Source organism: Canis lupus, chromosome 9 (genome assembly GCF_048164855.1).
Source record: "Canis lupus baileyi chromosome 9, mCanLup2.hap1, whole genome shotgun sequence".
NCBI lineage: Eukaryota > Metazoa > Chordata > Mammalia > Carnivora > Canidae > Canis > Canis lupus.
The window spans coordinates 64,975,806-65,045,797 of record NC_132846.1 but is presented as its reverse complement, the minus strand read 5'-3'; the positions used below and the strand labels follow the sequence as shown (position 1 = coordinate 65,045,797).

The following is a 69,992-nucleotide window of genomic DNA, read 5'->3' as shown; positions in this document are numbered from 1 at the left end:
TGCTACACAGGCCAGAAATGGTCCCGAAGGCTCAGAACTAAAACCCTATTTCCTGGGTGTTATTCTGTATGTTGGCAAATTGAACACCAATAAAAATAAATTTATAAAAAAATAAAATAAAATGAAATAAAATAAATAAAAAATAAAATAAAATAAATAAAATAAAATAAAATTAAAATAAAATAAAATAAAATAAATGAAATGAAATAAAATAAAATAAAATAAAATAAAATAAAATAAAATAAAATAAAATAAAATAAAATAAAATAAAACCCTGTTTCCCTCCAAACCCCAAGCCAGGGACCCACCTTTAAGGAAGATGTAATTCACCAGGACCACTGCCGTGTGTAGGTCAAGGTCCTTGACCAAATCCACAATTTTCCCCTGCGTCCTATTCTTCACATAGTCGTTGATGAGCTTCTCGGCGGCAGCAGAGTTCTGGAAGTTGGTGGAGAAGGCCTCCGAGGCGTACAGCGCCCTGGCGTCTTCCACGAACGTCTCTAGCAGCTTCAGCTGCTCCCCCACAAACATGGCATTGCCCACGCTCAGCTGCAGCTCGCTGCTGGGCTGGTGGAGGGCCCGCAGCAGGTGCTGGAAGCCCCGGTGGATCTCCCTGTCGGGGATCTCCGTGAGGTTGAACTTGAGGCCTTCGAGGATCTCGGTCTGGGTGGTGCCTTGGGCCCCCAGGGATAAGAAGGCCAAGGCGATGGAGATGCTCATCGGGGAGAAGATGACATTCTTGTCGGGGCTCTTCGAAGCCAGCTCCTTGTAGAGGCTGAGGGTGAAGTCGGTGTTGCTGGAGGCTAATCGGAGGCTGTTCTCAGACGTCTCATTGGGTAGATCCTCCTGGGTGACGTTCTCCGGGTCACGCATGCCCTCCGGGAGGCAGTGGACAGTGGGACAGAGCCCGGCCACCAGGAGCCCCAGAGCCAAGAGGGGTGACATGCCCTCTGTCCTCTGCTCTGGAAGGCAAAGCTCCTTTAAGTGTTGGGGAGCCCGATGGTGCCCCGAGCGCCTCCCACTGCCACCCCCTCCCTCCCAGTGTGGCCTGTGCTCCAGTCTCTGCCTCTGTTAGCCTTGCGACTTTCCAGGGGAAGGCACTCTCCCAGGCACCCAACATACAAGACCACATCACACTGGAGGTAATTGTTGTCATTTTCCCCACTGGCGACAAACTGGGCACCGAGAGATGAAGGGGCTCGCCCGCAGTCACACAGCCAGCGGCGGGAGGAGCAGGGGCAGGACACCGCTTGGCCTGGCTCCTGGCTACCCGGTGGGGGGAACGCAGTGTGGGCCTCGGGGCTGCCCAGACCTGGGCTAGGATTTCATTTTGGCTGCTTGCCCTTGCTGCGTGGTGACAGGCAAGGGGCTGAACCTCTCTGAGCCTCAATCCCCATCTCAGTACAACATGCTGAGCAGCTCACGGGTGAGAAACCATGAAGGTGTCGGGCTCCTAACAGGGTTCCAGAGGCCTATCTCCTCCCACAGGGCACCCCTTCCCTGAAACTCCCAGCCACGCCAGAGCTGTGATTCCACAGGGAGAGGGGACGGAGCTGTGGCAGGAGCCGTCAGAGCCAGGGACTGCAGCCAACATGATTATTTACTTACCTTCAGCCTCTGCCCACTCAGGCCCAGAGTTCAGAGGAGAAAAGCAGAGCTTCAGAGGTGGGGAGGGGAGAGGAGGTGTGGGAGGGGAAGTAGAGGAAGGGGAGGGGGCAAGGGACAGAGTTGAACTGATTTCCATCAAGAAGCCACTAGAGACACCTTCAGATCAGCTGAGGGGCAACAGTAGCTCAATTGCCTCAACTCTCTGTTTACTCTTGGGCTAATGCAACCATTTCCTTGGACGAGTTAAACATCCTGCCCACCACCTGCACCCCCCCACCAGCTTTGAATTATTTCTGGAGAAAAAGAACTCTGTTTGGGCAAGTTGGCAGGCTGGCTCTGTTTCTGAGCAGTTGCTGGACAGACACTGCCGGCCTGTCTCCCTGGCCAAGGCCCCCGGTGGGGCGAGGGGAGAGGGGAGAGGGGAGAGGAGCCACCCGCCAGGCCCCCTTGGAGACCCCATGTGCTCTGCCTGGAGGGACCCCCTGCAACATTCCGTCTGCACCACGGAGTGAGAGCTGTGCCGGGTGCCGGACAAGGGGAGGCACCTCAAGTGTGTTGGGGTCCGGAGGGTCCTGCGTATGGGGGCACCCAGCTGGCTAAAGTCAGAATCCACAAGTGTTGGAGGCAGGAACAGTCAAAGAAGCCCTAGTGGTATGTCCACCCCTTTGCAGGTGTGAAAACTCAGACCCAGAGGGGAAGACTTGTCTTCAGAGGGCATGGCCTCCGGGGCCAGCCCCAGAACTGTCCCCGGCGCCCTGGCACACCTCCGCCTGGCTCCCTCCCGCCTCCCAGGCTCCAGGCCAAGGCCTAGAACCACCCTAGAAAGATGGGTTCCTTTGCTCCCAGGACGCACCCACTGCATCTTGGATTACCTGCCTCTACAGCTGGACGTACTCAGTGGATTCCAAAGCCACCGCCTGCCCGGAGTGCTGGATTTTCACGGGTGCTGACACCTATTTATCCGTGCAAAGAACTCCTCCCCTTGCTTGGGAAATGTTGGCAGGGACGCCCAAGTGTTCTGTTTTTAGACTGGAATGGGCGATCATTTCTGGTAACATGAATTCATTAGATCTAGTGGAATAATCCAGTTACCAGGACAGCCCTTCATTTGTTTCTTAAAAAAAGGAAAACCCAAAAAACAAGTTTCCCTTTTCATTTGTATCTTTTGTTTATGAAATATTCATTAAGGAACATGTGAAAACCCAGAAAATATACAGAAGGACATTGGAAAGTACTTGCCCGAATCTCACCCCCCAGCTGACGTTTTGTTGTGATTTCTTTTAAAAATCACTTTCTTTGATGCGAATCTTCATACACAAACTCAGATATATATATTTATATAAATTTATTTTTTACTGGTGTTCAATTTGCCAACATCTAGAATAACACCCAGTGCTCATCCCATCAAGTGCTCCCCTCAGTGCCCATCACCCACTCACCCCCACCCCCCGCCCACCTCCCCTCAGATATATTTTAAAAATTCAATGCTCTATTTGCCTGTAGATTGATTTGCATGTTGAAGCACCCCTCCCTCATTCCCAGGTTGGGGGTGTCAGTCGGGGGCCTCTGGTCTCTGGCACTATCCATCCTGGGTGGCCTCCTCTTCACCCCAGGGCCCTTCTACTCTTGATTCCCTCTAAGAGCTGTGGTGACCTCGAGGTCTCCTCCGATCTCTCTTGCATGCCAGGTCTTTCTTGGGCTCCTGAGAACACCTTCCCCTTGACCCCTCATGTCACGACCCTCCATCCATGACAACCTCTGACAGACTAGAGGGTGCCATGGAGCACAGTTTGGAAACCACTGGATTACCGGTAAGGGTGTGGCTCCCGAGTCCTCGATGGACCCTTGCCAGCTGGTGGCCTCAAGCAACTGGGAATCCCTCAGGCTTAACCTCCTGGTCTCTACAATGTGGACACAGACATCTTCCTGCCAGGGTGGTACGAAGGGTAAGTGACATAACATGGAGCGTAAGCTCGCTGAGGACAGGACCATGTGGTGCTGTGGCCTAGGGTACTTACCCAGTACGTGTTGTCCAGGAAGCACTGGGGTAACTAAGGAGGATTCTGGTCCCATCCTCTCTACAATGGTGACTTAATGCCCTTTTAAGTTCCAAGTATTTTCAGAATCAAATACATATTTTAAAATTACACAGAATCCCAGGGACTCCTGGGTGGCTCAGTTGGTTAAGCATCTGCCTTCGGCTCAGGTCACGATCCCAGGGTCCTGGGATGGAGCCCCGCATCCGGCTCCCTGCTCAGCGGGGAGTCTGCTTCTCCTCCCTCTGTCGCTCCCCCACTTGTGCTCTCTCTCTCTCTCTGTCAAATAAATAAATACAATCTTAAAAAAAATTACACAGACTCCCAAAGAAATAGTGGCTAAAACAAGGCTATGTTTACTCCTCCCTCATGGAAATTTAGGTGTGGGTGTGGGCTGATATGGAGGCTCCCCTTTGTTGGGATCCCAGGCTCCTTCTGCCTTGTTGCTCTGCCATTCCTGGGGTCTGATTGCTGGGTCCTCCTCCTCCTCCTCCTCCTCCTCCTCCTCATCCTCTGACCCCTTCTCTTCCTCCTCCTTTTACTCCATCCAATGAATTGCAGGGGAGCCCTTCCCCACTGGAATCTTCTCTCTTTCTCCTTCTCTTTCTTGCCCTCATGGCCTCTTAGTCCTGGAAGCCCTCTGCTTCTCCCTGAGACCTGAGATCATCATTCATTCACTCAGTGTCATTGGGCTGCCCTCTGGGTGGGGTCGGGTGGGTGCTGCATTGTCTGGAGACAGAATGTCTACTAGATGGCCAGTGCCCACCAATCTTGGGACTTAGCACCTCTTTATATGGTACATCATTATGTTGAAAAAGATCTCTGTCCCCTTTCCATCTTATGTTGTTGTCACCAAGGCTTGGTCTGTGCCAGACTCCAGAGTGGTGGGTTTGGGGGGAGAGGAAAAATTCTAACATCTAACCTTACGACTTGCCCAGGAGCCCTTAGCTGTTAAGTGGTGGAGCTGCTGCTCCAATGCCACGTTCAGGCTCTTTCTACCTTCCCATGCCCCCCCCCCCAAAAGAGAGAGAGAGAGAGAGAGAGAGAGAGAGAAAAGGAAAAGGATTTCCATCCTTGAACATATGAAAGAAAACGCGTATCTTGGGAGTATAATTTTTTTTTTAAGATTAATTTATTTATTTGAGAGAGAGAGTGAGTAGGGGTAGAGGGGGAGGAAGAGAGAGAAAGAGTCTGAAGCAGACTCTGCACTGAGCTTGGAGCCCAATATGGGGCTCAATCCCACGACCTAGAGATCATGGCCTGAGCCAAAGCCTAGAGTCAGACGCTTAACTGACTGAGCTCCCCCCACCCCATCACGCCCCTGAGGAGTATAATTCTTCTACAGCTGTTGGGATCACTAATTTTATAAGGTGTTGCTTGTCTATAGCTCTGTGTCGGGAAGGCTGCCTCCTTTTTGTGGAATGGGAGCTAAATGGGAGCCCTGTCCCTGTCTGTTGACAGCTCTACCTGTGACTGCAGACGGCGTGTTTCTTGGACTGGAAATGCATGCAGGTGAACAGCCCAAGGGAGGGCTGGAAGGTTCAACTTGACTTTGCGGGGGTCAGGGCCACGGTCTCCAGGAACCTACTGCTAAGGCTCAGTGCAGAGAGAGAGACAGGCCGAGGCTGGAAGCAGCACTGGCTTTTGGGGTCTGTCTGGGTGTGGCTGTTGCACTTGCCTCAGAGGGGAAGAGGCAAGAGTCAGACCTAGAGTGATGATCCCTGGACCTGGGGCCGGCAGGTGCTCCGTCTGTGGGTCAGTCACTCTTACTGTCCGCAGCCACATATGGAATCCGTCGGGACTGGGTTGACTTGGGTCTTGCAAGCTTGACCATTGTGATCTATCATTTTCCATAGTTATTGCCTTCCTGTTTTTTTTAAAAATATTTTATTTATTTATTCATGAGAGAACAGAGAGAGAGGCAGAGACATAGGCAGAAAGAGAAGCGGACTCCCTGCAAGGAGCCTGATGTGGGACTCGATCCCAGAACTGGGCATCACCCCCTGAGCCGAAGGCAGACGCTCAACCGCTGAGCCACCCGGGCGTCCCTGCCTTCCCGTAGTTACCCGTGATTCCTGAATGCCAACTTGGCACAGGCAGGCTATAGAAAGTCTTAGGAAAAGAGTTGCGTCCCCACTGGGGCTCCTATCGCAAATGGGAGAGTGTATGTACTTTAGGGGCTCGCCGGGGGGTAGGGGGTGGATGGCAGGACACCAAGTAGGGGGGTGTCCCACCTCCAGAGAACAGGTGAGGCAGGTGAGGCTGGGAGGGACAAACACCAGTTCCTCCCAGAGAGCTTCCTCCTGGAGGCTGGGGAAGTGCGGTCCTGGGAAGGGCCCCACTGGGCCGGGCCCCTTCCTTGTCGCGGCTCTGCCACCAGCGGCCATCCGGGTGATGTTGGTCTCGTTACCTCACCTCTCTGAGCCTCTTTCTGTCAATCATTGCTCCTTAAAGAATTCTTAGGAGGCAGAAAAGAGGCAACAGTCCAACCCCTGGTTTCGTGTGGCCGGGGAGGTGCTGGCTGCCGATGGGAGGTGCGCTGGCCAGTAACCCTCAGCACCGCCCTGGCTGTGCCCTCCGGTGTCCCTGCGGGAGGACTTGGTGGGACAGGGACACTTCCCGCCTCTGCTTGCTCATCTGTTAACGCGGCCTGGTCCCTTTGAGGAGGAAGCAGATGCCATCATCCACTTTTGTTTCCCGTTACAGGTGCATCTGAGAATTCCTGACTTGGAGTCAGAGCAGCCCGGTCCCCGACTTACCCCCGACACCCTTACGTACCCTAAGCCGCAGACTCTTCCCCTGCATCAGATGGGGCTGGGGTACCTCCTTACTCATTCCCTTACTCATTCAGCCTGTCCATCCGCTTTTATGAAGACAGCAGCCCCCATAAACTCAGGAAGGACCCTGATCCTGAACCCCCCAGCTCAGCCTCTCCCGGATTCCTGACCCCTAGAAACGGTGAGGTTGTAAACATTTATTGTTCTAAGCTGTGGACTTTTGTTGGAGTCATTTATTATACAGCAGTAGCTTAACCCCGAGCCACATCCTCTACCCGCTGAGCTCTTAGGATCAGGGAAGAAAACAAACAGGGAAACCTAAATATTATATAAGAAAGCAGGTCAACTTCATACAAAGTACGTGGCCCGGATACGGGAGAGCTCGATTCTTATTTCACGGGGTCAAACATGACTCTAGAGGACCACTGACAACGGGCAAAGTGATAGAAATTTATTAAGCAAAGATGCAGAGAAAGCCCTCAAAAGTGAGATGGGTCCTGACAGCCTGGCTACTGAGGGCTTTTATGGGCAGCCCGGGTGGCTCAGTGGTTTAGCACCTGCCTTCGGCCCAGGGTGTGATCCTGGAGTCGTGGGATCGAGTCCTGAGTCAGGCTCCCTGCATGGAGCCTGCTTCTCCCTCTGCCTGTGTCTCTGCCTCTCTCTGTGTCTCTCATAAATAAATAAATAAATAAATAAATAAATAAATAAATAAATAAATAAATAAATATCTTAAAAAAAATAAATATAGGAAACTGACCCAGAACTTGGTAGATTTCTTGCCACTATCAGGGTGGATATTTAGGACAAACATGGTGCACTTGTAACCATCATAATAACAAAGCAAGGGGTCCCCTGTCCCCCTCTCTCAGGTTAACATCTCCTCCTTAGCGCTTCTCCACCTCTGGGGTTTCTGTGAGCCTCGTCAGGGAGCCCGTGGCCTTGCGATTCCTGTACTGTCTTGGCTTGAGTGGGGACTATTGGTCCAGAAAACACCAGGGGGCTTATGGCCCGGCTGTGACGGGTTTCTGAGGTCAGGGTCAAGGGACGTGAAGTGGCCACCGGCTGCGGAGCTCTTTGTAAACGTGGGTGTGGGTGAGGGGAGGCCCTTGCAGCCCCCGCTCCCTCCTGTGTCCCCTCGGTGGGCTCCCCCACCTCAGAGCCTCTCCCAGGCCTCGGGTCTCCCCCGGCCTCCTTGCCACTCCCCCCGCAGGGTGGTGTCCACCTGCCACGCTTCCATCTCATCCATCAGCTCCCATGTCTCACCCGGGGTCATGTGGCTCTTTCCAAGTTTCAGAGGTTTCTGGTGAGCAGAATGTGGACCCCAGCGCCTCCTTTTGGCGTCTCTCCTTAGTGACCTCTCTCCTCTCTCAAAGGATCCGACCCTAAATTGAACCCCCAGCCATTCCCTGCTCCCTGCAGTCTTCCCGCCTCCCAGTGAATGATGCCTCTGCTCCCCAGCACAGCCAGGACCTGGGGCCATCCCCCTGCCCCTCTTCCACATGGGGTGGGGGTGTCCCTTCTCCACATCGTGGACACCCGCTCCCTACTGTCCATCTCTGTGGTCCACGCTCCCTGCCACAGTGACACCAGAACTGCAGCTGGGACGCCAGACCGCAGGGGTCCGAAGGGCACTCCCCAGAGCCGAGCTGTCCCTGCAGATCCCACGGCCCCCCACTTGTACCAGGAGAAGGGAGGCTTTCAAATTCCTTTACAAACAAGGAAACCTCCCAGGACGTTCTGTCTCAGGCTTCAGTTTGATGCAATCATCGGTGAGTCAACAGCTTTGTTACACTTTGGGCTGCACATCATGTGACAGGAGGCCTCCCGGGGTCCTTCCTGGCAGAACCGCCCCTCCTCTGACTAGCCCAGATGTGTCCCCACTCTGCTTCCCCCGCTGTCCGGTGACTGTCACTTCCCCAATCTCTGCAGTGAGACTGTTGGCTTCTGGCCAGTGGGGACGCCCTTCTCGCTCATCCTTGCTCCCTACACATAGAGCTGCCTGAGTCAGCAAGCAAACGTGCCTCACTAGGCCTGGGGCGTACTTCTCCTAAAAAGTGATTTATCACCTGGAGTTCTTAGTTGGGTGTCCTATAGGTTATCAGCAACCCCACCTGCAGGGTGTGCGGTGGGGGTCCCACCCAAGGAATAGAGAAGTCTCAGGCAGTGACCTGAGGACTTGCAGAAGCAAGAGTCCTCTGCAGCCAGCTGGCCATCTCCTAGTTCATGCACCCAATGAGAGTCCACTTTGGGCCAAGCCCCGTGCCAGGTACTGGGGAGTAGAGACCACTTCGGGCCCTCGGGGACTTCATGGTCCTTGAGAGACACAGACACGTAGAAAGATGTTAACTCTGGTGCGGAAAGTATTAGAGGAAGGCATGGGGAACTGGGACCCCAGGGCCGGGTTGGGGGAGTCAGGACGGCTACCCGGGCAGGGACCTCTGAGCAGAGACCCGAGGAAGCACTCTCTGAGCTGTCAGAGTGGCCATGAGCTCCAAGATGCACCTGGGTTTTATGTATTTGTTACCTGGCTGCTGCCCTGAAAGAATTAGCTGGAAAAATACCTAAAAGCAAAGAGCGTCCAGGGGCATCAGGCCCTGGAGGACGAGGGTCTTCAGGCTCTGAGTCTAGGTGGGTGGCAGCTGCGCCGGAGTGGTGGTGGTGGGGAGATGGGGGACACAGGAGTGCCTGGGGCCTGGGCCTAGTAGGATAGCCCTGTGTTGTCACGCACCCCGAGAAGCGGAGACACAAACGCTGCGTGTGCATCTGAATCTGAGCAGGGCCTGTTAAAGACCTCGTCTCAAACATTACAGTTCCTAGGGTAGGAAGGACCCTGAATAAGAATTTTTAACAAGCTCCTCAAGTTACGTTTGAGAAACCCTGCTGTAGGGTCAAAGCTTCTTCCCTTTGCCCGATTTGCTCCCAGCCTGGTGAAAGGGCATCATCATGATCATTCCCACCGCAGGGATGAAGGGACACGTGTGTTGGCTCACGAGCACCTCACTTAGCGCATCCAGGAGCATCCAGGAGCAGAAGCTCAGGTCCCACATCTCAGCCCATCTCTGGTATTCCTTCACCCCATCCCACCCCCACCCACCAGACTCACCTTCCTGCTCCTGCCTCCACCCAGGCCAAGGACCTTGTTATTTGTGAAAGAACAGAGACTTGATCAAATCCACGGGGGGCTCATGGCAGCCTCTCTGGGATGCTGAGGGAGATGGAGGGGCTCAGAGGGAAGACTCTGGGGGACCCCTCGCTCCCAGGCATGTGCAGCAAATGCTCAGATCTTAGTACAATGGAAACTGTAGTTGGATTAGCTGCCGGGCAGCCACTGCTCTCCAGCAGGCTGGGTGTGTGTGCACATACGTGTGAGCAGCAGCGTGCACCTATGTAGGAAATGTTTCGTTATCTGTGCTCTGTATGTCTTCATGGAAAACTACCATCAGGAGTGGTGTATGGACTCACGCTGGATGTCCCAGATGGTCAAAGGACACAGTCACCTTGGGGCCACCTTCCTCCCACCTCATTCCTTGTGGAAAGGTGGCAGATGGTCCGTTCACGGGTGCGGCTGGAGGAGGACACCGATAACACTTGCTCACCAGCCCCAGTACCTTGCAGGAGGGGCCTCTCTGACACTTTGTGAATTAAGATATACATGCAGGGGATGCAGGGCTGTGCCACGCATGCAGCAGGTGGCATCCGAGTGCGACCTAGTATTACTGCTGTCACTCCCTGCGCCAGCACCTGCACAGGGACACCGTGATGAGCAGGACTCTGGGCTCCAGCCACGTGTGTCCTCTTTCAATTCCTAGAGCAAGACAGTCTCCCCCGTCTGGGTCTTTGCCCATAATCTTTGCCCGGTTCAGTCCGGCTTGTCCTTCAGATCTCAGCTTCAACGTCACCACCTCAGAGCCCCCACTGGACCCCCGGCTCCCGGGGTAGAGGGTCTCCCCAGCTGTCGCTCTGGGCACCCCACTTTCTCCCTTCACTGGCCTCTAGCTTCTGCCGTTACAAACCAATCCCATTCCTCTCCTCTCCTCTGCTTTTTCTCTTCTCTTTCCTTAACATTTTTTTTTTAAAGAAAACAACTTTTTGTTTTGAAATAACTCAAGATACTCGGAAAAGTAGTAAAAACAGTGCAGAGAGTTCCTGTGACACAAACATCTTTTGTCACCACGGCGTATTTATCAAAAACCAAGACGTGAACGTCAGTATGGTGCAGACTCATTTGTGTCTTAACAGTTTTTCCCCTACTGTCCTTCTTCGCTTCCCGGATCCCAATCAGGAAACCACATTACACTTAATTCCCATGTCTCCTCTGTTTCGCCCGGGCCGTGACAGCTCCCAGGTGTCTGGGGACACCGCAGACGGGAACCTCCTGGACAGCAGAAATGTATTTCTCACCGTTCCGGAGGCTGGAAGTTCGAGATCAGAGCCAGCGTGGTGGGATGAGAGCCCTTTCTGGTCATGGACTTCTGGTTGTGCCCTGCCATGGGAAGGAGCCAGGGAGCTGTCTGCAGTGTCTTTTATACGGGCACGAATCCCATTGATGGAGTCTCCACCCTCATGACCTAATCACCTCCCAAGGGCCCCATCTCCTACACCATCACCCCGGGGGGTTAGGGTTTGGACCACTTAGTCAAGGCAGTGGGCGCCACTTAGCATCCTTCTCTCCTTGGGCTCTGTTTGGAGAAACAAGGTGCCAAGTCAAGCTCACGTGCCATAGCACTTGTCACCAATGGGCATATGTCATGCTCTACTTTTCTATTTTATTCCTCGTTATTTTTTTTTAAATTTTATTGTCTCTCCATGCAAGAATGTCGCTCCACTGGGGCAGGAGATTTTTGTGGTTTTCTTCATTTATTTCCAATACCCAGGACGGTTCCAGATAAGCAGTGGGCATTCAATAAATATCTGCAGATGAATGAATTACCTTCACCACAGTTTGTACCCCCATGTTTATCTGCTTGATTAGCTGGTTGTGGCCAGAGTCCATGTCTGCTGGGCTTGCACTTGTACCTTGTATGACTTCCATGTCTGAGGCTCTGTAGGTGCCCCCAAACAATGGCCTTTGGGTAAAAGAGCTAAATAAACAAGAGTGGGCTGGGCATGGCTGCTCATTGGGGTGTGAAGTGTTTCTCTTGGAGTCCAAGGTCGTTTTTCTGGCCTGGGTCTCCGCAGAAGAGGTGGGGGCAGGACTTCTCAGCCCTAGCATTGTCCTCTGCCATTCTGGTGGCAGTGGGTTCACAAGGGGAGGTCCTGAGTATCCATATGATCAGAGAGAGAAATGAAAGTGGGTTCCCAAGAACAAGACGAGGCTTGACAATAGCAGCAGAAATTCAAATGGAGGTGACTCTATTGAACTAAATTGTGTCCCCTGCCCCCAAATTCATTTGTTGAAGCCCTAACCCCCAGAACCTCAGGATGAGGCTGTATTAGAAGACATGGCCTTTAAAGAGGTGATTAAGTTAAAATGAGGCCCGTAGGGTGGGCTCTGGTCCAATCAGACATGGGGAGGCTGGGAGACAGAAGAGGAGGTTAGAATGCCAGGAGATGACCATTTGAGGGCACAAAGAGAGGAGGCCACCTGTGAGCCCAGCCAAGGAGAAGGGCCTCAGGAGGAACCAGCCTAACACCTGGGTCTCAGACTCCAGCTTCCAGAACTGTGCGATAACACAGTTTCTGTTGTTAAGCTGCCTTTTTACTGGACAGGATGGACGAGGTCAATTGGAGAAAGGGCCACTGGAGAAGCAGGTGCACATGGGTGCAAGTGCCCCCTATAGGGCTGAGTGGAGGTGTCTGTTCATGTGCCCGTGTGAGAATGAGGGATGCGAGGGGTCCAGGGAGGGCTCAGGGTGTGATGCGGATGACCAAGCCATTCTAAAATCAGGAAGAAATAGAACAGAGTAACACCAGCTTCTTGTTCAAGGTCCCCGTCCCAGATGGTTGTGCGGGCACCTTATCCTCACTACTCTCCTTCACACACCCTATCCTGGCCTGGAATGAAGTCTCCGTGGTTTCCAAACATTGCAGCTTACTCAACATCATCCTCCGGCCCTTCTCTCTGCTGGAGTCTCTCCCCTGTTCCCAAACCTGCTGTCTGGTGAAAGCTTATTTACTCAAGACCAGTTCAATATCACCTCTTCCAAGAAGGTTTTCCTGACCTCTTTCTCTCTCTCTCCACCCCCCACCCCCCCATGCTATACCATTGCGTTCATCCCAGGATCGTGTGACAGTTGAGTGATGAGGCCTGCCATGACACCCAGCCGGGAGCTTCAGTGTGTGACATGCAGCCACCCTGGAGCCCATCCCGACCTCATACATGGTAGCTCTTGTGTGACCATGTGCCCAGTGAACTTCAGACGACTCTGGACCTTGGTCTTACACACATCACACAGGCAGGGCCTCCCTCTGACCTTGGACTGGTTGGGCAAACAGTGAGAGAAATATCTGCCAAGGCAGGAGAGACATTTTGCAAGGGAAAGGCACACGGGAGTGGGTCTGAGCCCACGAGGAGGCCCAATCCTGAAATGCTGTCCCTGAACTGGAAGCTCAGATGCAGACAAGCTGTCCGGGTTCCATCTCAGCCATCTGCCCAACCATATGTCAACACAGGTGCCATCTGGGTCCTAGGGCCTAAGCCTCTCACTGCCCTCAGCCTCTGCACACACCCTCACATCCCCTCTGTAAAATGGGTACAGGGACATACTCTGCGGGGTTGTCGAGGGATTCAGGAGATGACAGGTGTAAAGTGTCCCCAAAGGCTGGCACAAAGTAGGTGCTCAGTACTTTGAGGTGTGCCCAAGGCTTGAGGTTCTGACCTTTTGCAATACAGTGCAGACTCTAGGATCAGGGCAGTGGGTACAGCCTCCCTGGGAGCACACTAGGGCCATGCAGGGTGGGCTGGGCAAGCACTCAGATTTAAAGGGGTGGCTAATTAGAGGACAATTCGAGTGAAGGACTCATTCATTCATTCATTGATTCTTTAAAGTGTCCGATCCCATTCATTTGCTAGACGAGGAAGTGTCTGTAGGGGCTTTCATAAAAGAGGAGGGAGAGTAAGCTTGCCTGCATCCCAGAGGAGTGATGCATCTGGAACCAGGCTTCTGGTTCTCCATCATGTCTTCCCTGCAGCAGAGCACAAGACTGAAAATGTGGGTCTGGGGGCTGCACTCCCTGGGGCAATTCCTGCCTCCACCCTTGTGTGACTGGAGAAGTAGCCTGCTCTCTCCAAGCCTTGCCTCCCCTATCTGTAAAATGGGGATAATAGCGCTACCTGCCTCACAGCAGATAAAGGCAACCATCCAGGTGAACACGTGGCACAAGGCCTGGTACACGGTAACCTATTAATGTGACCGTTCCCAGCATTACCTCCGTAAGGACAATGACACTCAGTGTTTGCAAAATGCTTTATTACTCTTGTTGATGCTAAAATTCGTGGTTAGTCATCAATGTCTTCAACTGATACTCTAGTGTTTGCAACAGGTCTCTATTCTCCTGCCCCCAGCCACGCCAGGAGGTTGTAATGAAGCCTCAGGATAGTTCGATGATGTGATGGGCCCTTTCCACCCTGGTGCCCACTTGCTTTTCTTCTAGGACAAGGAGCACTGGAATGTGTTAAAATCTATGGTGATGGGCAGGGAACACCCCCGCTTCTTTATATGATGTCAACCTTTCACCTGATCTTTCCTTGGATGCATGGGGGAAATTGAGGTCCAGAGAGGAATAGGATCACCCCAATGCCCCACAGCTGGTTAGCTGGGACAGAAGCCCCATTCCTTGTTTTTTTCTAAACCATGATGAATGGATGGCTGGTATTGCTGGCAAGAGAAGGCCTCAGCTTAGAACTACATTTTTTGGTAGAAATGCCTGCCAGAACAATCCTCCTACAGAGCTCAGTGGCACTGGGCTGGGCATCAGAGGCCTGGATTCTGGGCCTCTCTCTACTGCTAACATGCTGTGTGTCCTTGGGCAAGTCAACCAACCTCTCTGGGCCTCGATGCTAGACTCCACTGATGAAGAGTGAGGGCCAGACCAAGTGCTCTCAAAGGTTCCTCAAGGTGGCCACATCTTGCAGTTGTGTGAAAAGAAGCCATCGTTAGTATATCAATACTATGATTATTATTACTTGTAAATGCTTCATTAGTCAACAAAACCTGTGTCAATCACGAGCTCCCAGTAGGGACTTCCACTATGGAGGCCTGTGGCCTTTCAGGAGAAACACCCACCTCAGGGATGGGTCACTTTGCCAAGGAAGAGGATGTTCGTGGCATTCTCCACAATGAGCATCATAAAGGGCCTGTTGAACATGATCTTATGAGGCCTCATTGGGGCCGACTTGAACATGAAGATTGCTTCTGTGGCTGCAGCCGCTTGAGTCCCCGACTCGTCCACCTCCACCATAGCCTTGTGCACCATCTGCAAAGGAAAGATCAGATGTCACCAAACCATCAGGGGCTGGGAGATGCCATCACTGGAGACGGTGAAGCTTCTGCCATCACTGTCCAACTCTCTGTGCAACCATGCCACCAAGCAGGTAGCAAATGACAGGTAGTCGTGCCACTACTGTGCACTGGGATCTGTGCCTTCCCTTGAATTTTCATGGAATCTTGAAGCAAGGATGTGACCCTCCAATTTTATAGAGAGAAAGGAGGCTCAGAGAGGTCAAGTAAGTGTCACACAGCTAGTGAGTGAAGGAGCTAGCACCTAAGTCTTAGTTTTGATTGCTTCTTGAGAGCTCCTTCTAAGACGCGGTGCTGGATATGGCTTCCCATTGCACATAGGATGAGGTGCAAAGTGATATCTTTGTTTCTTGAAGGAAAAGAGGAGAGAGAGAGAAAGAGGGAGAGTAAATTTAGAAGGTGGAATGGAATGAAAGGAGCGGAGCAGAATAAATTAGAATAGAATAGAATAGAATAGAGCAAAATAGAACAGAAATCTTCTGAGCTCACCTCAGACACCTGGATATTAGTGTCGTTGGTCATGCCAGTCAGGTCAGCGTGGGAGGTAAAGACATCTTTGATGCCCAGCGTAGGGAGAACTTTGTCCAGCTGGTAGGAGCCCTCAATGGAGAACTTGGGAAGATAGAGCTCAAGCTGCCTGGAAAGAGAATAGGAACTTTCATCGGCTGGCTGAACTCATATGCCAGCTACCTGCCCTCAGTTTCATAATGGTCCTCCAACCCCTTGCCTAGAGCCCACCCAACTCTGGACTTGGACCATGGGATCTGTCCCCATGGGTCCCCACACACTCTGACAGCCCCATTAGGAAAGTGGGCGCTCAGGCCCCGGGGGCTGGGCCCTCACTCGATGCCTCCAGGTTGGGAGGCAGCTATGGGCTGGGTGAGACCTTCCCACCACTGCTGTGTCTCCCTGGCAGTGCGCAGGGCCAGCCTGGCCTCACGTCGCCTGTGGAATACCTCTTTGTGAACATCTTGAGCCACTTCTTCAGTGTTTTCTCACTCATTCCATTCTCCAGCTGTCCCATCTGGCCCTCACCAGGGAGAACGAACAGAGCGGTGGCGTTCCCTCGGTAGGGGACACCCACCACCCTGCAGGAGAGGTTCCGGTCCACGTAGTAGTAATAATGGTCTTCCTGTTTCATCATGGGCACCTGAACCACCATCTCCGAGGTCACATGGAAGTCCTGCTTGCGGGTGCTTTTGTGGTTGAAGCCTGTCTCCCACTTAGCTAAATATCAAAATGGAAAAGGAGTTAGAAAGTCCGAGCTGCAGATGAACGGTGTCGAGACAGTAAACCCACCAAACAGAGCTCATCCCCCCTTGCGCAGTCTCCTCCTCAGTGGCGGGGATCCCGCAACCCTTGGACTAGAAAGGCGAGCCTTTTTATAACTTCAGGGACGTGCCTGAACTTTCTATGGGGTTTTCCTTCCACGTGTGCAAAGCAAAGGGGATGGTTTTCATGTCTTTGGAGGCCCTTAACTGCCAAAGTTGTTTGTTTGATCTCTGGGGTTACTCAAGGTCAAATATCTTCTAGAAGAAGGTCCGCAGTAATGACGGCTGACAAAGCCACACTACACCTTGGGGAGTTATTCTGTTTTTCACTCTTTTCCCATTTTTGGATTTTGATCTCAGTTTGGGGGAGAGAGTTTGTAAGGTTCCTGGACATACAGGACTTTTCCTACTGAGAAGCCCTCACTTATGATTCCTGCTGTGTCTGATCCCTCCAGCTCTTCTGCATCAACGAGATACAGATAGTTCTCTGCATCTTCTTAGTAGATGTAAGATACGGAGCCCACCCCAGGACGCCACATAGCTTCTGTCACAGTAGTCCCCTGCAGCCTGGTGTCAGAGAGAGAGAGTCCTGCATGGGGGGTGGGGGGGAGACATGAAAACTCGGACTCCAAGCTGGATGCTCGCCATCTGTGCTCCTAGGAAGGGGGAGGCAGTTAACAAGCTGTTTCCCTCTTTCCTCTCTCCCTGTCCCCCTCTTTATCTACTCCTGCCTCCACATCCTCAGCCAGGCCCCATATGGGGGCACCAAAGGGGCTCTGCATCGAGAAGGAGAAGCAGACATGAGAGCGGAGATGAGTAGGGGTATCCACCAGAAACGTAAGGGAGATGGAGCTGGGGGATCAGCTGTTGTGGGCGGGGGGAGACTCTCCAGAGGCCAGGTGCTTGTCGAGGGATTTCTCTGCTGAAAGAAGAGCCTAGCCCCTCGGAGGGCATGGGGGCAAGGATGTTGGGGCAGGGGGAAGCCCTCCAAGGCCCCTCTAAGACTCACAATCCTTTCCTGAGTGGCTGTACGGTGGCCATGGCAATCTCGTGGTAGAAGTTGGGTCCCAAGGGCCATGAACAAGAGCCAGCTCTTCCCAGGGTAGCAGGTGGAGGGGGGACAGCAGCTGGGGTCACTGACCCCCCCTTATACCATAGGAAGATGCCTGACCTACCCTCTGCTGATTGTTGGCCTCACTCTGTCAACAAGGCACCAGAAGGGACTAACTCTACTCTCTCTCCTTTATGGGTGTGGGACTTGGGGGCCGTTTTGACAAAAGCAGAGGAAAGGAGAGCATTCGGCCCAGAGCACCGGGGTCTTACCTTTAAAGAAAATGTAATTCACCATCACCATGGCCTCAGTGCTATCCAGGTCCTTAGCCAAGTCCACGATCTTGCCTTTGGTTTGCTTCGCCACGTAATCGTTGATCTGCTTCTGGGCCCCTGCAGGGTCCCCAAAGTTGGTGGGGAAAGTGTCTGCCAGGTACAGCATCTTCACGGCCTGGAGGAAGGTGTCCTGGAGACGCACGGTGGGGCTGATGAACAGGGCGTTGCCGAGGCTCAGCTGGATGTCCTCCCTGGGCTGGGCGAAGTCCCACAGCAGCTGGTGGATCCTGCGGTGCAGCGCCTCCTCCAAGCCCTCCTGGGGATGGAGGCCCAGGCCTTCTAGGATCTGCACCTTTGTGGACGATCCAGCCCCCAGGGACAGCATGGCCAGGGTCGTGGAGATGCTCAGAGGGGAGAAGAAGATATTCTGATCAGGGGCAGCCGTAGCCAAGGCCCTGTAGAGGTCGAAGGCGAAGTCCCTGCTGGCGGGGGCCACCGTGCTGGCCACAGGCGGCTCCTTGACCCTCTTCTTCGTCTCCCGGGGGCGGTGGCGGTGTAGGCTGGTGCCCGGCGAGCTGAAGAGCATCAGGCACAGAAGGAGGCAGAGCTGCATGGTGGCTGCTCCTCGCTCTGAAAGGACAGTGGGGAGGTGTCCTCAGGGAGGGTGCACAGCGGGGGCACCTCCTCAGAGAGGGGACTGGGTATGTAGGGCCGGTGTCCCAGGCTTGTGACCACCCAGCATGCAGCATCTAAGGGAGATAATGAGCCTGTGCAGTTGGGAGAGCGGGGTAAGGAGAGCCGTGGAGGCTCGAGGACAGAGACTTGGGGGACGTGAGCACCTAAAGGTCGGGAGAGGAAGGAGAAAGCAGAGTTCGCAGAGCAGAAGTGGGGGCTGGCCACCAGAGCAAGAATCCTCTCGTCCGTATCAGGGTTCGTGCTACAGGGGGTGGGACGTGAGAGTGCATGGCTCTCTTCTCTCTGCCTCATCAGCATCTCTGAGGTTCCCAGGCAATGAGAAGCCTGCTTCCAAGGTGGCCTGTGACTGTCACTTCAATCCCTGGAGGCAGCGTTTGCAAGGCCCAGTGGTCCTTCTGTGAACTCAGACCAATTACCACTCCCCCACCACGGGCTCCTCGGCACTGCTGGATTTATCCTCGTTCACTCAGCAAATACATATTGAGCATCTCCCCCATGGCCGGCAGGGTGCCAGGCTCCAGAGATGTGCTGGGGAACACGTGGATGCCAATTAGTTCTTTTCTCCTTCTTCCCACCCACCCCCTGGGGCGGGAAGCGGGGCTGTGCAAGGACCCGGGGGCCATCCTTGCTCCTCATCAGAGGCACCTCCCCACTCCCAACCCCATGAGAAAATTCTACGCTCTGATTGTGAGCATCTCGACTTCCCTCCTACTCTGTGGTGGCTGAACTGTGTCCCCCACATTCTTACAATGAAGTCCTAACACCTCGCACCTCAGAATGTGACCGTATTGGGAGGAAGGGTCTTTAAAGAAGTGATGAAGTCAAAACAAGGTTGTATGGGCAGGCCTTGTGAGAAGAGGTGAGGACCCAGACACACACAGGCGTCCACATGAGGACACAGGGACGGGGCCAGCATCTGCGGGTCCAGGCGACAGGCCTCGGGAGGAATCAGCCCTTCCAGACCCATTTCCTCTTGTGTGCTGCTTTGTTACTGCAACCCTGAGCCAAGACATGTCTTCTTCCTTCTGTCCCCCAGAGAAGGAGGCCTCCTAGGTGGGCCCTGAGAGGTCCTCAGCCCCTGCCTCCTCCCTCCTCTCCTGGTCCATCTGCCTAGACCCTTCCTCTCCAACCAGAAAACCTTCCTGGGCCCAGGCCTTCCAAAGTCCCCCATGTCCATGGTCCCCCGTGACCAGCCCAGACTCGGCAGCCCGGCCTCCTGAGTTCAAAGCTCAGCCCCAGTACTTCCCATGAGTGTGGCTTGGGGTAAGTCGGTCATGCCCTGAGCCACTGACCACCCCCCCACCCCAATCTGTGCAGCGGAGGTGACTCCACTACCTGTCCCAGGTGCTGACTGGGGGCTTTAAGGAGTCGACACAGGTCAAGGCTCACACCTGTTGCAGTGGAAGTGTCAGCCGTGGCTGTGGCAGCTTCCAGTCAAAGCCCCACCGAGGTCGCCGGTTCCTCAGCTGTGCTGTGGGGTACATTCTTTCACTGCACACTTGCTCTCGTGTGGGCCTAGTGGCCTGTGTGCTGAGAAAAGCCCTAGAGGGTGAGATCTCCCTCCAGCTGGGTCTTCTTCCTCCAAGGACACAGTGTCATCAAGTCCCCAGCCTCAGGGTCCTGCCAGAGTCACATGACCCACACAAACCCCAAACCCAAAGGCCTCAAACAGCTGCAATGGGCATTGCATACAAGTGCCCCACTGTGGGGGGGCAGGGGGAGAGGGGCCAGTGACCTTGGGAGTCAGGCTGACCCGGCTGCAGTCCTGAGTTTGAGCAAAATCAAGTGACCTGAGCAGGGAACGCTCACCAACCCTGGCGTTTAGATCGCACCTGAGCTCACAAAGGAGGCTCATTTAGAACATTCTGTTTGCAGAAGCTCCGGCCACCCAGAATCAAATACTGCAGCCTCAGCAGTCACGGGCCTGCTGTTGGGTGCTGCGCTGTCTCCTCCTATCTGCCCTCCCTCGGCCTCACACCCACCTTCAGAGGCGGGTTCTGCTATTAGCGCCGTTCAGAGGGGTCTCCTGACGCTCAGACAGGCCGAGTCCCTGGCCGATGGCGGCAAAGCTCAGTTCTTTTTTTTTTTTTTTAAGATTTTATTTATCTATTCATAAGAGATACAGAGAGAGGGGCAGAGACACAGGCAGAGGGAGAAGCAGGCTCCATGCAGGGAGCCCAATGCGGGACTCGATCCCGGGACCCCGGGACCACACTCTAGGCCAAAGGCAGATGTTCAACCGCTGAGCCACCCAGGCGTCCCAGCAAAGCTCAGTTCCGATGCTCACAGCCCGTGCTCTACACCGCCAGGCCATTTGGCTTCCCCAGCTCCCGGGCCCTCCTTCTGTGCCACCGCCTCCAGTCTCTGGATCCCCAGCCTCAGCAGCCAGCACTATAGCTGCTCATCTGCAGATAATTAAGCCACAGGGTCTGGGCTTCCCAGGTTGACACCCCCTTTCTGTTTGCACCCTGGGTGTCAGTCTTTAGAGGATGTGGGTGGGTGGTTTAATCTCTGTGTCCTTTAAACTAGCCAATTTTACAGCACAGTATGGTCCCTCCTGCAAAGTGTTAGAGCCGTCAATGTAGCAGGATGCTGCTGAGCAAACACTTCAGCTCAACCTCCGCTCCCTTATTATCACAGATTAACACCGAGCTGATAATTGCCTCAAAAGAAATGCTTTCAGAGAATAGTTGCAGACACCGAGGGAGGTTCCTGCTTGGATGGAGCCCAGAGGCAGTTGCCGCAGGCAGGAGAGAGAGTTCTGGCCTCCTGTGCCTTCAGCTGGCCCGGTGGCCTTGAGCCAGTTCCTTCCTCTCTGCAGGCCTCAGCTTGTTCATAAACAATTCTCCCCACCACTGCCCCTTTGCCCCCCACCAAGCACCAGAGGTCTGGTGGGCCAGAGCCACTTTCTCAGCACCCACCGAGTCTCCCCAGATACCGGGGTCTCCTTGGAGGCGGCCCCAGCCTCATGCCCTCTCCCCTGGGCTGCAGGTTTGGGACCTAGAACTCTCCACTTGGGCTCACTCTCTCTCTCTTACTAAAACCAGTGTTTGAGGACGCCTGGGTGGCTCAGTGGTTGAGCCCCTGCCTTCAGCTCAGGGTGTGATCCTGGGGTCCTGAGATCAACTCTTGCATCAGGCTCAGGCTCCCCGCAGGGAGCCTGCTTCCCCCTCTGCCCGTGTCTCTGCCTCTCTCTGTGTCTCTCGTGAATAAACAAATAAAATCTTAAAAAAAAAGAAACCCAAAACAGTGTTCATTAACAACCTCTTCAATACTCTACAAATATTACTGCATCTACCCATCAAAGGAAGAAACATCATTGAGACCATTTTGCGGATGGGTAAACTGAGGCTGAGCAAAATGGTATATAGCTTGTCTCAGCCAGTGAGTGATGGAGCCGGGATTAAAATCCAGATTCCTGTGACTGGTGTACACACTGCCTCGTTCTTCCTTTCACGGTTCTGAGACAGATACCTTGTTCCCTCTCCCCTGTAGCTAGGTCCTGGTGAGTATCCCCGGGTCTCGCCCAAGCTCATTTATGCTCCTCCACAGCAACACGGAGCTGGTATCTTCACCCTCATTGTACAGAGGAGGAAATAGGGGGTCCGAGAGAGTGGAGGCATTAGGGTGCTGGTTTTAGGCTTCCCAGTTTCAAACCCGGACTGTGCCATCATCATATTACTAGGCCTCCGGCGGAAAGACACAGCTTTGACAGAGTTTTGTGCCAACTGTGAGCTGGGGCGAGTCTGCTCCAGGCCCTGGGAGCCTGGCCCCTGGGGGATGGGCTCTCAATCAGGAGAGTGGAGCCTGGCCTCGTTGGCCCTCTCCTGGGCCCCCCGATGCCAGTGTTTCTGCAGAGAGGTCCCCGCATGTCCGAGGGAGAAGAGCAGATGGATCCAGCGCATCTGGCACCCCAGGCCAGAGTGACTTGAGCCGGCCGGGCTGGGCAGGGCAGGGCCTGGGCAGGCGCTGAGGAAGTCCTCCCACTAATCCCCACCATCCATGGACTCCAAATCTGCTGCACTTATTCCGAATGCTAGGTCCCAAAGTCCTACCAGGTCAACTTGGAGCTCAGCTGTGGGAGGTGTGTGCCTAAGGAGACCTGTCTGCTGCTCCTCGCTGTTGTCATGCCTTGCCCCTGCCCGGCCCCTCCCCGTGCATTGTTATTCTCTAGGATGGCCCCTGAGCCCCCACAGTGATGGAAGCCCGGGTCCCACGTGCATTTGCAGGTGCCTTCCTGCCTCCCGGCCTCTGTTCCCAACTAGAGCACGAGCTCCTAGCAGAGAGCAACCGAAAAGCAACCGAAAAGGCTCTTGCTGTGAGGTTTGCAGCCAAGGGCTGGTGCTCAGACCCCTTTTTGGAAGAATGAATGAATGAATGAATGAATGAATGAAGTCCTTCTCTATGGCTCAGAGGCTTTAGAACCTGTGCTGGACGCGAAGCCCTCCTGCACCCAGGGCTAACTTGCCAGGTGGCTTGGAACAACTCTCCTCTGCTATTCGGCTTCCATTTCCCTTTTCCTTCCTAAAAACTCATTTCTTGAGATACGAGTGACATACAAAAAGCCCTGGGCCATGTACACCCGTGAAACTACCACCAGCACAAACGAACCCATCGCCTCCCGGCCCCCTCTGCCCACCGCCTTATCCTTCATGCTTCTTGATCCGTGACCAAGGACGCTGGGCAGCAACTGCCCCTCTCCTTAGAAAAACCGAAAAGTATACTTATTTTATGTCCAAGTTTCGCCTATTTAACAAATCGCCACACAGCATCCGGAGCTCGAGCAGCCCCTGAGACCCCTGTAGGTGGCAGCTCCAGCCGGGGCCGCCCTGACTCAGGGAAACAGAGCTGTTCCGTCGTTTCTCCTGATTTCTAAAGGTCCGAGATGGCAGGTGCCGAAAGCCAGACAGAGGAGCACCGCCTGTGGACCAGACTCTGTCCCCTCTACCTTGTCTCGGGGTTTCTCCACCTCGGAGCTGTTCTTTGTCATGGGGGCTCTCCTGTGCCTTGTCAGCGATTTAGGGGCATCCCTGACCTCTACCCACTAGACGCCAGTGCAACTCTGTCCCCAGCTGTGCCCACTACAAATGTCTCCAGATGTTGCCAGATGTGCCGCAGGGATCAAAATCCCTCCTGGGCGAGAGCTACCACATACCGAATCTTCACAGCCACTGTGGGGAAGGTGTAATAATTCGCATCTTACCTAAAAGGACACCAAGGTGCTGCCAGATGTAGTGTGTGCCCAAGTTCACAGTTCTGGGGCAGAGGGTGGACTCTGCGGCCTCTGAGGCCCTGGCTCTCTCCCCACCCCCGCGGGAAGTTTTCCTGGTCACTCTGGCGCTGCCCCAAAGCTTTGAAGCCTCTCAAATCCCAGAACCCCAGTATCCTATCAAGCCCCATGCCCTCAAGCCCGTGGGCCCCCTGTCCGTCTTCAATGCCTGTACTTACTCTGTCTCACAGTCAAGCGTGCACACAGTGGAGGTCCCAGTCCCTCACGCTCAGCGAAAACCAGAAGCTGTTGGAAGGAGCATTTGTCACTGACCTGGGCAGAGCCCTGACTCCGCCCCCGCCCCCTTGGCCCTGCCCCGTCCTGTCCTGGAGGGCTTCTTGCCAACGGGTAGGCTGCAGGCACAGCCACCTGAGCTCTGACCTGGGGCCACCCACTCACCAGTCTTACACAGACCCCCGTTGGCCTCCACAGCACGGGGTCCCCAGGGAGGCCACCTGCTGCTGGCATTCCAGACACAGAGAAAGGGACACCCTCTGGCAAGCCTTCCTTTCTCCAGGCTGATTCCTCTGCTCCCACAGCCACTTGGCTCTACATCTGGGGCAGGATCGTGCGAGCCCGAGGTCTCCACACCCCCCAACACTACCGGATTCCCAGGCAGAGCTTACAGGATTCCTTCAATGGTGAGAGTCTAGAGGAAGTCAGAGGGACTGTCACCATGGCTGGATGCAGGGACCATTGGATCCAGTCCCCTTGCTGTGCAAATAACTGAATTGAGGCTCAGAAAGATGAGCGGGACATCAAATTAGGGACAGAATGGTGCCTGGTGCCCAGGTCACCAACTTCAAGGTCAAGGCTTTTTCCTTAGGAAAGGACTGTATCTGGGTTTTCAGTAGGCTCAGCTGGAGCTGAACTGCCCTTTTTGACCTTGACCTTGGGGCTCTGGAACTCAGCCCCGCCATTTCAAGAGCATTTCCAAGATACTGGTGCAGGGTGCTGGCTCAACCCTTGCTTCATTCCCAAGGTCCCCGGGCCCTGGTGTCAGGTGTCCTGCGTGTGGCCAAGACCCAGGGGTGATGTGGGTGAGCTGGGGTGGGGAATTGGCAGAGGAGACAGGGGGCCAGACGTTGCCCAGGGGAAGCGATCTTGGTGTTCAGCAAACAGGGTCCCTCTACTGCCTCTGAGACCAGGAGGAGACTGAGGCCCACCTCAGTCCACAGGTTAACACCATCACTACTGGGCATTGAGCACTTACTTTGTGCTCGCTGCCTCCCAGATGTGCTGGAAGGTGGGTACTAGTATCTCCATCGGATCAGTGAGAAGACAGAAGCAGAGAGAGGTTAGGTAATCAGCCCAAAGGCACACAGCTAATAAGGGGGAGCGTTAGCAAGGGGAAAGCTAGGTCTCTTCCGTCCATTGTCCCATGTGACATAGCAAGAGTCCTTTAAAGAACCTAGAGATTCCTAAACTGTGTTCTGTAGGGTGGAAATCGTATTACATGCCTGTGCTGGGGTGGATAACATGTCCCCCAAAGATAGCCACATCCTAATACCCAGGATCTGTGGATCTTCCCTTATATGACAAAAGGGACTCTGCAGATGTGATTAAGTGAAGAATTTTTGTTTTAAAAGATTTTATTTATTCCTGAGAGACAGAGGGAGAGAGGCAGAGACACAGGCAAAGGGGGAGAAGCAGCCTTCCTGCAGGGATCCCGATGCAGGACTCGATCCCAGCACCCTGGGATCACGACCTGAGCCGAAGGCAGATGCTCGACCACTGAGCCACCCAGACGTTCCAAAGTGAAGGATCTTGAAATGCAGAAGACTAGCACAGATTATCCAGGTGGGTCCTAAACCTCATTATAGGGCCCCTTACAAGTGAAGGCAGTGAGGAATCAGGCTCAGAAGAAGGCAACATGACCAGGGAAGCAGAAGACCTTGCCATGTGGGGATCCAAGGATGTTCGATGGCCAAGGAACTCCAGGAGGAGAAAGCCCTGCTAACTTCTCCGTGTCGGCCCAGTGAGACTTAGTTTGGACTTTGGACCCCAAAGTGTAGGAGAATAAGTTTGTGCTGTTCCAAGCCACTACGTTGGCATGAATTAGTTACAGCAAGAACAGTAACGTGTACAATACCCCAGAATGGGCTCCGCATGGAAGTATTTGGGAAAGATGGGATTAACCAAGGGAAGTAGGACTTCTCCAGCTGTGGGCTGTTCCTGGAGACATCACATGGACTACTTTCCAAGACTGTGCTGTAAGGCATAGCTTGAGAATTGGGGGAAAGTCTGTGGCAGCCCCTTACTCCCTGCCCCGGCTGCCCCGAAGGTGCCCCAAAGGAAGGAGGCAGAGACTGGGTTAAGGTCCGAAGAGAGGGATTTCGGCAGGGCGGTGGGGGTCTCGGGGCGCGATGCCTCCCGTATCGGCCTGCTAGGGCCGCCAGAACAAAACGCCATAGACTGACTGGGGGACCTAACAGCAAAGATTTATCTTTTCGCATTTCTGGAGGCTTGAAGTCCAAGATCAAGGTGACCTCAGATGTGGTTTCTGGGGAGATCTCTCTTCCTGGCTCGTAAATGGCACCTTCTCACTGCGCGCTCATATGATCTCTTGGCCCATAAAGAGAGACAGAGAGAGGCAGGTCTGGTGTCTCTTCCTCTTCTTATGAGGATGAGGACACCATCCCTGTGGGATTAAGGCCCAGCCCTTATGACTCCTCTGACTTTAATTATCTTCCCGAAAGTCCCCATCTCCAAATATAATCCCATTAGGGGTTAGGACTTCAACATGTGAATTTTGGGGGGACACCCTGAAGTTTGTAACAGCCTCAGGGAGTGGGTAGGATGGGCCAGCGGCCAGAATATGGGAATTTAAAGGACTCTATAGGTCATGATAGACTTTTTTAGAAAAGATTTTATTTATTTATTCATGAGAAACACAGGGAGAGGCAGAGACATAGGCAGAGTGAGAAGGAAGCTCCCCACAGGGAGCCTGATGTGGGACTTGATCCCAGGGCCCTGGATTCACGACCTGAGCCAAAGGCAGGTGCTCAACCACTGAGCCACCCAGGAGCCCCGATAGATTTATTTTTCCGTTATCACCAAGAGTGACCCAACCCCAACAGATGAGCTTCGCCCTGGGCAGAGGGGCGTTCTGCTCAGCCCACCGAGTGCTGCGATGCTGGGCAGAAGTGATTTTAATGAATTGGGGGTTTTACTGACTCACCTGCCTGGCCCCTGACACATTGTAAGCCCACTTCATCGTTCAGGTGACCTGCCAGCCCTGGCAGGCGTATGAAGTTGTGACTTGCTCTAGAGGACAGAGTTGTGACAAAAGATGAAGCAAGGGACTAGTTCACATTTGTGGGGCACCAAAGAGTTGTGCTTTACATATAATGACTCATCCAGTGCTCAAAATCTAGTGCTGTGTAGTATCATCTCCATTTTACAGATGAGGAAACTGAGGCCCAGAACAGCCCATGTCCCATGCTATTATGGGCTGAACTGTGTCCCCACCATCACCACCTTAGAAGTTGAGCTGATTTGAATATAGAGGGTCAATGCTGAGAGAACTAGTTCAGGTGAAATCATTCGGCAGTAGAGGGGACCCTTAAGCCCCTCTGACCAGTGTCCTCATGAAAAGGGGAAATTTGGATACAGACACACACAGGGGATGCCACAGATTGACAGTAAACCATCAGAGGCCCAGAGGGGTTCCAGAACAGATTCTCCGCCCCACAGCCCTCAGAAAGAACCACCCTGCCAACACCTTGACCTTGGATTTCCAGCCTCCAGAACTCTGGGACAATACATTTCAGTTTGTGGTGCTTTGTTCTGATGGCCCCAACAAGCTAATACACTCAGTAATTGGTGGCGGCTGGATTCGAACCCAGGCATTCTGGCTCCAAAGTCTAGTTCTATGCATGGCCTCTTGACAACTCCTAGAAACACGTGTCACCCAAGCTTGCTCCCTGCAGGTGCTCAGAACATGGGAGCATGGGAGCATGGGACCACTGGCCTTAGATCTGCCACTTGTCAGAGAAGGGCCCCTGACCTTCCCAGGCAGCCAGGGATGGAGAGGGCTCCTTCCTGCCCCTCACCTGCCACACTGAGTCAGAACCAGGGGCTCCCAGGTCTGTAGCTTCAGGGGATCCCATGTTCACCCTCCCCTTTCTGCTGCAGCAGCTGTTGTGGGGCTCTCTGCCCACTTATGGGGTGGGGAGTGGAACCTGAGATCCAGAGGGGTGAAGAGCCTGCCCCCCAGCACAGGGCTCGTGGGGAAGCTGGGGCTGCACTCCTCTTTGTTTCCATCCAGATTTCAAGTGCCTCCACTGGCGGGGGGGGGGGATCCCCTGGTTTCCTGCCAGGCGCTCATCCCCACCGAGTAACTATTTGTTGAATGACAGAACAAATAACCGAAAGAGCCCACGAGGCATCTCTACGCACCCATGTATGAGAGCCATGCAAGCTCATCATTCCACCGGCATTCTGGGGTCCCCAGAGTATGCCACTGGTGCTCATGGTACTCCCATTGCTCCCAAATGGCGTAACCAGTGCCACACAGGTAAGGGACACCATAGGAGAGCAACAAAGGAGAAGAGGAGGAGCCCAGGCACCACTCTTGGGGGCAGTGCCTGCATGGAGTCTTTTTATTTATTTATGGGTTTAATGTTCCAAAAGGGCATTTAGAAATCTGAGGAGCTGGCATAAATATTTACCCAATCAATTCCAGGGATGTGTCGGGGGGTGGTGCGGAACAAACAGCTCAGGGACCTTGTTCAGGGCACAGCCTTTTTCTTTCTTTCATTCATTCATTCATTCATTCATTCATTCATTCATTCACCAAATATCATTTAAGCCTCAGCCACACACCAGACCATACGGTCAACTCCAGGGCCAGGATCTGGGGTGAGTGAAGGGGATGCAGTGTGAACAGAGCCCTGACTTTGAGATCATCTGTCTAATCAGGGCCGGGGGATCAGCGATTAGTGTCAGCCAAGCACGTCTGCCTTGGGGAGGGCATGAGGCAGGAGATCCTGGCAGATGCTCAGAGATGGGGAAGGGGGCTCTCAGGGCAATGGGGGTGCAGGAGCAGAGGCCCGGAGTGGAGGCTACGGACAACCTGGAAAACAGCAAATTTCCGCAGCTGAAGTCACTGGACACACGAGTGTGGGAGGAGGCACAGAGGCAAGAGAGGCAGAGCTGCAGGTGGAGGACTATGGGCGTTATCTTACAGACAATAGGGTGCCACTGAGGGCTTCTGAGCTGGGGACGGATGGGCTTCATCGGAATACGGAGGCACCAAGCTCAAGGCTGAACTGAGGGTGACTCCTCCCCTTTCTTTCTCTGCATCATACCAGGGCTTCATGTTCCCACACCACCCAGGCAGCACCGGGCACAGTCACCCCAGGCCTTGGCCTCTTTCTCCTGAAGGGCTTGAACCCACCCACCCAGCTGCCTCTGTAAGGGCAGAGTTGCCAGTGTCAGCCTGAGCCAGACTTTATCTCCTGCCTGGCTATTAAAAAACAGAATTCAACTTCCCAACGGATGCAGGGGGGGAGTGGACTCATATTTTCAGTAATGTAGTTGCTTTTCAGCCAATGAAACCAAGGGTTGGGGAAGGAGGAGGGTCTGCATTCCTCTGAGCATGCCAGGACACGGGGTCCTGCAGCCTTTCCAGGGCCTTGTCCGTGTAGCTCGGGGCTGGTATGATGAGCACCAGAAGGTCCTGCTCAGCACCCTCCTTTTCTGGGCTGGCACTTGTCCCAAGGCTGTCTTGTCCAGCTCAGGGCTCCATTTTAGAGGCCAGGGGAGAGAACCTCCAAATCTTCCCTTCCTACCCTGTCTCACTTCCTGTGAGACAATGGCTTTTCCCACCGCCATAAACAGGTCATCTGATTCTTGCTCTGCGTATTGGTTTCCTGGTTTCCCACAATGAGCCTGTTCCTGTACCTGTGACATTATGTGGGCCAGGAACCACGTCACACAAAGCCTGGATCATTGTGACTCTTGCTCAGTCATCTCAGCGCTGGAGGTGACCCACAACCTGTCTCTTCAGTCACCAGTGGAAATCTGGGTCTGTGACCTCAGGACCTCCTGCGTCTGACATGCTAGGTGACAAGAACATGACCCAGGGCCCTGCCTAGGGAGATGCATTTGCCACATGTTCCTGAGGTTCAGAAACAAACACAGCCAGGTTCCGTTGGCTTACCCCTACAGGAGGGATCAAGGTTTCTTCTCTAAGACTCTGAGAGAATTAACCCCACATGCTACAGACATCTGAGCTGGACCACCTGGGACAGCCCGATTAGCCGGGTGAGGAAGCAGGCCCAAGAAGGAAGGGGATTGGCCTGAGGCCCTGGAGCACATCAGTGGAAGAGCAGGATGTAAACACAAGCTCCAGACTCCAATCTCAGGCTCTTCCTTCTTCTGCAGTGCATGTGTGACCATGCCCCTGATCCAGGGGACTGGCCACATCTCTATGGCCAAAGATGGGGGAAGTGCCTGCACCACCCGGGGAGAGCCGCCTGCCTTACTGGGCCTTCTTCGGTAGGTCTTTGTGGTGGCCGCCTTGACTCGTGCTCTTCCCACCAAGGCCTTTGGAGCTCCCACTCTGAAACAAGGCATCCACCCTGCCGGGGAGAGCAGGCTGCCCACATTGCTTCTCCATTCCATATACACCTTTGCCAACCCACTGGAACTTGGAGCATCTCACCCTTAATGTCTGGGACCAGCTATGCCAGGGCAGCGCAGAATGAACTCCAAAGAGATGGAGAATAAGGATGCATTTATTGAGAACCTACTATGTACAAGGCACCAAACCAGGCTCCTCATAACCATCATTGTGTTTAATCCCTTCAACCAGCTGGTGGCATTTCTCCCACTTCCTGGGGTGGTGCTCAAAGTGGTGAGATGATCTGCCTGAGATTGCACTGTCCTGAGGATCTGGGTGTCCAGTCCATGAGCAGCTCCTACCACCCACATCCCTCTCTCTCGCCAACAGCTTCTGCCCTGGACTCTCAGGATCTTCTGTATCCCCCTCTCCAAACATGTTGCTTCTCCCATGGCGTTCTCCAGGCCACGTCCTCCTGCTTATAACAGAAGAGCCAGCCCTGGGAGGGCTATGGTTTTGTGGGGTTGACAACCTTTCCCAGGAAGAGGATGCTCTGGGTGTTGGTGGAAAAGATCACCACAAAGAAGGGCCGGTTGAACCAAAGGACTCTGTGATTGTGCCAGGCAGACAGAAAGGTGGTAAAGATGCCAGTGGCTGCTGCAGCCTGGGTACCAACTTCATCCACCTCAAGAATGGCTTTGTGGAAACTCTGGGAAGGAAATCATAAGTGTTATCTCAAGAGAACAGGAATCAGGACTTAGGGAAGGCTGGGAGAACCAGAGGTAGTTGGAAATCATCACTACGGGTCACCGCTTGCCAAGCCACTTGTTGGGAATCTCCCAGCAATAATGTCTACACTGGGTGGATCTGTGAGCTAGATGACCTCTTATTTATAGGAATAGTTATTTCTATCTGCAACTGAACACTTTCTATGTGCTTAGGGCTCTTTTTAAATCTTCATAGCCATCCTATAAGGTTGATATATTATGGCCGTTTTACAGATGAGGAAAATAAATCTAGACACTCACTAGCCCTTTGATGCCATAAGGGAAAGACTTGGAATTCAACTCTATAACTCAAGGCTCTATCCTGGAGTACACTTTTGTTTTCTTAACTGAAGTCATAGATCTCTTTCTCTTGTCAAAGAGATCTCTGATACACACACACTCAGCCCAGCCTGGTCTGTATCCTCCCTCTATTTCTATCAATGCATTTGTCACTGTCCATTGTGATCTATGAAGCCCACTTGGCTGTGAGAGCTCCCTGAGGACAGGGTCTGGGTGGATACCATTTTGCCAGTGCTAAGAACTAAGCCAGCAAACAGGGGGTTGGTTCATGGATGCCCATGCCTGTGGATGATTGAATGAAATCCAGGCTCTGAGATTTCATGTGGTGGCAGAGAGAACACATATCACCCGGCAGCTCTCGTACGGCAGAAGTTCCCCACTGAGCCTTCAGGCATGGATGACCACGGATGACTTACCTTGGACACCTGCAGTTTTTTCTCTTTGGTGATGCCAGACAAGTCAACCTGCCTTGAAAACAGGTCCACGAAGCCCATCTTGGGCAAAATCTCATTCAGTTGATAGGAGCCAGAAATGGAGAACTTGGGGAAATGCAGCTCGAGCTTCCTATAAAAATGTCTAAAGGAGGCATGGGGTTAAAACACTGGACCCAGGGACAAGCAAGGGACCCCAGTGCACTGTGGTCCTCTTGACTGCATTCTCTAGCTGGCCCCACTCACTCCAACTGACTGTGCTTCAATGCTCCCAGAGACTTAGAGTCAGGACCCCCACTCCCTCGACCCCGGCCTGCTATCTGCAGGAGCTCCTCCCTTGGGAGCACATTTTCAGCAGAGGCTGCTTTCTGTGAACGTGCCAGGTGCCCAGGGAAATACAAGTGTGACAGTTTTGCCTTCATCTCTGTTGGGGTCCTGCGATTTTCACTTATTCGGGACCAAAGATGATTTCTTTGGCTAGAATTCCTCTACCACGTGAGCCGTGTGAATTTTCCATCCACATGTGGCCCTAGGCTGAGGCTCTTATCTGTGGTTGGAAACTTCCCCCATTCATAGCCCCAAGGTGACAGGAAACTTCCTGCTACTTCCTTGGATGAATGGGTGGAGTTTTCTTAAGTGCCTCTATACTAAGCACCTTGACCCGAGGTCTATGCACTCACTGCACAGGAGCAGATCCTTGAAGAGCCGATGTCACTTCACACAAGTCTTGTGCAGTATAAGGGCTACCAGGACTCTTAACACCTAGTCTGGTTCTCTTCTCACCAATAGGGGCAAAATCATATTTCAGATGTAACAGGAAAGTTCATTGTCTAAGGGAACCCATGGAAAGTCTGAGAGCAAATAAGAATTTTTTTCATAATTTGGCAATTACCCCCATTCTGGACACTGGCTTTCATTAGGAGGGTCCACAGGAAGGGCAGTGCTGCAGATTCAGCACCACGAGGCACATTGATTACCTCTTCTGAAGTAAGCGGTTCCATCTTGTTAGCATCTCTGGGGTCAAGGCCTCCTCCACTTGCTTCATTTTCCCTCGGTTAGGAAGGATAAAAAAGGCTGTCATGTTTCCTTTGTAATCCATCCGCAGCACTGAGCAGGGCAAGTATCTGTCATTGAGATACCAGTGGTGCGCTGTGTCCTGCAGCATCATAGGCACCTGGACTACGGTATTCTCATCAACGTGGAAGTCTTGGGTAGTGGTCATCGAGGGTTGGAATGGTTTTTCCCACAGAGCTGAAAGGAAGAAGGAAAGAAGGCACAGGGCACCTGGGGACCAACAAGCTAAGCCTTCAGCTAGGGAATGCCTCTCCCACAGTCTTGGAGACTCCCACCTTACTATTCCATCATGGTGTACCATTTAGATCCTTCAAAACCTGACCTGCCTGAGAAACGGATCTCTCAGGGCTCATTTAAGATTCTAAAATGTGAGATACAAAACAGTATAAGCAAGGTAGTTTCATGTCTTCACCATTATTTACATAGCTCTTATTTATTTAAGAGAGAGAGAGAAAGCATGAGATTGGGATGGACAGAGGGGGAGGGAGAGGGAGAAAGAATCTCAAGCAGACTCTGTACTGAGCTTGGAGCACAATACCAGACTTGATCTTACAACCCTGAGATCATGACTTTAGCGAAACCGAGAGTCAGACATTTAACTGACTGAGCCACCCCATGTCTTCACCATTTCATCTACATTGCTGCACTTAAATTCTTTTTGCCAACCTGATGTTTATGTAGTGGTAGCACATTATGGCTTTGTAGTGTACTTTCTTGGTTAAAAATAAGGTTGAGCAATCTTTTGTATGTTTATTGACCAACTAAGTGTCCTTTTTTTTTTTTTTCTTACATCAACACCACTTCATGTTTTTCTCTTGATTTGTGTAGGGTTGATTCTTAGTGATTTGCAGTTCTTTCTGAACTGAACGCTAATTGTCTATTGGTTGCATGAGTTGCAAATCCCTTGTCTTTCTCTCTGACTTGCATTTTCACTCTATTAATAGTGTTTTGGTGATTGAAATTATTAACTTTAATGCAGTGAACATATTAGTCTTTTCCTCTGTGGTTAGGTCTTTTGTGTCTTGTTTAGGAAAGCTTTCCCTTCAAGGTCTTGAAGATGGTCTCCTGTATTATATTCTAGAAGATTTAGTTTTCTCTTTTGCAAAAAGGACTCTAGTCCACCTAGAATAAATACTTATTACTCGTTGAATGGAGGGGTCCAAACCCATTTTGTTCCCTCTTGTGGGTATCTAGTTGCACCAGCACCATTTTTTAAAAAAATCCACTCTTTCCCTAGTGCTCTATCATGGCAGTGAGGGGGAATGTCAGCTTTGACAAATATCAAATGTCTATGTATCTATCCATGTGGGCATTTCTAAGGTCTATTCTGGCCTCATTATTCTGTCCCATTGGCCCATTTATACTACATAGCCTAAATTAATATGGATTTATGATAAGTCTCACCCTCTGGCAGTCAAGTTTTCCCATCTTAACTATTCTTGGCCTTTTGCACCACCATACACATTTTAGAATCAGCTTGTTAACCGCCACCAAAAAGAAAAAATAAACCTGTTAGGATTTTGATTGGGATTGCATTAAATATTTAGACTAATTGAGGAGATAATCAACATCTTTACACATTAACTATTCCTTTTCATGAACATAGTATATCTGTATTTAAAAAAATTTAAGTCTACTTTAATATCTCTCAAGAGAATCTTATCTACAGAAATCCTGTGCATCTTTGCTAGGTAGTTTTCAGTTTTGAAGGTAAGCCACAATTTTCCCACTCTCTCACCATGTGACTTACAGTGAGGCCTGGGGCTACGTTTATGTCTCTAAGGTGTTGGGCAGATGTGTCAGAGGGAAGGATGTCTCTATCTTCATTCTATTTCTGGAGAACCTCTCATTCTCAGGCCAATAACACTAACCCAGTTGGAGCTAGGTCTCTTTCAGGAAGAGAACACTTAAATCCTGCATTATTTATGGTCAAAGCTTTGGGTAGGTTGATGGAATATACTATACATCAATATACTATATATACTATATATTATATATACTATATACCATAAATATACTATAAATTATATTTTGAAAAGATTGACATCTATAGAATAGTGTGCAACCATTAAAGCAAGATCTAAATAAAGTTTTCAGTGGCATAAAACAACACACACAGTTTTCAATAGCATTAAACTACACCTATACACACACACACACACACACACACACACACACACACACAAATGAATGCAAAACCTGGAAAATCTGAATAGTCTGTAGATTGCACCAATGTCAATTTCCTGGTTTTGCTTTAGTATGACAGTTGTGTAAGATATTATTTAGGGTAACCTGGATGAAAGGTGCATGGGATCTCCCTGTATTGCTTTTGCAACTTCTATAAGTTTATGGTTACTGCAGAATTAAAAAGGTTTTTAAAAACGTTTTCAGTGGTGCATAAAATATTCCATGTGTAAAATACAAGCAATGACTGATTAGGCTGGATTTTAGTCTGGGACTGTTTCCCAGAATCTGTTCCCTGTAGATTCTGGGTTCAAGGTGGTTACAAGTGTGAGATCAGGAGGTAGATGTGAAGCAACCACCACACTCTAAAGGTCTTCCTAGGAAGATGGGATGATGAACAGATCTAGCAGAGCTCTGTGTGCTCAAGTTTTCCATGCCGTCCTCCAAGTTCATTGTCCAACATTAGCCCTCCAGTGTCCCCAAGTCACTACCAGGTGCCCAGCATGGACCTCTCCACAAGCTGCCCATACATGAACCCACTGTAGTGGCTGGATGTCCCTGGCATATAGATCCCTGATAAACTCCAAACTTCCACCTGTGCCAAGGACTTCACTCCGTTCCTCCAACTCCACTTCCTCCAGACCTTCACTTCCCCACGACTGTGCAAGGTCCAATTCCTATAGCAATCCCCTTTCCCTTAACATTCATGGTGGCTTTGTTCCTCTGATGGAACACTGATGATGCACACTGTACGAATCTGTCCCCACACTGTGATTTCAACTGTTAATATGTGTGTGTGAATGGAAGACTGGAATGAGTTAGGTGAAATGTTAACACTGGTTACCTAAGGGTAGTAAGATTATGGGTAATTTCTATTTCTCTTTTATACCTTTATGTGTTTTTAGGTGTCTTCAAAATGAGCATTGTTATTATTAGATTAATTATGATTACTCTATTTGTTGAATATACATAACTGTCAAGTCTCCACAAGGTTCTTTTGCAAAGGTCCAGAAAACAAATATTTTAGGCTCTGTAGAAACTGCTTATCTCTGTGGCTGTGTGAAAGCAGCCTGAGAAAATACATAAATGAGTGGGCATGGCTGTATGCCAATAAAACTTTATTGACAGAAACAAGTGGTCCATCAGATGTGGCTGGGGTTGGTGGTTTGCCTATCTCTTTAGGCCCTCTCTTAAAGAGTATATAAAAATGTGACATAATTTGATTCTCAAAACAAAGCTTTGAAGGAGGGACTCTTATTATCTTTACTTTAAGCAAACAACCTGCTCTGTTTACACCGGGGTAAGTGGCAGACCTTTGATATGAATCCAGCGGTTCACCTTGTGCATTTCATACATTACTACCATGAAGAAAACAAATAAGTAAATATTTCTAAATTTTCTCAATACTACACAATCTTAGATATCTGATGCTTTCACATGAATCTTCTAAGGGTTGCTTGACCCTATCTGACCCCATCCATCTACTTTCTCTTTTTAAAATATTTAATCTATCCTTAAATTAGGGGGAGAGGGAAGATACAGGATCCAGTAGTGAACCTACTCTTACCTTTGAAGTAAATGTAATTCACCAGCACCATTGCAATGTCCGTGTTCAGTTTGCTCACCAAATCCACAATCTTCCCTTGAGTTTCCTCCTTGATGTGGTCATTGATAAGCTGGGTGGTGCCCACAGGATCATGGAAGTTGGTGAGGAAGAGTTTGGAGTCATAGAAGGCCACACTGTCATTAAGAAATTCCGGAAGGATCAGCAGGTCCTGGCTCAGGAATAGGGTGCTGCCCATGTGCATCTCCAGCCTGTCGTCCGGAAGGTGGAGAGTGTGCAAGAGGTGCTGGAAGCCCCGGTGGATGTCTGACTCGGACACCTCTGTGAGGTTGAAGCCCAGACCCTCAAGGATCTGGGTCTTGCTGTGTGAGCGGGCCCCCAGGGACAGCATGGCGTAGGAGGCCGAAATGCTCAATGGGGAAAAGAAGATGTTGCTCCCAGGACTTTGGGAAGCCATCAGGTGGTAGAAGTGGAGAGCGAAAGCTGTATTGCCTGGGGCAATCTTGAGGCTAGGGGAGCCCTCACCTGTGCTTGGAGGCTCCTGATGGAGGCTGTAGTGCTCAGGATGCAGCTGACCATGAGGTAGGAATAGCAGTCCAGCCAGAAGGAGGAGCAGGCTGTCTGCAAGATCCATCTTCTGCGCTCTCAGGGCTATAGGAGGAAAAAGAGTGCCCAGGCAATTCCTCAGTAGAACATCCAGTTGTTCTAAGAAGTTGGGCAAGGGCAGGGCCCCAGGGTGATAAGTGACACTGTGAACTCTTGCAGATGGACCTGTGGCAGGCTAGCAAACAATCCAGCACCTTCCCAGCGTATGATGAAGATGATATTCCATGGCGGTGCTTTAGATGAACCAAGCACACTTCCTGTGTACACACCTCCCTGCATTTCTCATCCCTCTGAGCTCTGCAAGGCACTGGCCTCCATTCTGGTCTCAGAGACTCCAGAAATGACTTAATTGGGTCACCTAACTGGTAAGTGAGCTAGAACACAGTCTCCAGACTCAGCCTGGAGCTCCTTTTACCATTCACATTTATTCCCTCGGTCCAGTGACCCACTGCAGCAAGGGTGCGAATCACCAAAGGGTATGTTAGCATCTACAGCAGCAACATCCAAGGTGTGCTTTACAGTCGACATAATCACTTTAATGCCATTTTGCCTGCCCCTCTTTCCTAGGTAGAGATCAGTGGAACTCTCACCATTGCTCCGTACAGGTAAGATCATCAATGTTCAAAAGCTAACCTGCCCGAAGTCCCAGGAAAAGGATTGATCTCTTTTCCTAGTAAACTTAATCCGCCCCAAACAGGGTGCTCGATTTTTCTCCATCAAATCTGTGCAGCTGCATCAAATGGACCTACCATTACTATCTTGTTCTCAGCCCCAAACCCAGTTGTCATCTCTAGTCTGTGTTTGGCCTTCCATCCCCGACTCCATTCAATCATTGTGCATGTCTGACAGGCTCTTCCCCCAACCCCCCAGCCTGTCCACTGCTATGACCTTCACTCAGGCCTCCAGCCTCATTCACCCAGACCAGGGGTCAGAAAACTTTTCCTGCAAAGGGCCAGAGAGTCAATGTCTTTGGCTCTGCAGGCCATAGTCATGTTGCAGCTGCCGAACTTGGCTGTGTTGGCTGGAAAGCAGCTACCCACGAGGCAGGCTTGTGTGTGGCTGTGTTCTGGTGAAACTTCATTTATGGACAATAAAATGGGAATTTTATATACTTTGCGTGGGTCACAAAATATTGTCCTCCCTTTGATTTTTTTCAACCATTTACAAATTTTGTATTTATATGTATATTTTATATTTTGTTATATCTTGCATTCTTAGCTCAGGGGCAAGGCAAAAATAGGCCGTGGCCTAGATTTGACCCATAGGGCACCATTTGCTGAGCCCTGTCTTAGACCACTGTAGTTTCCTACCTGGTCTTTCTATATTATTTTCCACCCAGGAATGGGAATAACCACTCTACTCACCTGCTTAACACCTGTCCCCATAGCATGGCTTCCTACCAAGCTATAATACCTTCTCCTGCCCTAACCGTCACATGCGTACTTATCTCTGGCTTTGCAGTGAGTTACCCAGAATTCTCTATCTGACATTCTCCAAAACACCTGGGTCTTAAGTCATATGTGGCCTTGCAGGAGGCGCTTCTGGGCCTGGGTGCCGGTTTGCTCACTGGTGCAACATGAAGGCTGGTGCAATCATCTGTAGGGGTCTTTCCACCATAGGATGTGTCACCTCTAGGTCTTTCCTAGTCTTAGCACTACAAGTCTTATGTCCCAGATCTCCCAGTCCTAGGAAAACTAGGATGATTGATCACCCTCCCTTCTGAGTCTCAATCGTGGCCCTCAGAGAGTTACTCACGGTCAGTCCTGGTATGGCCCCCGGGCAGCTGTCTGAGTGCTAGAGGAAGCCCAGGAACAGGGTCTGGGCTTATCAAGCCAACGAAGGTTGGCAGAGGCTTTCAGCACCACCAGCACCACCTACCACCTCCCAGATTAGGTAATTATTAACGAACAGACCTATGGGTGCAGCGTGGAGTCTCAACACAGAGAACTTCACTGAAAGTTGGCTCAACCTTCTCAAGATGACCCCCCTTCTGTCCAGGGGGATTCCAACTGAGTTTACCCCTTGCTCTTTGTGTCGTGCACTAATGTTTGCCTGGCACATGCTTCCCCCAGAGGCTGATGGGGCCCCTTAGTGGATGTGGCCTCCACATTGCCCCTCATTGGCCATGTGAACTCAGGCACATTTATTCCCCTCTCTGGGTTTGTCATGCACCCATCCCATCCCCCACCACCTCCTGCAAAATGAAGAGGTGGACCAGATCAGGGGCAGCAAACCCCAGTGCCCTCACAAACCTCAGAATACTGCTTCCAGGATGACATAATTAAGAATGGTGGACATGTGGGACTGGAGAGGGTTACTTCTCTGTGGCCATCAGGACCCACTGGGCTGCGGTAGGGGGCTGGATCCTGCCCTGGTCCTCCAGTTTGCAATCCTGGACTATGGATTGCCCAGGAACCTTCTGGCTTTAAAGGTACATAACTCTGTGATGGAACATGTTGGCCTATGAGGTACCATATGTTGGCCTTCAAGGAGAGTGCATCCAGGGGTAAAGGTGGCATGGGGTGGGAGCAAACCCCTCTGTGGGCCAGGAATCCAATTGCACATTTCCTTTTTAATTATGGATCTTGAATCTGATTTATGTGTAGTAATCAGTGAGCTTGGGCACCCTTGGACTATTCTGGGGCAGTTAAATATGTGGATAACATATGGTTGTTTCTTAAGCTCAAGGGGAAGGAAGTGATGTGACCCGAGGTGTCCTGAATGATATGCCCTTGACATTCATGCTTCCTCTCGTGGGCTTTCCTGAATGTGTCTCCAGGTGCTTGGGGCTTTGACTTGAGTGGAACATATACCACCAAGTAGCAAGATTGGGCTAGGAGACCAGAGCTGGGCAGAGGACAGAGTGGTAGAGTAGGTCCAAGCACAGGCTTGGACCTAGCAGCTCTGGGGTCCAAATCCCAGTCTATTATTGGGCTCTGAGAGGTTCAGGGGTGTGTCCAAGTTCACAGGACAGAAATGTATCAACACCAGGGCAAGAGAAGAACTTGTCATGCCAGGTAAGAGTGAGAACTACTACCCACTTGCATCTCCTCTCTTACCACACACACGTACACACCCCAGGAGGACTGTCCTTGTCCCATTTTACAGACAAGAAAACAAACGTTCAGAGAAGTTGCTAGCTCAGATTTCAAAGTTAGACTGAAGCCCATGTTCTTTCTCTGCTTGGACAAACCTGCCGTTCTTCTAAAATATCAGGTCTGGTTTCATTCTTGGCTGTAACCTACGTGCTAGAAAATGTATGGCACCCAGTAGGTGCTCCATCAATATTCACCGAGTAAATGAATGAAGGAGAGATGGGTTATCAGTTCATGAGTATGAACCTCAATTATTCCCTTCCCAGAGTCGGCAATTTGGTTTTAGCTTCCTTAGCCTGGTTTCTGCAGTGAGTTAGAGCTCGATGCAGCAGATTCCAGGGGGCAGCTGTAAGGACAGGTGTCCTGACCCTGGTGTGAGCACATGGTGACTGCCCTTTGGTTCCTGGACCCTGCCCCTGCAATGCTCTGGATGGAGTTGGGCTTTGAAGTCAGACAGGCAGTGCTGCCGCTGAGCTGGTGAATTCAGGGCAAGTCACTCCACCTCTCTGAAACTCACTTTCCTCACCTGTCACATCAGGAGCAATCACTAATTGGAAAGGCAGACATGAGGGGACCGGGGATCCTCAAATGTGCTGGGCTCCCCCTCCGGATCAATGACATTTCTTTCTTTCTTCCCAACTTCTTGCAGGGGTAAAGGGCAGGGCCTGGAGGTGGGGGTGCTCAGTCCAGGCCCACCCACCAGCTACACTACTCCCTCTGCTTCTCCTCTGTAAGCTAAAGGCAGTAATTGTTCCAAATCTCAAGCTTGTCATGAGAAGTCAGGAAATTTGTGTCTGTAAAGTGCTTAGAGTGAGTGTTGGCAATAGGAGGTGCAATGTAAGTGTGAGCTAGTCTATCGTATTACTCCCGACAGTTTGCATGCTATTCATTTATCCCTAAATGTGTGAATATAGCTAAATCAGTGTTTTTAAACATTTTTTTCTGCACTGTGGTCCTGACAGCCTATCTCAAGAAAGCCTTGGACTGACTCTTTCTAAAATATGCACAGATTCTCAAATTTTACAATTTACGAGCTCCCTTGAATCACACAAAGTCCTTGTGGTCACTGTGTGCCAGGACAGCCATTTTCTCCCACAAGAAGCATCCTGCATGATGGAAAGATAGAAATGACCTTCAGATCCTCAAAAGAGTCACTGCCCGAGAGTATGGAGGATGGGGACTGCTGGCCAGCGGTACTGGTGGCAGACTGGGCTCAGCCGCTAGCTCAGAGCTCGTTCCCCACCCAGCATCCAGCTGCTGTCCTAAGGTCTCTGGGCAGGCTTAAGGAGTGTGAAGACCTTGCATGTTATACCCTGGTGTGCCAGGAGTTTCTCATCAATTGTGAGGTCCAGGAGGGCAACAGATCATGTTACAGTCAGATTTGTATCTGTATCAGAATAGGACTGGCCAAGAGAATATGCATCATGAATGAATGAATGAATGAATGGACACCAGAGGCTCTGCTCAAAGCTTGGTGTGTTCCTGAAAACAGCAATGATCTTAGCAAGTACCTGTTTAAATGATAGAAGAAAAGCTCTCTGACCTGGAAGTCCAAGGTGTGGAAGCAGAGAAGCACAGGGCTTGACCATTTATCTTGGCCACCCCCTCCCAAAATGCTCCACCTGGGGCTGCTGCAGGGTTGGGATCCTCAGGGAAGAGCTGCTTTCCCAGCATTTGAGCAGTGGCCTGAGCTGTACCAGAGTCAAGAGCCGCACTCCCTTGGGACCCTCCCTCTGTCACTTTGCAGCTCGAGATCCAGTCCTTTGTGGATGTTCTGGTTTCCAAAACCAGCACAGGTGTACAGTTTAAGCTCCGTCCTCTTGCCACTCCTGACCCCTTTCTCATTCCCTGGATTCCAGGGGGAGCCAGGATATTGCCCTCAAAGAGGCTGTTTTTCAGTTGATTGTCAATGTAATTATGGTTGCTATGAAAAATCCGGGAATATACAAAGTCTAAAGAAGAAAGTGAAATAATTTGTAAACCTGCCATAGTCAGATTTAATTTATTTGCTTCCAGTCTTTTTAAAAAATGGGTACATGCACATACAGACTGTCGACAATGAGGCCCTTCCAGTGTTGGTTTTGATAGAAACACAAAGACAATAAATGTTACAGTTCAGAGACCCCCTTCCCCACCCCCCATGCAGAAATTTCACGAAAGGGGGTTAAGAACTGTTCTCCTGATCCTAAATGTTTTACTGGCATGAAGAAAGGCTTAGAAGTGGGGAGAAGGGATTACAAAGAGAGGGGAGAGGAGTCCCCGCTGGGCCTGTTGAGAATGATAGGGTCACGGGCCCAGGGCCAGCATGGTCAAATTCTGGTGAGGGCCCTCTTCCTGGTTCACAGCTGGTGCCTTCTCACTGTGCCCACACACACAGTGAAGGACAAACAAGCTCTCTGGAGCCTCACTTTTAAAGGGCACTAATCCCATTTATAGGGGCCACACCTTCCACCCTAATCACCTCCTAAATGCCTCACTTCCTGACACCATCATCTTTGGGGGCCAGGATTTCAACCTGTGAATTTTGGGGGGAGGCAAGGGGACATTCAGACCATAGAAAGGGCCTTCAGTGGAGGTATTAATAAAACACAGCACGCATCCCTATAGTTAGGGGTGTCCAGTTCACTGGGCCCCGGCTTGTCTGAAATATCTGCAAGGTGCCAGTAGGCTGGTCAGACTTCCTGGGGACTCACTGCATCTACTTTCCTGTCTTCTCTGACTCATCATCTCCTACCTGGCTTTTAGATAGGTGGATACACATGTGTCTTGGTTATGCACTCCTGCAGAAAACCACCCCAAATTTAGTAGCATAAAAGGACAGCAGACATTCAAACCAGCAATGCCCCCACTAGACTCTGGGCTCTTTGGAAACAGGGACAGGATTTTATTCATTTTTTTCCCTCTGCATCTGTCCCCTTCCCTCTAATGTTCAATGCTCAGCCCAGAAGAAGCCCTGTGTGAAGATCTTGTGCTTGATGATTTAACCACATTATATCCTCGTAGGGATCCTATGAGATGTGTTTCCTCCCACTAACTAGAAGGGCAAGTGGAAGCCAAGAAAGATTAAATATCTTGCTTGTGGTCACGCAGCTGGTACATGGGAGAGCTGGGGTTTGAGCCTGGAGAGAGCTGGTTCCAAAGCCCAAAATCGTAGCCTCCACTTCTGACTCTTACTATAGAAATGGGTGGTTAATCTCAGCATACTGGCCAGCCAGTGCCCCAATGCCCCCCACTTTCCCTGTAGGGGAACTAGGCTTTAACTGGGGGATGCTAGGGACTGACAACCACTCAGGGAAAGACTGTGTGCGACCCTGACTCTGCTAATTCCTGATGCCCCACGCGAGGTCCCTGGATGGAGACGGCACAGGTGCCGGGGAAACTGAAGGATTCACTGCTTTTTGCCCAAGACCGACATTCCTCAAAATGTGGGCTCGGGGTCCTCCATAAGAGGGTATTTGCTAAAAGCGAAGGACCACAGGAGTTTCTTCAAGTTTCTCGAATCACAATTCTGGGGCTGGCATAGAGTGGGTCCAGGAATTGCATTTTAATGAGCTCCCCAAATGAGTCATGAAAAATCACCCACGGCCTGGAAGCCAGGGCTTTGAGGGACGTAGTTCCTGCAGTTTAACTTTTCACCACGAGAGGGCGCGCCATCACCTCTTATTCGGACAGGAGTCTCCATTATCAGGCATTCTTATAAAAAAAAATCTCGGGGCTTTTGGTGAAAAGGAGGGTGGGGGGGGTTGTGTTTAGGAAACACAGCTGGCTAATTGAATTCCAATAAAAAAATAAAAAAAAAGAAATGCAAATTGTCTAGAAGAGTCAAAGCAATTATGAAAAATAAGACCAAAGTTGGAGGGTTTATTCTACCTGATTTTAAGATTTTGACTAATAAGTCTACAGTAATCAAGACAGTGTAATACTGACATGGAATCAATAGACAGAGCAACGGGATAGAACTGAGAGCTCAGGAACAGACCCATACTTACATGGGCGTTTCAATTTTCACAAATCAACAAAAAGAAAAAAATCCAATAAAGAAAGAAAGGATCTAGAACTGATGCTAAAATAACTAAATTCCTGTGTGACAAAAAATAAATTAATAAATCTCAACCCCCAGACTTATACACAAAAATTAATTTCAGGGGCACCTGGGTGGCTTAGTCAGTTAAGCGTCTGCCTTCAGCTCAGGTCACCATCCCAGGTTCCTGGGATCAAGCCCCGCTTGGGGCTCGCTCTCAGCAGGGAGTCTGCTACTCTCTCTCCCTCTGCCATTCCCCCCACTTGTGCTCTATGGCTCTGTATCTCTCTGTCAAGTAAATAAATATTTTTAAAAAATTAATTTCAGATGGATCATAACCCTAAATGTAAATGCTAAAACTGTAAAGCTTTCAGAAATGACACAAAAAGCAATAAACACAAAATTAGACTTAAAAAAGGGGGGGAAACACAGCTGGCCCTCTGCTAGTCTGAAAGAGCATTCAAGCTAGCTCAACTAGCCAAATACCTCCTCTTTTTTTTTTTTTTTTTTTAAATACCTCCTCTTACAGAGAGGGACAAAATCCATCCAAAACAAAAAAAATGGTGGAACTGGGCTCAGAAAATGATGCACTGCTCTGCACACACCACCACAGACCTCTTTCCTCAATGAGCTCAGATTTGCCTACAGGTTGGAGAGAAATAGAAACACTCACTGATCCTTGCATTCATTCCTTCACTTGCTCAATCATTCCAGCTATTTACTGAGCTCCATCATTAGGAGTAACATCATTATGTCCTCCTTTGCAGGGGCGGGGGAGGGTAGGCAAATGCTTGGCTGTAGCCACATGCTAGTAAGCAGTTCAGAAGACTAGTTCTGAAGGGGAAGATCAGGAGTTAGTATTGACCGCTCGGGGATTTGCTGCCACCAGGGGCAGAGAGTGGAGAAACCGTTAGGAGCGGTTTCTTGAGGACCAGACATGAGCTAAGCAGATGAGGGGTTACCAAGTTGCAGTGGGGAACAGGGCTCCAGAAAGGGGAACAGCATTTGCAATGTCTTGCAGAAGAATGAAACATGGATCGATGACAGATGCAAAGATGCCAATGTGCCTGGGGATCAGGACATGAAAGGCAGGCTGGTGGGAAAGGACAGGGACAGGCAGGAATCGGGGACACCCAGGTGCATAAGAAGAAACCTTGACCATAGAGGGTGGGAGAGAAGATCTGAATAGGAGTAGCAATAACATGAAATAGCCCCAGGCAAGGACATAAGCCATAAAGCAAGGGATTGGAAGCGGGACACAGGGACAGGCTTCATAGAGGAGGTGACATCTAGGTTGATCCCAGTTTGGTTTGATTTAAGGGTGTTGAGTTCCCTTCTCTGATTTTGCAGAGCAGCTACCAGCTTAGCCATGAGGGTTTTCTATCTGACTCTGAGCAGATTATTCCAGAAGGTAAAAGTCATTTTGATTGGAGCGGGAAAGGAGGGGATGAGGATTTCTGCTCTTCTGAGGCCACCTTGGCCCTTCAAACTCTGTCTCTCTCCCCAGCATGGCTCCAGTCCAGCCCAGGCTCTTCTGCAAGCTCTGCCAGTTCTGTAGAGCTCAGAGTAAAGTTTAGGTTTGAGCCTCCTGCCCATGAACCTCAGCATCCCTCAGCTCAGAGCGCCCTGGATCTCAGCACTTTAGGACTGATGAGGGTTGTGGGGTAATGGGAAGGAATAGGTTTTATAAATGATTGTGCAGATGCGGAGGATTTACAGCAGGTTCTTGTAATAGAATCTGACTCCATATTCTGATGTTTGGCTGCTGACAGCTTTTAAGCCTCATCCCTCCATCTTGCCCTTTCTGCTCCCTTCCAGGCAAGTGGACGAAAAAAGCCCATGGCAGTAGTTCAAACCATGCCTGGGAGTCCTCACCCAGCCCCACCAACTAACCACCAGCAGAACCCCAAGCCAGCCTTCAGTCATTTCTCAAGCTGGTTTTGGACCATCTTGGGAGTCTGCCCTGGTGTCCCCAGAAAGCCTCATTATGTGAGCAGTAAACCTTTCCATGCCCCAAATGGATGTGTGGTGTCATCACTCAACATCCGTACTAAATTTTAGGTAGGAGATGAGTTATGGGCTGAACTGTGCCTCCCCCCCCCCCCCATCCCATCATATGTTGAAATCCTTCCCCTGCCCCAGGGCCTCTGAATGTAACTCTACTTAGAGACAGGATCTTAAAAGAGGTAATTAAGTTAACATGAGGTCATTAGGATAGCCCTAATCCAATGTGAGGGGTGTCCTTATAAGAAAAGGAGATTGGGACACAGATAAACACTGAAGTAGAGCACCAGGGGAAGACACAGCAAGAAGACAACCATCTATAAGCCAAGGAGTGAGGCCTTGAATAAATCTGTTCTTTATGGCCCTCAGAAAGAAAAAAATGCTGTTGACACTTTGAGCTTGGACTGCTGGCCTCCAGGGCAGTGAGACAATAAATGTCTGTTGCTTCAGCCCCCAGTCTGTGGTGCTTTGCCTTGGCAGCCTGAATTGATGAGAACAGCGTCTACCTTGCTCAGGTTCTCAGTCACCCTTTCCCCCCAACACACTGGACCATCCTATGTGCCTCCGCCCCTCAGGCTGGGACTGACGGTGTAACTGATCGGGGGGCAATAAGTCTCTCTCCTGGAAGTGGAGAAACAAGGGCCGAGTGTCTTAAGTGCTGTTTGGGTTGCGACAGAAGCTATAAAGGCAGCCCCCAAACCACCATGGCTGAGTCCTGGGGTTGTCCTTCCCATGGTCTGGTTGGTCCACATTATCTTGGGCTCCATGAGCTTCTCTGACAGCCTCGCAGTGGTTCCACTAAATTCCCTTCTGTTTATGTAATCCAAAGCATCCCAAGTCTCTTGGTAGCCAAAAGGGGTGTAACTAACACAGTTATTAAAATATTTTACAAATATGGAGATGATTTTTCTCTTAAGTTGGTCAGACTGTCTCTGTCAGTTTTGTCCTCAGTGGAAGTTTGCTCAATAAACCCATCCTTTATAGCTTAGCCATCATTTGGCTTATGCTCCATGTGAATAATCATAATTATCAAGATAGTGGCACTGGGTGAGGCCCTACCCCATGTGCCTGGAGCATAACAGTCCAGATCCTTCAGTCAGGGCCTGGGAAGGGATCAGTCCCTGTGGTGGATTCAGTGTGGCTTCTAAGTCTTGCTGCTCCTCCCATCCAGAGGTCAGGCTACCATCCCTCCCGCTGAATCAGGGCTTCCCTTGTGACTTATCTTAATGATATGGAGGCAGAAGTTGTGCTGTGTCACTTCCTGGGGTTGACACTTAGGACTGAAAGCTTCTGCTTTCATATGCTGAACGTTCCTTCTGGGAAACCAGCTGCCATAGGAGACTCCCTGGGACCACCATGCTGTCAGGAAGCCCACACTGACCAATGGAGAGAGAAGTCTCATGACGGAGGCAGCAGACATGCAGATGAAGCATCCAAGAACCTTCCAGCCCAGTTCAGACATGGTCTGAGTGCCTCTGAGTGAATGACTATGGCCAGCATCATAGAGCAAGAGACCAACCCCCCACTCACCCCTTGCCAGCTGACCCCTGCCTCAATTCCCAATGCACAGAATCCCAAGCAGGTCAAGTGATCGTTGTTTTCAGCCACTGACGTCTGGAATCATTTATTACATGTGCAGTGGATGTTCCAAACAGCTCCAGACTCAAGACTTTTTAAATGTCTTTTCTTTTTCTTTTTTAAAAATATTTTATTTATTTATTCATGGGAGACAGAGAGAGAGAGAGAGAGAGAGAGGCAGAGACACAGGCAGAGGGAGAAGCAGGCTCCTCGCAGGGAGCCCAATGTGGGACCCAATCCCAGGTCTCCAGGGTCCCACCCTGGGCTGAAGGCAGACACTCAACCGATGAGCCACCCAGGCGTCCCTCTATTCTTTTTCCTTCTTCTTTTTGGAAACTCCAAAGTACAGCTCACCTGATAGAGGTGAAGCAGCCCAACACCAAAGATGACATTCTCGTGATGGGGAAGGTGAGGTCTGAAGAGCAAGTGTGAGTGCACTGATTTGCTCATCAGTCCTTCGGGGAGCATCTGCTATGTGTAGGCACTGTGCACCCCTTACCTGAGCGTCGAGCGGGACAAAGTCCTCAGCCTCGTGGAACTTACACTCTAGCCAGGGCAATGGACAGTCAATACATCAATAATAGAATGTCAGACCGGGATCAGTGCCTGAAGAAATATGGTGAAGGAAGAGGAGGTAAAGGCTGATTGGGGGGTGGTCAGGGAGTCCACTCGGAGGAGGTGGCACTTGAGTCGAGACCTGCCCGAAGGGCAAGGATAAGCTGTAGAGACAAGTGTGGCTGAGGATGGAGTGCCAGTTGCCCAAGACACACGGGGCATCAGCAGCTGAGGCAGGTAGCCCGGCATCGGAGATCGGAGCTACACGGCAGGGCGGGGGGTGGGGGGGACGGGGCTGAATCCACAGCTCCTGTTGCCATGGAAACCTTCTGGAAAAGACAGTGATGTCTCTCTTCCTCACTCGCCATAGAAACCCCAGAGAGGGAGGCAGAGCGAGGGCACAACCAGTGAGCCTGCCAACCTCCAACAGGTGTGCGGCCAGAAGGCAAACAGTGTCAGAGACAGTTAGATGACAACTGTGCATCAGTTGAAATGACTGGCTTAGGGACGGAGATGGTTGGGTTGGATGTACCTGGTGATGCTTCATGAAAGCAAGTTAGAAAAATAAATACATTAAAAAAGCGACCACAGAGTTACTCAAATGGCAACTTCCCAGGCTCTGATTAGTGACACGCCGATGAGCCCAGGCAGCTGCGGGAGCTGCTGATAATCTTCTGATAATCTGAAATTAAGCAGAGAGGTGTGGAAGGGTCTAGCTCCCCTCAGCCGGAGGCAGCAAGAGGGGCCCTGTAGCTGGCAATGGGAGTCAGGAAGCCTGAATTCTAGCTCCACGTTAGCCAGTGACTGCTGAATGGCCTTCAGCAAGTCGCCTTCTCACTCGGGGCCTCAGTTTCCCCATCTGTAAATCAAGCTGGTTGGACCAGTGGGAGTTTGCACACCGAAACTTCTCATGACAGTGAGGCAGGCCACAGGAGCATAGTGGGAAGCCTGACATCAGCTCCACAAAGACCGAGATTTCCAACTGGGCTCGCTCCAGGAATGTTGTCAGTCCTCTGTGGCTGCCACGTAGCAGAACCTCAGTAAATATTTATGGAAGGTGCACGTGAACCCATGTACCCAATCTAATGACACCTCCAACAGCCCTTCTAAGTATTCCCAGGAAGCTGGAAATCTGGATTTCTTTTTTAATGTGAACTAACCCATTTTAAGTGTAGGCCCCTAATGTAAGCGGGTTTTTAAAATCTGTACAAGGGGAAACAGTATGATTCGCATGGGTTCAGCCCGTTTGCTGCCCGTTTGCAGTGACCTTGGTGCTAGATCTTCAAGGCCAGCTCTGCATTCTCTGAAGAAAAAAAATATATATATATTTATGAGTCGCTCAGTCCCTTGAGGCTGTCTAGGGGACCTGTCCAGATTTAAATTTAAAGGTAAAAGGAGCTACGTGTTCAGGCCTGTCTCAGGTTGAGGGAAAATCAGGCAAAGGGGGTGCCTCGGGATTGCTCCATGTGGGCCCCATGTGTAGGGAAGCACCAGCCTGCAATGTGAGGCCAGAGATGCACTTCCTCTTTGCTTCCTTGCCTTCGCCCCTGCTGCTCCCTCGGCCTGGGATAGCTTCTCCTGCTCCTGCTGGTCAGGTGCCACTTCCTTCCCTCAACATCCTCACCGCCCGACCACAGCTCCCAGTGCCGAGTGACAGATGCTCCTTCTAGGGCTTCCCATCATGCTGGGCGTTGTAGGTCAAACATAGTCAGTGCTGACAATTTGTAGGGTTCATTTTAACATTTCATAGAGCATTGTGTCCTGCGTGTCCCCCTCAGCAGGAGACTATGAGCAATTAAAAAGTTCTTAAATTTTAAAAAATTAAAAAACTCTTCCGAACATCCATAATAACCCCTCTTCAGGATCTGCCATCATTGGTTGAGGCAATCCCCTTGCACTGGACCCTTCAGTTGCTTATGAATTCTATGCCAGCCTCTGTGATCATGCTGGGCCGACATCCTTAGCCCGAAATGCAAGCCCATTTCCAATTTCTTTCTTAGGACAGAGTCCAGGAAGTAAGATGGGCTTTGATACTGTATTAATCTCCTAACATATACATGATTTATGTTCTGGTTTACATTGTATTAGAGTAGGTTGGTTTTCTCTATGACACGTGAGCACACGCAGAGGGAGGAAGGAGAGAGGACGCAGAAGCCGTGATTCTCTGCATCTAACATCACGAGGTTTTCCTCCCACAGGAAACCAGCTGGTGAGTGGGTCTCAAGGACGGCAGCCAGACATCTGTACGCAGCAGTTAATCAGGGCCTGAGGAGGTGTCACACTGAGTGGCGCAGACACGGATGTACACACACACACACACACACACACGCACAGATGCCACAGTCTCCAGCCGGTGAGACAGACGTGCTGGGACCCCGGCTTTCTGCAGGCAGCTTCACATGATTCTCGTCCTTGCAGAGACAGCGTGCAAGCCCTCGATGGGGAGAGGACCACTTTTCTTCAAGAAGAACTTTCCAGGCCCTATTACACTATTTCTTGGCAGGCCTTGACCCTGTGGCTCGTCACCAGGCACATCTGAGCCACTGAGGTTGGGGTCCTGGCGTCCTTTGCCAGTGGAGGCGACAGGCACGGGGAAGCAGGACTTCTGCAATCCCCAAGGGGATTTAACTCTGTGGGTGAGCCAGGACACATTCGGCGAGACGTGCCGTCCTTCCCGATCGCACCCACGCACAAAGAGGACAGGCCGCGGAGAGGCCACCAGAAGAAGGTGGCCTTCAGTGGGCTGGTCTCAGCTGAGCCCTAGGGAGTCCAGGCAGTAAAGGGGAAGCTCCAGGTCCCAGAGAGGACACACTCACCTCCCTTCCGAAGTGCCTGGGGCTCCAAGCAGCCACGCTGTGTGAACTTTGCAGGAGACAGACCTGCTGCCATGTCTGGCCTCGGCACCTGCTGTTTGCATGCCCAGAAGCAAGCGATTTCTTGTGGGCCTCAGTTTCCACCTCTGGGAAGTAGGGAGTGCCTAAGCTGCCATGGTGCCTTCCTTTTTTCCCCAGAAGCTCTGCCCTTCCCTGGGATCTCCTTTCACTGACTACATTATAGGGTCCCTGAGGGCACATACGAGGCCACATACTTCTGGGTACGCTGCTTCCCTCTCCCTACCAGCACCTGCTACACCCTCAACCATGCTGAGGGGCCCTGCTGTGCGCTCAAGCTCCCTCCCATGGCATCAGCAGACGGGACCAGGGAGGTGAGACCCACCCACTCACGGCTCGTCCTCCCTCCCACAAGGGTTAGTGGTCTACAGGGAGCCACGGGAAAACGCGTGTCCTGCCCTGTGACCTGGTGACCAGCTGGACCCCCTCTCCAGGGTGCACAGAGCACATTAGCAGAGGGCGACGAGGCTGGGGAACCACAAGGCTGAGGAGGAAGTGGAGAGATAGAGGCAGGAGCAGAGGCAGCCAAAGTGGGAGAAGCTGAGTCACCTCCAGGGCGGTGACATGCGTCCCTCCTAAGAGCCTGGCAGCTGGCCAGTGCCTCCCAAGGCTGTTCCGGTTCTGTGTGGGAGCTGAAGGTGCAGACGCCGGGTCCCTCCCTCTCTCCCTCGGTGATTTCCTTGGGGGTCCCTTACAATAAAACCCCTATCTGAGCTGTTGGAGCGTGTCTTTGTTCTTAGCCAGGCACATGCCATCAGAGCTGTAGAAAGCCAGCCCGGAGCTCCTGCCTTTCAGAGCTACAGTAAGGGGGAAGAGAGGTGATAAACCAGAGGGCCTGCACCCCCGCACACACCCTGCCCGGTCACACCAGCAGCCCATACTCACTGAGCACTTCGTGGCAAACAGAAAATCATTCTGTTCCATCAGCTCAGCTCCCCTCTGAGCTTAGTACTGCTGGCCTCACGCTGCTTTCCCAGATGAGGGGGCCGAGCTTTCCAGAAGCCAACTGACTTTCCCCAGATGGTCCAGGGAGAAAATAGCAGAGCCAGCATTCTGGCTTGGTCTTTCTTTTTTCTTTAAGATTTAATTTATTTATTCATGAGAGACCCAGAGAGAGAGGCAGGGACACAGGCAGAGGCAGAAGGAAGCTCCCTGCAGGGAGCCCGATGCGGGACTCCATCCCAGGACCCCGGGATCAAGACCTGAGCTGAAGGCAGATGCTCAACTGCTGAGCCACTCAGATGTCTCCAGGCTTGGTCTTTCTAATTCTAGATTCAGGGCTTCGAATCCTTCAACAACACTGGCCCCAGTGAGCTACTCTTGTCCACCCAGCGAAGAGCGGGGGCTTCAGGGGTCATCATGTAAACGCTGCTGCTGGTGGGCTGCTCACTTCACCACGACCCTTCTGGCTGGGTGGGAAGCAAGCAGCTTTTGCTCCAGCCCCTTCTGATCCTGCTACTGCAAATTATTCCAAACTCATTTTCTGTAAGTTCTGGGCTGTTCCCCAGGTTCTGAGGGTATGTGCTGGAGTATCTATATGGGCACCGAGACCTGGGTCTGTTCCATGAGGCAGGGAGCTCTTGGTTTAGAGCAGAATTTCTCAGCTCAACACTACTGATATTTGGGGCCAGATCATTCTTAGTTGGTGGGTTGGGGGGGATGCCATCCTGTGCACTGTAGGATTTTTTAGCAACATCCCAGGTCCCTACTCAGTAGGTGCCTGTAGCAGCCCCTCGGTTGTAACCACCCCAGATCTCTGCAGACATTGCCAAGTATCCCTGGGGAGGCAAAATTGTTCCCATTTGGGATAGGCTGGTGTAGAGAAGCCTGCCGTTTTCCTAGCCGGGACCTTGTTAGCTTTGGTTTCTGCCCTAATTTGAGAATCTTCCACAGAGCACGCACACATGCACGCACACACACACACAAGCTTTACTTTCTCTCTTTGCTTTTCTAGGCATTTCCCCAGGTTGAGCCTCTGGGCATCCACCTTCCACGTGTGTCTGCGTCCCTCGTGGAGGAGCAGACACCAGGCATGGAGAAGGCGAGGCTTTGAGCTGCCAGCAGATGAAACAGTAATGCATCCGGGGCCTCTGAAGATCTGGATTTTTGTCTTGTGTCGTGATTAAACACTGAGAACCAGATCACATTGGGACTGAGGGGGGCTTTGGTGCCCTGGCTCACAATTCGGGGTGACTTTGCTCCCCGGGGGACATTTGGCAATTTGATGGGCTTTCAAAACTGGGGGATGGAGTACTACTGGCATCTGGTGGGTAGAGACCAGAGATGCTGCGGAACACTCTCCATCGCACAGGAAGGTCAGGTGTTCCCTGGTGGGAAACCCTGGCTTACGGTGTTATGACAGGTGAGTAGAGGGACAGCTTGACTATAGGGTGGAGCCCTACCATGGTTACAAGGTGGAATGAAAACCCTCTGTGAGGAAGATTTGCTAGGCCAGCAGGAGTGTTCTGGAAAAGCTGGCTGAACTGGATCGAATCGGCCCCTCCATGCCTGAAGATGGGCCATAGGTGCATTTTGGCTCTGCCTTCCAACCAGCTGTTAGTGGCTGCTTGGAGCTCTGGATTGAGGAGCACGGGACTCAGTAGGCCAGAGTTCTAGGATCCACTAGTAATGTCTGCTGTGGGTGCAGAACTGGGTGATCAGAAAATCAGCCGTTTTGGTAATCCTAGGAGAGATATCAGAATACAGACTGTGAAGGAAAAGATTCCAAACCTTCCATTAGAGGTTTTTCTTATAAATCCTAAGTAGGGATCCCTGGGTGGCGCAGGGGTTTGGTGCCTGCCTTTGGCCCAGGGCGCGATCCTGGAGACCCGGGATCGAATCCCACGTCGGGCTCCCGGTGCATGGAGCCTGCTTCTCCCTCTGCCTATGTCCCTGCTTCTCTCTCTCTCTCTATCTGTGACTATCATAAATAAATAAAAAAATTAAAAAAAAACTTAAAATAAATCCTAAGTACTCTGAACTGATTCATGGAACACAATAAACACCAAGATGCGGGTGGAGGGTCACAGACAACCGTGGAAATGGTATATGCGCGTCTTGTGGCTTCTCCTTCGGGTGCGGTACACTACAACGTTGCAGGATGGAGAACATGTCTCCCACCAGAATTACTCTTTGGGGAATTCTGTCCTTGAGGAGGTCCCCAGCAACCTCTCTGGGCTCTTGATCAGATTGGCTTGTCCGGTTGTGGGGTCTCTGTGGGTGCCCCCTCCCTTGTGCCTGCCTCCATTTGTGGCATATTTGAAGTCAGCACTCATATATTCTGACCTCAGTCTTCACCTCTGTTGGGCTTGGCCAAGTGTCATCACCTGTGCTGGCTTTGATTTGCTTGTCTGTGAAATGGGTCCCCTTGCAGCTCTATCGGACGTATTTCTTGAGATAAGGGGTAAGGAGGTGTTTCCTAAATTTTGAAGAGCCGAACAGCTGCCAGGACTTGTTTACGAACCGGGTAGCAAATTAGGTGATGTCGTCGTGTTCTCCAAGGGCTTTGTTGCTTATTTTGTCTTTGTTCTCTCATCCCCCAAGGCTTTCAGGAGGATAAACCTTTGGAACTTTGAGCCTCAGCCCCATGCTGTCCTCATTTTATTGTCTCTGTTATGTTTTTACCAGATTAAGACGGCCTTGGCTGGATTAACTTTTCCAGGCAACATTATTGCAACAGTGGACCTGCTTTTTCAAGGCTTCCCATCTTTCCTCCTTGATCTGATCTGCACCCTCGCCTCCCCGACTCCTCGAGCATCTGTAGGTCTGACTCCCTGAGCTGGTGGGTCTTCCCAAGGCAGCTCCCCATGGCCACCGGGGGTACTTTACACTGTGCCTTGATCCAGAGACAGGACCCTTAGCCCGCACCATGTTCCCGAGAAGATGTTAGACCCCACATGGGCATCAGCTCACGGATTCCAATGCTTTGAGGAAACTGAGGCACAGAGAAGTTTGTGGGGATTCACAAGTGAAGCAGGCAGGATGACAGCCCATTCCCTCTTCTCTCTCTCTCTCTCTCTTTCTCTGTCTCTCTCTCAGTGTTTTGGGGCCACATCACTGTCATTGGCTGGGATAGGGCTGAGATAAGGGAATTGGAGAGACAGGGGCAGGAGGTGAAGGGGAAGTGATGGAGACTCATCCAAGACCTGGAGAATGAATGACTGCTTGGCAGGAGCAGAGATAATGAGACTCTCAGGGTCATAGTGCAAGTCCCTCTGGGGAGCAGACATCTGAACAGACACCACTGAGGCCAGCTGGTATCTGGGTCCAGACCGGGCTTCTGGAAGTGGTGCAGTCTTGAATGGCCACAGAGCTCAGCCCTTCTTCCAAACAACTGGTGATGGTTTAAATATCTTACTGCCTGAGCTTCAGGATCCTCATTTGTAAGTGGGGACACCTCTCCCATGGGGCTCTTAAGAGTAGATTCAATCATCTACATAACCTACTGGCATATAATAGGTGCTCAATTAATGTGACTCTCCTTGTGTAGTACCTGTAAGTTGCATTAAAAGAAGAATAGAATCTAGGATAAGGGAGATGAAGTCCCCCACTTTCTGCCTGTTTCCAACCTTGCCTGGAGCCAAGGATCTGATGGGGGGTGGGCACCCCCTGCAGGCATAGACAAGGGAACCGTGGCCAGAGAATACAGATAGGGGTGATGAGGGCTCTCAAGATGGTGTCCTGAAGCCTGGGTAACAAGAAAGTGGCTTTTTTTTTTTAAGATTTTATTTATTTATTTGAGTCAGAGAGAGAGAGCCTGAGCAGGAAGAGGAACAGAGGGAGATGGAGAAACAGACTCCCAGCTGAACAGGAAGCCCAATGTGGGGCTCGATCCCAGGACCCCAGGATCACAACCTGACCCAAAGGCAGATGCTTAACCAACTGAGACACCCAGGTGCCCCAAAGGTGGCATTTACATCGGACAAGAGATGATATGGGTGCGCTAGGTACATCATGAGATGTCTGAAGGCCAGTCAGCCTTGCACCCTCCCAATACTTACCAAGTGTGTCTCTGCCAGCAGCACGTAGGGCTCTGCGGACACACCACCAGGCACAGTCCCTTTTATTGTTTTAATTTTTTTTAAAAAAGAAACTAAACTCTGCTAGTATATAATAAATGGGTTAATACTGGTTCCTTCACTTGGTCATGTTGCCCAGGCATAAGCCACGCACAGAATCCAAGATATGTTGGTGGGAGAGGTGCCTCACAATACGGGGGAGTAGTGTTGTCCTCAGTCCTTGGTTCAACCTCTGACTCTAGGTTCTCATAGCAGTTTCTGGATGCCTGGCTAAGGGCATTTACATAATGTATAGGCTATATAGCCCAAGGGTTAACTAAATTAACGCTTGCAAATGGAAAACCCATTTAAAGAGATTCCTGCAAGAAGCTGCGGATTACAGATACTAACAGATGCTGTACAAACAGAAATCGGCAAACCCAGCCCAAGGTTGCCGCATACAGTTGTACAGGTTGTGAGCTGCACAGAGGTCCCCAGGCGGCAGAGGTGACTGGGGGCTGAAAGCCTATCTTACCCCATTGGCCAGTTCTTCCTGCCACATGTGGGACTATGGCCTCCTGGACGGAACACCTTCTCCCCATTTGCACAAAGGTTGCTGTGGGCTCCCTGCAGCCTGCCCCTTCTGGTGCTGGCTCCTACCAGCCCCACTGCAAGAGGATCTGGTGGTCAAACCACACCTCATAGGGAATCAGCCAAAGTGCTCAAGAGGCCTCAAAGACTGAAGCGCAGATTTACACCCATGATCAGTGACTAGCTACTCTGGGCCTTTGTTGGAGACCCTCCTCCTTTCCTCTCCTTCTTCTAGGAGTAGCCATGTGCCCAGCAAAAATGCTGCATTTCCCACTCTTCTACATGACTAAGGATCAACACTGGACAAGAATCTAGCTAAACAGAAATAATGAGACATCTTCTGAGGATTTGGGGGGAACTTTCTTTTTTTCTTTTTCTTTAAGATTTTATTTATTTATTCATGAAAGACACACACACACACACACACACAGAGGCAGAGACATAGGCAGAGGGAGAAGCAGGCTCCATGCAGGAAGCCGGATGCGGGACTCAGTCCCGGGACTCCAGGATCATGCCCTGAGCCAAAGGCAGATGCTCAACTGCTGAGTCACCCAGGGACCCCATGGAACTTTCTTTCTCTAACATAGGCAATGACCCTCCTCTCTATGGCCTCCTCCTTTTCTGGAATGCAGACACGATGACATGTGTGTTGTACATCACAACTGTACACTGTGATCTTGAGGGAAAGGGCAAGACAGTGGGTACAGACTCATCCTGACATCTCTGAGCTGCTGTAACAATGCCAGGAACTGTCGTCTTTCTGTTACATGAGCAAAAGGAATCCTGAAATTTGTTTAAACTGTTGTTTGGTCATATTTTGTGCTCCTTGCAGCTGACACAGTTCTGGCAGATTCATGTCTCCTCAGCTAATATTGTTCCTAAAATGTTAGCTTTAAGAATGGGGAATGATCCCAGGGAGTTTAAGAAATAAAACCAAAAATAAATAAATAAATAAATAAATAAATAAATAAATAAATAAATAAACCAATCTCTGTAGCTTTCTTCAGCAGCGTCTAAGATCATGTATCATTCAACCTGGACCATTACAAAATGGTATTAATTTCGATAGCACATTCAGGAATCTCCCGAAATACTTTTTCTTGAGCTATAATACACACACAGGAACAAGCACGTGTTACAAACTGCAGCTCATTAACAATTCACAAAATGAACACCTCCAAATGTTCAGGACCCAGATCAGGAAAAAAAAGGACCGTCTTTCCAGGAGAAGTCTCTTTTTGTCTTTCTTTCTTAATGGTGAAAACAAAAGGGCACATACTGTTGGTTGTAGCAAAAATGATTGAAATAGTACATGGAAAATAGTAGGGCAACAAAATAAGGTGAACTAATTTGTCAGCAAACGCTGTTTCGTGACCCAGATAAAATGTTGCTGAAGATCCAAAGCAGAGATTGGAAAAAAAAATAAACTCCTCAGGTGGGTGGTTTGCTCTATGGTTGGATGACAGTACTGAGTCTACTGTCTCAAATTAGCACATTTACAAGATTCTTAACTCTTGGAGCAGCAATGAAGTATATCTAAGAAATGATTGGGTTTTTTTTTGTGAAATACTAAAGGAAAAATGTATCAAAAGGATATATATCTTTCAACACTTCATTATTTCTTAAGTCAAAATAGTATTTTTATGGGAAAAGAGTGCAGGCACAGACACAGTATTTGTTTAGACTCGAATACGCAAAGGATTCTTGGGTATGTTTATAAAAATAGCACCACATATGAAACTCTTCCTTGTATCATGAGTCAGCAAGCTATGCTATCGATGTGTTTAATTTCACACCCAAAAAATCTTTGTAATTCTTTATATTAAGATGGCAAGTCATTCCAAAAGTCTTGATTTGAAAGGTGTTATTAATATTATGAGTTTTATAAAAAGAACCTCTTACATCGAATCTCTACAAGGTGAGGAATTACTTTGAAAGCCTTGATGCCACACAGAAAGGTTTTGCTATCTTGTGCAAAGTGCTTAAAAGTATGGTTCTTAAAGATGAGTTACATATTTTGTTCCTTTTACTAGTTCAGGTATTTTAAAATTTGTTGACTTTATTTTATTATACAATAAGAAGCGGGTCTCATTTCCAAGTGGATTTATTTCCAAGTGGATCTCATTTCCAAGTGGATTTAAGAAAACAATTTGTCTCTTTGATATAAAATACCTTTTTTAGAGATTTATTATTTATTTATTTATTTATTTATTTATTTATTTATTTATTTATTTGAGAGAGAGAGAGAGAGAGAGAGAGGATGAGAAGGGGGAGGAGTAGAGGGAGAGAGAGAGAAGCAGACTCTGCACTGAGGTGGGGCTGGATCCCACGACCTTGAGATCATGACCTGAGCCACTTGACTCATCCATCAAGAGTCAGATATTTAACTAACTGAGCCCCCCAGGCGCCCTTAAAAGAAGTTTTAATTATGAGTAGGACAGTAACAGTCTTCAAAAGACAAACAAAACCAGCTCAGTCTTTGAAAAATTTTTTGGGAACAAATATATGGGAAGTTCTTTTGTTAAGTAATCCTGTTGTTGAAAGCCATGTAAATACAATCACCTATAAAAACTCTCATATTGAAAACTTGGCAACAGAATTTTTCAATCTATTTCAAATGTTTTTCTAAATGAAGAGTTTCAGGGATTGTTAATCTGAGGTCAACTATTACGTCTGCTGCCCCTGCCTGGGAAAAGGTGCTACTTTGACCCTGGACAATCAAGTATGTACAGAAGTGATGTGTGTTTATGGGAATAGGTTTTAGGAGCCAAACACAGCTCACCGTGCTTTCTTTCCCCACTGCCACTGTGGCTAGCGGTGTCTGGAAAGGAATCAGAGTCCCAGAGTGAAAGATGGTGTGCAGCAGACCAGCAGCCAGCCAGGGACTGCCATGTGACATGGAGCCTGGCCAGTGAGGCAGGGAATGGGTAGTGATCTGGTTTGATTGAACCACTGGGGAGAAAGAGCAAAAAATCGAGAGATGAGACTAGAAAAGCAGGTTGGGATGGCATGAAAAAGGACTGGGCATTGGATATAGGAGTGCACCAGAGTGGAGTCCCTGAGGAATTCAGGAGGGGCTGTGAGCCCTGGAGGCCAGCCCAGAGCTCCATTACTCCCATCAACGCAGTGGAGACACGAGGTACATTGGAGGAGATTGTAGTGGTGGGTGGAGGGGGGCTTGCCTCCGTCAGTCTGGCAGAAAGAAATTCTGTGCTGTCCTGCAGAGTCTATCTGTGGCCATAAGCACAGTAGTTTTGACCCTCTTTTTTTTTTTTTAAGATTTTATTTATTTATTCATGAGAGACAGAGAGGGAGGCAGAGTCACAGGCAGAGGGAGAAGCAGGCTCCATGCAGGGAGCTGGATGCGGGACTCGATCCCAGGACCCCAGGATCATGCCTTGGGCCGAAGGCAGGCACTAAACCACTGAGCCACTGGGGGATCCCCAGTTTTGACCCTCTTTACCAAGTGCTGGGCTCTATCAAGTACTTCCCATGCATGACAAGGATCATGATAAGGATCATGATGCCGGGTAATTTATAAGCACCTCCAGGAGGACTGATGCTATTAAAATCCTTGTTTCACAGAGGTTCACGTCTCTTCTAAGCATCTGGTACGTAGATTGCAAGCAATCTACTGGAGGAACCTGGAACCTCCAGTTCCTCACCCCTCCCAGCATGTGCACCCCCACCACACAGATCTGCAGTGTCCTCACACCCGGAATCCAGGTTGGGCCAACAGATTGGTGTGGAAGCGATGGTGTGCTAGTTCTCAGTTCTGGAAAAGCCCAGGCCTTTTGTGTTTCCACTTGAGTTCCTGAGGGAGGACTCCAAGAGGCCAGCTCTGTGCGTCTCACAGAACCTGTGGCAAATAACCCCCCCAGGCCTCAGTTCCCTACAGTTGCAAAGAATGCCCTGCGTCCATACCTTCCCCCCAATCTTGCCCTCTCCTCCTTTTTCTCCTCCCTCTCCTTCTCCTCCTTCTCCCCACCTCCTTTGCCTTCTTCCATTGCTTTATTTTTGTCTCTTACCACCAACCAGTTTATCCCCTCTTAGACCACAGGGCAGAGCAAAGCCCCCAAGAGCTCCAGGCTTACATCTCTTTTATTCCAGAGAGCAATCAGACTAAACAGGCCTTTGTTTGGACCCCAAATCCCAGGGGAAGGAGGCTGAGGAGCCCAGCTTGTGTCTGTAGCTCTCCTGGGACCAGCCAATCTTGAGTTGAGTTTGAGGACACACTGTACCATGCAGCAGCTGCCAGGGTAATGATAGACACCCAGAGATGGCGAATGGGAAGTTTCCAGAAAAGGGGTTCTCAGCAGATGGAACTCTTAGCTGTCAACTACAGCCTGTTTAATTATTTTAAAGTTAATGAGCATGCAACATTTAATTAAATAACAATTTTTAATATCTATGCATAAGGCGTCCGCTTGTGTACAATATTCCATTTCTTAGTATAACATCTACATTTTCTCACTAAATAAAACAGAAAAACATGACCTACAAAAAACTTAACTTTTTGTGTTTGTCTCACAACCCAAACCCCTGGTGTTTTCTTTCCTACCACCAATATGTGTAACTAACAGGCCCTTAACAGGATTTTTTTTTTCTGGTGTCATTCAGAAGAAGACATCTCTTGATAATGCTCTGTGATGTTTCCTCAATCTCAATGAATATGCTGGGAGCCACTGAATTTTGCACCTTGAATGCTGGAGTTGTATGGAATGTGAACTATTTCTCAAAAAGCTGTTAACAGAAGGAGTCCATCCATCCAATAAATATTTGTTGGGCATCTACCACCTACCAGCATTGCTCCGGGCCCTGGAGGAATGACAAGGAGTTATCTGTCCTTGAGGTCAGTGAGAGAAGAGTGAGACAAATGGCAAACAAAGAAAGAGGGTAGCAAGTGCTGGGGAGGAAAGTTAAAGCAGGAAAGAGGGTGGAAGTAGGACATTAGATTTGTTACTAGGTCACCCAGGGACACATCTCTGAAGCTGATATTTGGGCAGAGGCCCAAAGAAGGAGGACGCAGACCTGGGTTCCTAGGGCTCCAGTAAGCCATTGCCAAGGCTCATGGCCAAGGGTCTCCCTGTCCAGCTAGCGTTTCTCCACCATGGTCCATGGCACCCCAGACTTTCTCAGAGCCGAGCCAGTGAAGATGCCATGGCAGGGGCCGTCACCTCCAATTTTTACTCCCATCCCTTTTAATCAGAGAGCACCTCCACTCTGTGTTTGTGATGTCAGAGAAGCAGATAAAATTATGTTTTACGAAATGAGTGCACTACAAAATCCAAGAAGTTTGAAGACCACAGATCTGGATGTTGGAATGGGGATGGGGAGGGGAGTGGCTCCAGTGACCCCATGTCAAGGTGTGAGATGAAGGTAGAGGCGTGGCAGGTATCCTGGGTTGAAAAAAGTACATTGAAGTCTTAACCCCCAATGTCTCAAGATATGATCTTATCTGAAAATAGGATCTTTACAGAGGTAATCGAGTTGAAATGACGTGATTAGAGTGGGCCCTAATGTAACTGGTGTCCTTCCCAAACAGGAAAAATTGGACCACGGAGTCAGACATACATAGAAGGAAGATGACATGAACAGATGTGGGGAGAGCATCATGGGATGACAGAGGCAATGGCTGGAGTGTTGCAGCCACAAGCCAGGGGACCCCAAGGACTGCTTAGGGCCCCCAGAAGCTGAGAAGAGGCATGAAAGCATTCTCTCCAGAGTCTCAGAGGAAGCACGGCCCCACTGACACCTTGATCTCAGACCTCTGGCTCCAGAACTATGAGGGAACCCATTTCTGTCATTTAATGGCACTGTCTGGGTTCTCTGTTACAGCAGCCCATGCACACCAACCCGGGGGGCTGTGTGATCCAGGAGTCGGGGTCGGAGGCTCGGTCATGGGGCCCAGCAGGCACACTGGATCTGGACCTGGAGAGAAAGGAGGATGCTTCCAGATGGAGAAGGGCGATCTGCCAGTGAGTATTGCTATAGCTGATGACAGGTGCAGAGGGCCGGCCAGGGTGGATGCCACAGTTACCTTCGGCTTGGGGGTGTGGTCAGCCCAAGGAGGTTGGTGGCATGGGGACCTGATGATGTGGGAGATGGAGGGGGCAGGATGGAGGACTTGCCAGGGTCTGGCTGGATGGCCGATGGCCAGGGGTGGGGCTCCCTGGGATCTCACATGCAGCCAAAGGAGGGTGGTAAGGACCACTTGGGACCTGGGAACGTTTGGTGAGATATCCAGAAGCCGTTGCACAAAAAGAACCTGATAGTGAGCACTGGGTGTTATTCTATATGTTGGCAAGTTGAACAACTATAAAAAATAAATTTATAAAAAAAAAAAGAAATTACCACCACATCTTCTATAGTTAAAAAATTAGCAAATCAAGAAGACCTTTTAGGCATAACTAAGATTTAAGCTTATTTTTTTCCTGTGATTTGGGTGATTTTAACCCAGAGTGGTTTTAACAGCAATAAAATATCATTTTATTGAAAAAAAAAAAGAACCTGATAGATGCATGCTTCCCATCCCTGGCTTCCTTCCCCATTTCAGCACCCACTCCCACATCTCCTCCCCGGAGAAGCTTTTCCCCAGCACCCCTCTCTGTCTGGGGTGGTTACCCCCCAAGTGCTCTCTGACTCTTACCTTGCCCATTCTCATGGTATTTGCATCATCTTGTTCATTCATGTGCTCATTTCTGGTCTATGTCCCCACGTTGTTTGCAGCCAGATTTCTTTTCTTTCTTTTTTTTTTTTTAAGATTTTATTTATTTATTAATGAGAGGCACAGAGAGAGAGGCAGAGACACAGGCAGAGGGAGAAGCAGGCTCCATGCAGGGAGCCTGATGTGAGGCTGGATCCCAGGACCCGGGATCACACCCTGGACTGAAGGCAGGTGCTCAACCGCTGAGCCACCGAGGCGTCCCGCAGCCAGATTTCAATGGCCCAGAACAGTGTCTGCACACAGTTAGGGCTCGATCCAGATCTGCTGAATGAGGGGCCGAATGAGCGAGTCCAGAAGAAGGCCTGGGGTTGCTGCAGGCCTCATTGAAGCAGACACTGAGATGGGCTTTGGGGTACAGGATGCTCGGTGGGGATCCACACCTGTGGACAGAAGTGCAAGGTAACATGATGGGCAGATGGGAATGGGGAGCAGCAATGCTGGCTGACAGGGATTTGGCTACTTCCCAAGCTCTGGAGGGACCACCATTCAGTGGGGTTGTCAACCCAGTGGGGTTGTCCCTCTTGGGTTGAAATGGCCGGGCCTTTTAATCCCATCTCCCTCAGTCACGGGACACAGCCTGCCAGGGGAAGGACAGACTCTGAAAGAGCCAGCAGCTGGGCACTGTCTGCTCACTCCGTTGCCCAGGGCCAAAGGCAGCGCGTCTCCACGGCCACCAGACCTGGGCTGGACACACAGGCTTACAGGGTAACATGGTGCAGAAATCAGAGGGAATGATGAGCACCAGACAGCCTGTGATCTGTGCCCCCGAGACGCGCAGGCCAAGCACAGCAAGGAGGAGGGTGCAACCTCTTCCAAACAAGGAATCCAGGAGCCTTCCTGGAGGCAGCAGCAGTTGACTCGAAGGGCTTATTTGTGTGGAGGCTAGAGTGGAGGGGCTTCAGAGTGAAAGGGGAGCCCTGGAGCAGGGAGCACTGATGTTCGTGGGGAGGGATGTGCAGTGTAGACGTGTGAATAGCTGGGATGCTTGTAGGGACGTGGGTGGAGGCCACACACGGGGGGCTCTGGGTGGTGGGCTGGGGGCTGGGAGACAAGCACTTACCCAACAGGGGAAGGCATCTTGGCTTCTCTGTCAGGAAGGGAATCAGTGTCCTGCAGGGCTGCTTGGGGACCGGGACCGGGTCGGGCAGGCGGGCGTGCAGGTGGCAGGCTCGCCCCAGAAGAACGGGACATTATGCAACCACTCCAGCATCCAAGTCCCATTGGAAGGAAAGAGAAGTTCAAGGAAATGTTGGCACAAGGCTTTGCTCTAGAAATGGCTAGGAAGGACAGAATAGAAACAGGATCATAAGCGGCCCAAAAAGTAGCAGAAACAAAAATCTGCTTTCTACACCACAATCCCTCAGAGGCCAGTGGGAGCTTTCATCTCCTGAGGAAGCCCTGACAGCTGTCGCTGTCACCCTCCAGGGTAGGAGATGAGAGCTGCTGACACATTTTATCCCTTCCATTAGAGAGTGTTGGGGAAGGCAGGAGGGTGGCACTGGCCCGGCTAGAGACCCAGAGGCCGTGCCTCACACCTCCTCTACCCGGGCCCCCCCGGCCAGGCAGTGGGGCTCGTGCCCTCTCAGACCCCTGGCTACATCTGCCTGCCCCCCACCTCCCACACTCCTCATCCCAGGCCCCCAGTGTGAAGCATCAAAGATTCCCAAGACCTTGGGCACCCTGGCCTGGCGTCTCCTTTCTCTGCCAGGCTCCAGCAGGGCTCAGGGGAGGAATTACGCACCTGCACTCTTTTTCCTTTTGTTAAATTTTTGGAATGGGGACTTAACTGTTTGATCAGCAGATTGGCCTAGAAGAACTACAGATGCATTACAGGCATTTCTCTGACGGAAGTCCTGATGTAAGGAGGTGGCCCCTAATTCCTTTAGCACCGTGTCCCTGAGCCTAACACAGTGCCCCGCACACAGCTGTGGTCAGTAAAAACTCGCATGTGGATGAATGAACGAATGAATGGTAGTGAAGGGCAAGCCAAGGGAGGAAATTCCATCTTGAGCACACAGAGCCCCGTTTTCTGCCCTTGTCCCATGCCAGGAATCCTCTGCTATTTCCCCAACCTGTCCTCAAAGGCCACCTGGCTATCTCTAGAGCCTTCTTTCCACTCACAGATAGGTGACCAAGAACAGGTCGAGCTGAGGGCCCTGAAGATTTAAATGCAGTTTAATGTTAAGGTGAAGAAAAGGAAGAGGCGTCTGGGTGATACACTCTGTTAAGTATCCAACTCTTGATTTTGGCTCAGGTCATGATCTCAGGGTTGTGAGATCCAGTCCCATGTCGGGCTCCGTGCTCAGCACAGTCTGCTGGAGATTTTCTCACTCCTGCTCCCTCTGCTCCTCCCCTGGCTCTCTCTCTCTCTCTCTCTCTCTCTCTCTCAAATCTTTTTTAAAAAGATGAAAAAAGGGAAAATAACATGTTTTTCTTTTCAGTCACATGACAATTGGAATTAAATAATTATTAGGGTAAAAATTTGTTTGCTCTCAGCACTACAATCACTGCCCCCACCACGATCTCTACCACCACCATCACTACCCCTACCACCACCATCTCCACCATCCTCACCACCACCACCATTGCCATGACTACCACCTTCACCACCACCATCTCTACCACCACCATCTCCACCATCCTCACTCACTACCACCACCACCATCCTCACCACCACCACCATCATCACCACCACCACCATTGCCATGACTACCACCTCCACCACCACCATCTCTACCACCACCATCTCCACCATCCTCACCACCACCACCATTGCCATGACTACCACCTTCACCACCACCATCTCTACCACCACCATCTCCACCATCCTCACTCACTACCACCACCACCATCATCACCACCACCACCATCACCATGACTACCACCACCTCCACCAGCTCCAAGTTACAAACTACTTGAAGGTCAGGACTCTGGTGCTCTTGTGAACTATCGTATTCTTAATGCCAGGTATGGATTAAATGTTGGGATCATTATCATTGTGTGGAAATGAGTAAATGAGGAAGGGAAGGATAAAGGAAGAGAGGAAGGGAAGAAGGAAGAAAAAAAGAGAGGAAAGGAGGGAGGGAGGAAAAGAAAGAGGGAGAGACGAAAGGAGGCAGAAACAGAGGACAGGTGATGTGTCATAGGCTCAATGTGGAGACAGACTTGGAAATCAGTGACTTTTCTATGCAGAGAAAAGCACAGTGATAAGAGCAAGCCCCAGGACCACAGACCCAGTGCAGGGAAGCACAGTGCCAGGAGTGATCAACTCTGTTTGGGGAAGGGAGTCATATCTTAAAGTGGACAAGAAGTGGGTATTGCAAGCCCTGGGTCCAGAGTGAGAAACAGGAAGGGCTGTGGGAAGGAAGAAGGATTTGGGCCCCGACAGAGTGTAAAGAAAGGAGAAGAGGCTGAGCTGGTGGGTGGGTGGAGGGGATGGGGAGTGGTAGGTGCTGACACTGCAACACTCCTTAACGATTGCTATCTTAAAAAACTTGGATTTTCTTTCATAGGCAAAGGGATTTTGATGAGATAAATGACATTTATTCATTCATTGGTTTATTTATTAATTTACTCAGCGCTTAGTCATTGAATGCCTTTTATGGCAAGGTCTAAGGGTTCTCAGCAAGGAATAAAGCCACAGAATATATTTAAATGGTCTTATTGACCCTCACCATAAACCCAGTAGGTCATGACTGTTTACTCACTTGGTTATTATGGATAAAAGTAGCCTCCAAGCCCTGAAGCCAGTATTTCCATAGTTATTCTTTGTGACACATTTTGCGTGGGGAACATATAGTCCATTTTCAGCTAATAAGGACCATAGCCAGAACTCAAAACCAGGCTGATCTGACATCAAAACATGATCTTTCCCGTTCAAAGTGTCTCTGCAACAGATTGGATGAAGCTGTAATGCTGGTGCTTTAGACTTCTCGGCCATTAGGCGGGTTACACGCATTGAGATTTTGTGTGTGTGGGGGTTTCTAAGTTTTTGTTTAAATTTCAGTTAGCATACAGTGTAATACTAGTTTCAGGTGTACAAATAGTGACTCAACACTTCCATAAAATATCCGATTAAGGAGCAAGTGCGCTCCTTAATCCCCATCACCTATTCCACCCATCCCCCAACCTGCCTCCCCTCTGGGATCCATCAGTGTGTTCTCTATAATTAAGAGTCTGTTTCTTGCTTTGCCTATCTATCTCTTTTTTTTCTTTAGCTCTTTTGTTTTGTTTCTTAAATTCCACATGAGTGAAATCATACAGTATTTTCGCTTAGCATAATATCTCTAACTCCATCCACTTCATTGCAGATGGCAAAATTTCATTCTTTTCTATGGCTGAGTAATATTCCATTGTACATATACCGTTATTCCATTGTAATGTATATACCACATATTTATCCATTCACCAGTCAGTGGACATTTGGGCTGTTTCCATTATTTGCCTATTATAGATAATGCTGCTATAAACATGGAGGTACATGTTTCCCTTTGAATTAGTATTTTTGTATGCTTTGGGTAAATACCTAACAGTGTGTGATTGCTGGATCATAGGGTAGTTCTATTTTTAACTTTTTGAGGAACTTCCATACTGTTTTCCATAGTGGCTTCACAGTTTGCAATCCCACCAACAGTGCATGAGGGTTCCCCTTTCTTCACATCCTTGCCAACACCTTTTGTTTCTTGTGTTGTTGATTCTAGCCATTCTGACAGGTGTGATGTGATATCTCATTGTAGTTTTGATTGGCATTTCCCTGATGATGGCTGAGAGGTGTTGAGCATCTTTTCATGTGTCTGTTATCATCTGGATGTTTTCTTTGGAAAAAAAAATTCTATTCATGTCTTCTGCCCATTTTTAATTGGATTATTCATTTTGGGGGGTGATGAGTTGTAGAACTGTATGTATTCTGGATACTAACTCTTTACCAAATATGTCATTTGTAAATATTTTCTTCCATTCAGTAGGTTGCCTGTTAGATTTGTTAATGGTTTCCTTCACTATGCAGAAGTTTTTTATTTTGATGTAGTCTCAATAGCTTATTTTTGCTTTTATTTTCCTTGCCTCAGGAGATATATCTAGAAAAAAGTTGCTAAGGTTGATGTCAGAGAAAATACTACCTGTGCTTTCTTTCATGGCTTTAGGTCTCACATTTAGGTCTTTAATCCATTTTGAGTTTATTTTTGTGTATGGTAAAAGAGAATGGTCCAGTGTCATTCTTTTGCATGTAGCTGTCCAGTTGTGTCAACACCAGATGCTGAAAAGACTGTCTTTTTCCTATTGCATATTCTTTCCTACTTTGTCAAAGATTAACTGACTATATAATTGTGGATTCATTTCTGGGTTTTCTATGCTTCTCTATTGATCTACGTGTCTAATTTTGTGCCAGTACCATACTGTTTTGACTACTACAGCTTTGTAATATAATTTGAAGTCTAGAGTTGTGATATCTCCAGCTTTGTCTTTTCAAGAGTGATTTGTTGATTCAAGGTATTTTGTGGCTCCATACAAAATTTAGGATTGCTTGTTCTAGTTCTGCGAAAAAATGCTGGTGGTGTTTTGGTAAGGATTGCATTAAATGTGTAGATTGGTTTGGGTAGTATAGACATTTTAACAATATTCATTGTTCCAATCCGTGAGCATAGAATGTCTTTCTATTTCTTTGTGTCATCTTCAATTTCTTTCCTAAGTATTTTATAATTTTCAGAGTGCAGATCTTCAGCTTCTTTGGTTAAGTATATTCCTGGTTATCTTATGGTTTTTGGTGAAATTGTATATGGGATTGATTCCTTAATTTCTCTTTCTGCTGCTTCATTATTGGTGTATAGAAGTGCAACAGATTTCTGTACATTAATTTTGTATCCTGAGACTTTACTGAATTCATTTATCAGTTCTAACAGTTTTTTATTGGAGTCCTTTGGGTTTTCTACATAGAATATGTCATCTGCAAATAGTGAAAGCTTGACTTTTTCCTTGCTGATTTGATGCCTTTTCTTTTTTCTTGTCTGATTGCTATGGCTAGGACTCCCAATACCATGCTGAATAAAAGTGGTGAGAGTGGACATTTCTGTCTTGGTCCTCCGTTGTCCCCCACTTAGGATGAGACCATTGGGATGTTTTTGACACTTACTTGGATACATTTACTATGAACAATGCTTTCAACCTCCCTTATTTCTCCTGTGCTTAATGTAATGGCAGCATTATCTCTTGCTGGTATGTTCCTGTTTCCCTGGAGAATGCTAGAGACTCCTGGCCAGAGCCATTGAGGCCTAGAAGCCATTCACAGGCTTCCATTCCTTCACATTTCAATGCTGCCTTTCAGCTGGAACTGTCTTGGGATATGTGGGGTGTCATAAGCTGGGGAGTGGGGCTGGAAAGTTAGGGAGGCCCCAGATGCCTGGGAAGACAGTCCTTACTTCCTCCTGGCTGGTGGCCTGCTGACATCTGGGAGGACTGAACCCCATGGGCCCAGTCTGCCAGGCAGTCTTCTTAAGTCTGGGAAATCACTCATCCCTGGAAGAAAAAAGCAAAGCTTCCAATACTGGGATGGGGAGGGCTGGGGAGGAAAAAGATGTCAATCTGATATGCAGAAAAAGAAGA

The 69,992-nt window shown here is 50.1% G+C and overlaps 3 protein-coding genes across 7 annotated transcripts in view; all 3 read right to left on the bottom strand.

Annotated features, from left to right (window-relative positions):
- The window catches only part of SERPINA3 (serpin family A member 3), a 10,894-nt gene extending 8,262 nt beyond the window's left edge, over positions 1-2,632 (bottom strand). For 2 of the 3 annotated variants that reach the window (XM_072839805.1, XM_072839803.1), the window contains exons 1-2: positions 2,481-2,632; positions 309-962 (exon numbers count right to left, since the gene is read on the bottom strand). In XM_072839805.1, coding sequence (XP_072695906.1) covers positions 309-945 — 637 coding nt within the window. In that variant the 5' untranslated portion in view covers positions 946-962; positions 2,481-2,632. The remainder of the gene's footprint in view (positions 1-308; positions 963-2,480) is intronic. The other variant, XM_072839804.1, reaches the window with a different exon arrangement.
- An 11,181-nt stretch (positions 2,633-13,813) lies between these two features.
- Positions 13,814-23,688, bottom strand: SERPINA5 (serpin family A member 5). 3 transcript variants are annotated; one of them, XM_072839800.1, is made up of 5 exons: positions 23,622-23,688; positions 17,475-18,107; positions 15,837-16,107; positions 15,370-15,517; positions 13,814-14,836 (listed from the first exon to the last, which is right to left on the bottom strand). In XM_072839800.1, exons 2-5 carry the CDS (start codon positions 18,088-18,090, stop codon positions 14,648-14,650), a joined length of 1,224 nt encoding a protein of 407 aa, XP_072695901.1. In that variant the 5' UTR covers positions 18,091-18,107; positions 23,622-23,688; the 3' UTR covers positions 13,814-14,647. The 3 variants fall into 3 exon arrangements, with proteins under 3 accessions (XP_072695901.1, XP_072695903.1, XP_072695902.1); XM_072839802.1 differs by lacking the exon at positions 23,622-23,688 and adding an exon at positions 23,377-23,497; XM_072839801.1 differs by lacking the exon at positions 23,622-23,688 and adding an exon at positions 19,565-19,920.
- Positions 23,689-30,167: 6,479 nt separating this feature from the next.
- SERPINA4 (serpin family A member 4) lies at positions 30,168-38,811 on the bottom strand. Its single transcript, XM_072839799.1, has 5 exons — positions 38,692-38,811; positions 36,334-36,981; positions 32,486-32,759; positions 31,494-31,653; positions 30,168-30,719 (listed from the first exon to the last, which is right to left on the bottom strand). Exons 2-5 carry the CDS (start codon positions 36,962-36,964, stop codon positions 30,519-30,521), a joined length of 1,266 nt encoding a protein of 421 aa, XP_072695900.1. The 5' UTR covers positions 36,965-36,981; positions 38,692-38,811; the 3' UTR covers positions 30,168-30,518.
- Between the last annotated feature and the right edge of the window lie 31,181 nt (positions 38,812-69,992).

Excerpts from the sequence above, each read along its gene's own strand:
- SERPINA4 (XM_072839799.1), bottom strand. The coding sequence starts at position 36,964 with ATGGATCTTGCAGACAGCCTGCTCCTCCTTCTGGCTGGACTGCTATTC. Across the intron at positions 31,654-32,485 it reads AACCGCTTACTTCAGAAGAG|ACATTTTTATAGGAAGCTCG; the intron begins GTAATCAATGTG and ends TGCCTCCTTTAG. Across the intron at positions 30,720-31,493 it reads AAAAACTGCAGGTGTCCAAG|AGTTTCCACAAAGCCATTCT; the intron begins GTAAGTCATCCG and ends TTTCCTTCCCAG.
- SERPINA5 (XM_072839800.1), bottom strand. The coding sequence starts at position 18,090 with ATGCAGCTCTGCCTCCTTCTGTGCCTGATGCTCTTCAGCTCGCCGGGC. Across the intron at positions 16,108-17,474 it reads GAATTACATTTTCTTTAAAG|CTAAGTGGGAGACAGGCTTC; the intron begins GTAAGACCCCGG and ends TTTGATATTTAG. Across the intron at positions 14,837-15,369 it reads CTAATATCCAGGTGTCTGAG|ATGGTGCACAAGGCTATGGT; the intron begins GTGAGCTCAGAA and ends TTTCCTTTGCAG.